The 72,089-nt window shown below is 39.2% G+C and overlaps 3 protein-coding genes and 1 pseudogene across 3 annotated transcripts; 2 read left to right on the top strand and 2 right to left on the bottom strand.

Annotated features, from left to right (window-relative positions):
• Positions 1–37,188: 37,188 nt before the first annotated feature.
• LOC147604943 (uncharacterized) lies at positions 37,189–37,677 on the bottom strand. The gene has a single exon (XM_086793916.1). It carries the CDS (start codon positions 37,675–37,677, stop codon positions 37,189–37,191), a length of 489 nt encoding a protein of 162 aa, XP_086650042.1.
• A 6,024-nt stretch (positions 37,678–43,701) lies between these two features.
• Positions 43,702–44,815, bottom strand: LOC147604942 (uncharacterized). Its single transcript, XM_086793910.1, has 3 exons — positions 44,798–44,815; positions 44,544–44,630; positions 43,702–44,364 (listed from the first exon to the last, which is right to left on the bottom strand). The coding sequence occupies exons 1-3, from the start codon at positions 44,813–44,815 to the stop codon at positions 43,702–43,704; spliced, it is 768 nt and encodes a 255-aa protein (XP_086650036.1).
• Positions 44,816–44,931: 116 nt separating this feature from the next.
• LOC147604941 (uncharacterized) lies at positions 44,932–45,754 on the top strand. The gene is made up of 4 exons (XM_086793909.1): positions 44,932–45,030; positions 45,132–45,215; positions 45,304–45,408; positions 45,494–45,754. Exons 1-4 carry the CDS (start codon positions 44,932–44,934, stop codon positions 45,752–45,754), a joined length of 549 nt encoding a protein of 182 aa, XP_086650035.1.
• A 2,015-nt stretch (positions 45,755–47,769) lies between these two features.
• On the top strand, positions 47,770–48,124 carry LOC147604940 (HMG1/2-like protein pseudogene; annotated as a pseudogene).
• Positions 48,125–72,089: the final 23,965 nt, after the last annotated feature.

Here is a 72,089-nt window from a genome sequence, read left to right as displayed (position 1 = left end):
CTATCAATACGAAAATTATTGTTAAGTCCCTTTATTTATAATTCAAATCTGAATTTAGATCCAATTGATTCTGGGGTTCTTTAGATTGGTTAGTCTCCCACAGAATCATGGGATAAAGATCCCTTCTAACAGAAGAACATATAGAACTCATTATTAGAAAATAATTCATTCATATTCTTAACACAGTAATGGTCCATCAAACTGAAAATTCCATCCGATCCCCTGGGATTTGTCCAACGCTTTTTTCCTCATTGAGAGGCATAGCCGTTGATTCTTTTCCATAGAACAAAGACTATCCGAGATTTAATTCATCTATCATACCATAACAGAATTGAGTCTCATTTTAGGGATCCATCAGTCCAACCTAACCCCATCCAGTCCCATGGGTTAGCCAACTGCCCAACCACTGTAGTGATAGGATCCATTTAGGAATTTGGTTATGTTTTGCCCCGAGTACCAGGGAAAAGAATTCTCAGGCCCCCTAGCCGGCGCTTCAAGCAAACGTCAAGATAGTCACACCACTTACACACCCAATATGAAATTGCCTGTTTCACAGATTCAAATGTCTTTAAAACAATCTTTTAATGAAACCATAGTATCACTGATCATAATCCTCCAACAAAATAATGAAACCATTAAAACAAAAATCTTTCATTAAAACAATCTTTTAATGAAACCATAGTATCACAGATCATAATCCTCCAACAAAATATCCGGTTGAATTCTAATTTCCAATCATTCCTTCATCAGTGTACATATGGCATCATTGGCAACCAGAATGCTCACCACCTATCCACTCAGGGGCCTTTTCAATAGTTCTTAGCTCATAGTACCCATAAATATATTCACTTATAAAAATCCAGATGGACTCTCCGTTCAAGATCAACCAACAGATCCATATAGAAGAGCCATGGACTCATCCGTTGTTGAGGACCAGGAAGGCCAATCAACCAGATCCATGCTCGAGTTCAGAAAATAACTCTAACTCCTTGTTCCAGTTTTCTTTCTCGACGCATGCATGGGTATCTTCGACGCCTAGAGCCCGAGCACCGTATGGTCAGCACCCTCTAGGATCCTTCGCAGGTCACCTAGCGCTTCACTCATAGGCCACTTCCTTGGTCCCTCATCCTTCGTACCGGAAGCTCACCATTTAAATCGAACCGAGGCTAGTCAAGACCTCGGTCGACGACCTTGCTACGCAAGACGTCCTCCATTGAATCTCCGTCAGCTTTTGTAACTTTATCACTTAGGTCTTCACTCACGACCTCATGTACAAGATGGTCAAAATGCTTCCCTAGCATTCTTGACATAAAACAATCATTTAAAAACAGGTCATAAATACACTTTCTAATGAACTCTCATCTTTCCACATTGTTCCACATCATTTCTCATTATTCCACATTCTTCCACATCAATTCACATCACTTAATTCTCATCCAATCATATGTATTCCCATCGTCCTTCATCCATTCTCACCTAGTCACATCATATTACATCTCATCACATCTATCCTCATCACATCTCATCCATTCACATCTACCCATATCCATATCACATCACATCACATCCATTCACATCGCATCTCATCCATTCACATATATTTGATTCATATCACATCACATCACATCCATTCACATCGCATCTCATCCATTCACATATATTTGATTCATATCACATCACATCTCATCCATTCACATCTATGCCGATTCACATCACATCACATCTCATCCATTCACATCTATTTACATCATGTCACATTCACATCCATTCACATCTCATCGCATCTATTCACATCCATCACATTCATTGCATTCCCATCCCATCACATACATTCTATCTACATTACATCACATCCACATCTATCCACATCATATCTCATTCATTCCATCCACATCTATCCACATCATATCTCATTCATTCCATCCACATTACATTACATCCACATCTATCCATATCTCATCACATCCATACACATCCCATCTCATTCATCCACATCCATCCAGTCATTCACATGCACGTCTATCCACATCCATCCATTCATTCACATTCACATCTATCACTTCACATCTTATTCTCATCCATTTACATCACATCACACCCATACATATCATCACATCTCATTCACATCTATTCACATTCACATCCACATATATTCACATCACATCACATCACATTTCATCCACATCTTATCACATTCACATCTCATCCACATCCACATCCACATCCATTTACATCACATCACATCTTATCACATCCACATCCACATCCATTTACATCACATCACATCCTTTCACATATCCTCACATCGCATTCTTATCTCTTCATTCACATTCACATCCACATCCATTTACATCACATCACATCTTATCACATCCACATCCACATCCATTTACATCACATCACATCCTTTCACATATCCTCACATCTCATTCTCATCTCTTCATTCACATTTAGTAACATTTTCTATTTTCGATACCGATGGGACTTTTCTAAATTTTTGCTAATTGCTTGGCCTAGTTAAAGGTACTTTTTCTCGACGGATATTTTCATATTCATTCTCAATTTTCTCAAATGAAATATATTCAATATTCTTCTTTTGCATAAAAGATTCACGGGATTTACAAAAATCAATTCTACCCATATTTCCCAATAATGCTCAAAATTCCACTTTTGATAAATAATCATAATTTGAATTATGCTAAAAATTCCTCTTTTTCCATTTGATTTCTTGGATTATGCTAAATATCATGGGAATTCCTCTTTTGCATTTAATTGATTGAATTCCAAATGTCATGGGAATTCTTCTTTTATCATAAAATAAATTTATCTAAAATTCCTCTTTTCTTTAATAAAATATCCATTATTCCAAATATGCCAAGAATTCCACTTTTACCATTTAAATGATTGAATTCCAAATGTCATGGGAGTTCCTCTTTTATCATTTGAAAATTTCTCATGCATAAAATAAATTTATCTAAAATTCCTCTTTAAATTCAAATAAAAATATCCATTAATTCAAATATACCAAGAATTCCACTTTTACCATTTAAATGATTGAATTCCAAATATCATGGGAATTCCTCTTTTATCATTTAAATTTTCTCATACATAAAATAGATTTATCTAAAATTCCTCTTTTCTTTAATTAATTATTTATGCATAAACACTGAAAATCAGTTTCCCACCAATCCTAGAATATGGTAGGAAGTCCTCTTTTAGCATTATGCATAAAAATGACTTATGTATTAATTTCTAAAATTTTTACCATAGCTTCACTGCTATTACTTATAATTTTTAATATTTCTAGAAAGAATAAGACTTTGTAATACAATTAGGATTAAATCCAATTTATGGAATTAAATCATAAGTTTACCATAATTTTATTAGCATAAAAGCATAAAAAGTCATTTTCTTAACCTCTAGCTTAACAAGCTTAGAGATTGATTTTGAATTAAGAATTTATCAATGAGAAGCATTCATATGCTAAAGAATTAGTCATAGAAATGACTATTCTTTTGGGGAGAGAGAGATATATATATAAAAAGCATTCTAATTAAGTATAAATATAAACTTTTTGTGATTAATCATTAGAATTCTTGTAGAAAGCTTAATATGCATTGAAAAATAATTCATTTGAAACTTCTCAAGCTTGAGAGGGCTTGAGAAGTGAAATCATTGAAAATATTAAAGAAAACCATGAAATTACATCTTACCTCTTGATTTTGCTTGCTTCTTTATCTTAGAAGGAAGCCCCCAACCAATCAATTGGTTTAGTATGTTAAGAAAAAGGCTCCAAGGATTGTTGAAGAGAGAGAGAAGCTCCAATCTCTCCAAAAGTAGAGGATTTTTAAGGAATAATAGAAAATATGAGTATTTTAATGTAATACTGGCATGGTATATTTTACACATTTTTTTTACAAAAGACCAAGGATCTATTTATAGGTGAGGGAGGCCACTAACTGAGTCCAACTAAGTTCTAGAATTTTCCAGCTTCAGTTTGGCTGAATTTGGACAAGATTTGGACCAGTTTAGCTCCCATTTTGATCTAGTTTGATCCAAGAGAGAGGAGAGATAAAAATATCATAATTTTTTTGAATTAAAAACTCATCCACATGTGTGAATTAGGCGCCTACCTCAAGAGTCTCTCCTTACTTACCAAGGTGTCAAAAATGCATCATTATTTCAAAATATCTTATTTTTTTAGTAATATCTCATAGTTTTTAACTAATAAACCTTGTACTCAGCCAACTCTTCATCTCATGTGAGCATTTACTCATTTTTGGGTATTTTTTTTAATTCTTTGGATTTATCTCATCCCAACACTGGGATTAATCCTATTGGTCCATAGGAACCTTAATTGGACCATAATCCATTTTTTTTTGAAAATCTAGACCCTGAGGCTAAGGTCCCTTGTATCATTTTTAATTGATTTCTAATGCACATTGGAAAGTTCATTTTGAACTTCTGTTTCAGGGGAACCATTCTAGACACTATGAGGATTTTTATATCCAAAGATATCTCAATTTTGGATTACCTCTCTCTAGGCTAAAACAGGGTAAAACAAGATCTTTCTTCTATTTCAGAGAGGGTAATAATTACAAGAACAGAAGGGGAGGTTCTTACACCTTTACACCTCAAAAGCTGGAGGGAGGAATCTTACATAAAATCTGCTCTCCAATTGGTTATTTCCAATAGGTATTTTAGGAATAAAATACCCAACACTCATTAGACACATTTCATGTGATATTTTAATGTAAGTGTCTTCTTTTGTTAGTGTGGGCTTTCCAAGGGCTTTCCACGCCTCTAAAGAATATGAGATTGGTATGGACTATAGGATATATGTGGGCTTGCCACCATTGTAGACAATTCTTGCTTGGGATTCCAATCCATATTCTTGGTGGGTTGAGTTCTAGTGGTAGTTTAGTAGCAGTGGAAGACTTACCAGTTATTGTGGGGGTGTGAGAAAACCCTTTGTGGAAGTAGTTGGTGGGGCAGAGGATCAGATTCAAGGCACTCCCCGTCTTAGAGGATCATTGTTACCTTGCCCTGGGGAAGATTGAGTGTAGTTGTGTTGTCAGTTGGGTTGATTGTACTTGTAGCATTCTGGACCCAACTTCCGATCTCCAAGGATGATTGCCTCCTTTATTTCACTTGTGGGAACCACATAGAACTTACAAGACAAGGGGTTAGATATATTATGTAGTACAGTTTATGTAAAGGACCCAAGGCTTTATATACAATTTTCTTTAGGTAACTGAATTTTGGCATAGGCAGTATCAAGAGATGGTTTTCCCAAAGAGACCCATGTTTCCCATGGAAAAAGATTATGGCTAGTTGTGGGAGACAGCAAGGCACATTTTCATTACATATTTCTGCCAAAGGAAAAATATATGCACAGCCTAAGGGCAGTTGTTCAGGTTGTGGAGCTACACTTACGCTCACGGTGTTAAGAGAGACAATGGCTTTGTAGATGGCTTTGTAGGGTTCATAGATGGTCTACCCGTTTGGGAGCACGAATCATGTGCCGAGTTTGCGATCTGGGAGGGTGTCAAGTGTAGCAAGGATTTTAAGCCAATCTTTCGACTTCGTCACTATTGATAAAAGCGAAAAAGTATGGCACCTGTGCGTTATCAAGGGCTGGATGACAAACAAAGAGATCATTGCTCTTGGCGGTGGTCACATAGTCTTCGGCAAAGGGAGCTTTGGCCATGGGATGTGAGTGCGAGGTATATAAATTGACCTTAAGCATTTGAGACCCTTTGCGGAGGTAGACATGATGCATGTCCCTGTCATAGATCAGTTGTGTTTGTCACATAAAGGGTCTACCCAAGATGCTATCATAGGTGGAATTACAAAATTCCATGACCCCAAATGTGAGGTGGAATGTCATGTCACAGACTTTTTACCTTGAGGTCATGCACTATGCCTAGGGGTTTTGCAGATTTCCCATCCACGAGGGTTTCCCAGCATGTTTGTGTGAGGATGCTTATGTCAGCACCTTCATCTAGGATGCCTTTGACCAAATGTCCATTATGCATTAACGTGAATTGTGGGTGCACCTTTGGGTTGTGGGTTGTGGGTTGTGGTGATGGAGTAAGTCTAAATGATGGGGCTTAGATTCAGCCGAGGAATCTGAGTGAGCTTCCTATTGAGAAATGTGGTGCCATGGAGCACAAGGAAGGTAAGGCCTGAGTCACATAAGCAAGAGAAGAAGCATGCATATTAGAAACGAATAGACTAAGGGTCTAATGTCAAAGGTTGATTTGTATGGTCATTTGTAAAAGGTGAAGTCAAAGGTTAAAAAAGTAGCACATGGAAAGTGCAAGAAGGCACATGTAGTTTGAGCATTAATGAACACATGGTTGGCACTAGGGTGCACACAAAGCTTGGATGGAGCCCTTCCCAAGGCTATAAATATGGGTGTATGGAACTTGATTATTGAAATGAGACTATGTGACATTTTGTGAGCCTATAATTTCGTTAGCATCTTGTTTATTTTCTTAATCATCTTATTATTCTCCTTAATCATGTCTTTGATCACTTGCTATAAGCTATCCTAGATTCATGTATTTTAACATGGTATCAAAGCCTCCTAAGTTGAAAGCATGGATTGAGCTCTCCTAAATAACTTCCTAATAAAAAGACATTTACTTAATCATAAACTAATCTTACAACTAAGGACAACACTAATCTAAGGTGGATAAAAATGAACAAGACTCATTGTGATGAGTGTGTGCTAATTAAGTTTAGACTTAATTTCAGTTAGGTTACATGATGGAAACATGTACTCATAAAAAGACTTGACCTGTTGTGCTTGTATTCCAATGCTTGAAATGTCCTCGTTTTATATGAGGAGAGTACAACTTGGCCTTTCTCTTGCATGTGGAATAATTCTCACTAGGTGATGTGGCTTCTCACACTCACTCCATATTTTCCTTGTGCTCTTTGGCACCACATTTCTCAACACCCCCCCTTGGTGTGCCAAATCTTTGGGCTACTCAAGTAGTTGGATGTTGGTTACATAATGTTGTTTGAATTTTTCCTTTCTACATTCCCCTATGTACTATGATCAACTTTGGCTCATGTGCTACTTTGGCACTTCCCCCCCTTAATGCTACTTTGGCTCTTAGGTGAGGGATGAATTCATAGCTTGGGTACATCATCAGTGTCCCCCAGAGGCTAGTTACAAACACTTTTTTGTAGGAAGTAGGATTTCTAATTTTTTGGTAGTGAGGTGGGTAGCTTCTTTGATGTGGACTAGATGCAATTTCCCATTTATGGTTTTCACACATTTTCTTGCATACTCATGTGGTTGTGGCATTTTTACAAAGATTGTACTTTTTCTTTTCACACACACTAGCGTGCTCATTTGGCCGCTTTACAATGATTTTAATGATGATGGCTAACATGTGAAGGCCCATGATAAGGATGTGAAAGCATTTAATAAAGTGCCATGGAGTTATGCCCATGGATACAACCATGTGAACAAGCCCTTGTATGAGCCATGCAAACAACCTCCTAGAAGGATGAGGTTAATTAACCTTGGAGATTTTTTTAATTATTATTATTATTATTTAAATGGACCTTATCTTCTTTTACGCTACAAAAATGGCGTTCTGTGGCTTTCCTTCTTTCCGCTCACGGTTTTGCTGTGCGATGGTGCCTGGCAATTTGTTCTTCTTCGGTTTCTTTCTCTCTCTGATTCTTCATCACTAGCCCGTGTGTATGCCAGCCTTGGATAATGTTGTGGCTTATGCAGCAAGTGGAAAAATTTGCACCACCTCCCAACGTGCCCTACTTACCCTTGTGGCTGCCAGTGCTCCGGTAACTCTCCTGGCCAAGGAGGCTCTCATGGCCGGTGGAAATCCCTTTACCACCATTCCGTGGCCTACCCACTGGACCAAGAATGCAGATCAGGCTCGCAGCACAGATATGCCCATTGAAGGAGCTGGTCTTTAGCTGAAAGTGTCGGCTGCATGGACCCATGAGAAGTGTGCCTCATATGCTTTTGTTTTATCTGCTTGTATTGAGCTACTACACGAACTTCTTTGTGCTTCTTTTTTGTTGTCTTCTTCTTGTGCTCTTACGTCTCTTTTTGAACTGCCCCTATCCTCTCTACGTGTTGACCTTGGGCTACAGTGGCGTTGTTGCTGCTGTGTACCGAATGCTATGGCTGCTATTGGCCTTGCTTACTTGCATTTACTCACGGCCACATGTGTGATTGCTTTTGCAATGCCGCTGTATGTGCTATTGTAGATCTGTACTTTCTTCTTCTTCTACTATGGCCTTTTACTACTCTTTCTCAATAGAAAAGAGGAACAAGAAATCTCTCCCTCCTCTTATAATAATGCTCACCCAATCCCCCTTTGAAAATCTAAAGAGTGATAAAGGACTCTCATCTAGAGAGACTAACATAGTAACCCTATTAATAGTTCTAATGGTGTGCAAAATACTAAACTAAGCAAAGAGAGCTAGACCTAAGCTCTGATACCAAGTTGAAAGCATGGATCGAGCTCTCCTAAACAACTTCTTAATAACAAGACATTTACTTAATCATAAACTAATCTTACAACTAATTACAACACTAATCTAAGGTGGATAAAAATGAACAAGACTCATTGTGATGAGTGTACGCTAATTAAGTTTAGACTCAAGTTCAATTAGGTTACGTGATGGAAACATGTACTCATAAAAAGACTTGAGATGTTGTGCTTGTATTCCAATGCTTGAAATGTCCTCCTTTTATATAAGGAGAGTACAACTTGGCCTTTCTCTTGCAAGTGGGATAATTTTCACTAGTACTCTTTGTCTTCTTGGAAGAATTTGAGAAAATCTTCAGTGCTAACAATCCCAACAACAAAAATGTATTTGCTATTGGGAAGGCTGGGGGGCCAAATGGAAATCGGTGGAGTGATGCAGACAAAGCTCCTTATGTCGCGAAGGCTGGAAAGAGGAAATCTGAGAATGACAGAGTCATGGAAGCTTACAATGAAAAGCGGGGATAAGCTGTGGATGTGGCCGACGGGCTAACTCCGTGCAAGAACTCAAAGGTTTTTGCAAAGAGGGAGAAGGAGACAGAAAGAATGGTTGTTATCTGTATACAACTACAAAAGCTTGGTGCTAGTGTGGTTGAAGGAGAATCAGGCATGGCGGCGTTAGGTTTTTGAATGGACAGGCATAGATTTTCTATAAGGATAAGCTGGTGATGGACGACGACGGGCAGCCACCACCACTTCTACCTGGGCAAGGAGACCACCTTCCCTCACAATGGTGATTGTGAGCTCGACGAGCAGCTCTGTGTGGCAGGCAGAACATGGGGAAGAAGATCCACCATGACTACCATACATAAGATTTCTTCAAAAAAATCCCTTAAAAAATGTAGTGTAAAAGCACTCTTCATAAGAGGCTATTCACATAGAACTATGAAAATAGATGTAATACATGATGAGACTCCCTATGATTATAGATGTCATGAGCTCTCCTAATGACAAGACATTTACCTAAAGATAAACTAATTCTATAACTAATGACAACACTAATCTAAAGTGGATAAAAATGAACAAGACTCATTGTGATGAGTGTGTGCTAACTAAGTTTAGACTCAAGTTCAGTTAGGTTACATGATGGAAACATGTACTTATAAAAAGATTTGAGATGTTGTGCTTGTATTCCAATGCTTTAAATGTTCTCCTTTTATATGAGGAGAGTACAACTTAGCCTTTATTTTGCACCTGGGATAGTTCTCACTAGGTGATGTGGCTTCTCACACTCACTCCATATTTTCCTTGTACTCACTCCATATTTTCCTTGTACTCTTTGGCACCATGTTTCTCAACACCTCCCTTGGTGCCAAATCTTTGGGCTACTCAAGGTGGTTGGATGTCAGTTATAAAGTCTTGTTTGAATTTTTACTTTTTACATTTCCCTATGTGATGTGAGCAACTTTGGCCTATCTGCTACTTTTGCACTTCTGCCTCTTAATGCTACTTTGGCTCTTAGGTGAGGGATGAATTTCTAGCTTCTTGGGTATATCATTAGTCTCAGAGGCTAGATACAAGAACTTTTTGTAGGAAGTAAGATTTTTTACCAACACATTTTTGTTTGAGATGGGTAGTGAGAGGATTTTTGATTGGGTGCTCATTTGGCCGCTTACAACATGTTTGAGAATTTTTTGATGATGGGATGGCAAACGTTCTTGGCTTGCATTGATTTTGCCGACGATTACCATGATGAACATGTGCAAAAGCTTTGTTGATGATGGCTTAGAACGTGTCCATGAAAGAGTGCATTCTTATCTTGGATTTACAAAGCCGCATGCAAACACTCTCTATTGTGAGCCTTTTCACACTACAATTTTAAGGGATAAAGTTTATACCCTTAGGATTAAAAAAAAAACCTTATCTCCGTTAGTTGCTTATGCTCCTCTCATTGTCAGCGGTTACAATGATGGCCTTCCGGTTTTGTTCTTCTGCTCTCGTTAGTTCTGCTCAATGTTGTGCTGCAGCTATCTGCCTCTGCTCTTGGCGTTGCTCACAGACACCCATCCACGAATCTGTCTGCTACTCCTGCTATTCATCTCCCCCACGCTGGTGACCCTTCTGTCTCTGCTTGCGCGTGAATCTTGATACTTTCATCTATCGTCTGGTGCTGACTTCGCAGGCTCTTTTCTCTGTCCGTGATCATCTCCATGAAAAGCACCGTGTAGAGTCTTAGGCACTACTACTGCTGCTGGCTTGAATATTCTGTGTAAAGGAGTCCTCCTCTCTTCCCTCGACTATAGATACCCTCCTGCAAGACGACTTTGACCACTTGATGCACAACTCCATAGATTTGATTAGGAGCGGAATAGACTAAGGGTCTAATGGCAAAACATGGGATTTGGGTTGGCCTTTTGTGGAATAGGTAGAGGAGGAGTAGGTGCATGTGGGGCAAAATGGTCGTTTGTCAACATCATGTTCGCGAACAGATCTTCCTCGGCCCCGTGAGTGTAAGTAGGGGCTCCTGTCTTACCTAGTGTGGAAGTTCACGTACAATTGGGGAGGGGGGAGTGCACTCAGGCACAGGGTCAAAGGTTAGAAAGAAGGCCGGTGGTTCAAGTTGAGCTTGGTATTGTTCTACCAGTGCCTCTTGAAGGCGTTGCTGCTCAAGGATAGCATTGGGATACGTTTTTCCTATTTGGTGAGTTTTTGGTGGGCTGCATGGGGGAGTGGCAGTTCGGCACGATCATCGCTCCCGGAGGAGGAGGATGCGGTCTTTGTTGAGCCAATGGGATACTAACCCGATCGTCACCTTGCCCAACATGCTTAGAGGGTTTTCTCTTTTGAGATGTTGCCTTCTTTAGCTTGGCCTACAACTGTGTGATGACATTCAATGGGACAGTGGATATGATCCCATGTGAATGCTCAACACATTGAGGGATGGCATGCCTTTGACTATGGAGTGAGAAACTGATTGCAAAGGGAAATCCTTGTAGTAATGGTCAATTCCAGTGGTTTAGGGTCCATGTGAGGCACTGGGAAAGGGAGATGAGGTATTAGGGGTGCCTCAAGGATGGCGGAGTGCTTTGGCTGCATAGGTTTAGCAAAGGACCTAGTTGGTATCTTTCCATAAGTAGTAGGGTGCGCAAGGAGAGGCAATGGTTGGAATGGAAAGATTGGTACTGGAGAAGGTCGTGGTGGCATTGGGTGTGAGTAGTTAGTTTAGGGTGGTGCCACCAATAAGGCTTGGGGTCCCAGAGGAGAGAAAGGTAATGTTACAAATGAGCTTTGGGTTGTCATTGGCGCAGTGGAGCCAATTGCGTGGAATAGCTTTCTTGCATGTTGTCATCGAGAAAGATTGCCCATTCGCAGGCCTGATCAAAGGTGGAGGGATCCTTGACCAACATGTGGTCGTGTACTCTTGGATTATGTAATCCCAAGAGGAAATTGTCTATTAAGTGCTTGTCACTCAAATTTTCCCTCTCTTTGCAACACGAATCAAGGTACTTAATGTGTGCAATATAGTCACGTAATGTTTCTTTCGATTTTTGTTCCAATTGGAACAGTTGGATGATGGGGCTCCATTTGAGCTTGTAGGGTGCAAAGCCAAGTAAGAAGGCCTCTCTCACTTCTTTGAAGTGCCTTTGTGCCAAGGGTCCAAGGATTGGAACCGTTGCACAGCCTTGCCTTCAAGGCTGAGTCCAAGGAGATGGAGTTTGGTTACATCGTCAAAAATTTCAGGTGCATGACAGATTTGGTTAAAGACCTCGATGTAGAATACGAGGTCTCCAACTCCGCGGAATTTCTGAAGAATTTTGAAAATTTTAGCCCACATAGGTTTTGTATGCGATATTTGTGAGTGCAAGAGTTGTGACACTCCCCTTGAGCTTGTGCTAAGCTCGAAATGTCAAGTTGTGGTGCAAGGGTGGTAATAGATCTGTGGTGGATAGAGAAGAGGGTATGTGAATGTGCTTGGGACAGCTATCCACATTGGGGTGCAAGTATGGAGGGGCCCCACTAGATGAGGACTCTTTAAAAATTGTTTCACCCTCACAACAAAACATGTGTGGCGTGGCGACCACATGTGAATATTAAATTGGGGCCGGGGTGCGGCCGAATAGAATGGGGGCATTGGGGGCATGCAACCATGATCAAAAGGTGTCCATAGAAAAGCTTCAACGGTGTGCGCAAGGGGCATGCAATAGGAGTTTTCTCTCACTTTTGCCTTGCGTGTGAGCATACCCTTTAGATAAAAAGGGTCTTTTGAGGCATTTTATGCATGTAAAAATGACCCTAGTGAGTCGAGGAGGTAGACCAAAAGCACCTCTAAAGAATTGAAAATTTTAAAAAAATTAAAATTTTTTTAAAGAAATTTTTTTTTTTTGGAAAAGGTATGTCCGTACGCTTAAGATGGTACGGCCGTATGCTTAGGTTGGTACGCCCATGGCTAACGTTGGTACGACGTACGCTTAGGATGGTATGCCCGTGGTGGTGATTTTTTTTTTGAGATGGTACGTCCATATGCTTAGGTTGGTAAGTGTACGGTCGTACACTTAGGTTGGTACGCCGTGGCTAAAGTTGGTACGGGCGTATGCTTAGGATGGTATGCCCGTGGTTTTAAAAACTAATTTTTTTTTAGAATGGTACGGCCGTACGCTTAGGTTGGTATGGTCGTGGCTAAGGTTGGTATGGACATACGCTTAGGATGGTACGTCCGTGGTAATTTTTTTGTAATTTCTTTTAAATTTTTTTTCCAAAGAATGGTACGACCATACGTTTGGTTGCTATGCCTGTGGTGGTGACTAAGGTTAGTACGGGCGTACACTTAGGATGATACGCCCGAAAGCTTAGGATGGTACCCCGTGGCTAAGGTTGGTACGGGCATACGCTTAGGATGGTACACCCATGGTAATTTTTCTAAAAATAAAATAAAAAATTTGGGGCTCGTATGGCTGTACGGTTAGAAGCTCATGAGCTGAGCTGTGTTGTCCCGCTCATCCAAGCCTGCATCACCACCCTCCTCCTCCTTTGCTTGCTCTAGCACAGTAATAAAAGCAAACCACTTCTTTGGTGGATGCGACCCCCTTGCACCTGGTTTTCTTACCGACATTAGGAGCTTCTGTCCAAGTGCCCATTAACTGCTCTCCGGTCCCTGCTTGTGCCGCCACCTCCGCCACCACCGGCCATTGCTTTCGCCTCCGCCTCTACCACCGGCCCCTTCTTGTGCACGGCCGGCCCTTCCTTGTGTGCCCTCGAGTTGCGCAGTCGGCCCTTTCTTGCTTACACTCCATCGTGTATGGTTGTACACGATTTCATGGGGCTTTCTCTAAGATTAGCCCTCCCGCAATGTCGTGCTTAGCCAAGCTGATTAGCCCTGGCTTGGTTAATCTTATCTAGGGATCAAATCACCATTAAAAGTGGGAAAAAAATTCTTAGCCTTAGCTAAGGATCCAGATTTCAAGGAGAAACTTTACTAGTTATTGAAATTATATGTGGTCTATGTATTGTGCAATTTGAATTCTCTCAAGGGCAAAGACTTCCACCACGGAATAGGAAGCAATAGAAACGGTGTATTTTTATCAAAACGTTTTGGTGGGTGACTTCATGATCATTTCTCAAGGCATGTACAATAGTTATTATCATTTGGATAATTCTTGGTGTTCAAACTACATGTTGCATTGTTCTTCTTAAGTTTTCCTACTACATGTTGCTTCTAGAATTCCTTATGCTTCGGTATCATCCTTGCCTTGTATTCCCTTTTGTTGTGGTGTTGTGTTTGCCTCATTATAGACAACAATGGTTTAAGGAGAACACAATAACTGTTTTTTATCTTAGTTTGTTAGTGAATGTTCCAAATTCTTGGTGCTTGCCATACAATTGTAGAATCCAGATTTCAAGAGGAAGTGACTTACTATAGAATAGGAGGATGCTTTACTGTCCATGATGTGCTTGAGAATGACCATGTGGGCCATTCCAAATCACATTGTGGATTGTCGAATGGCCCTAGGGCCATTCTCTACCCTCTTGTGCGCCAACAACTAGTAAATTTCAAAATGGTCCTAGGGCCATTCTTGCAAGAACAATGTGCTTTAGAATGGCCCTAAGTCCATTCTACCATACACAACGTGCTTAAAAGAATGTCCCTAAGGACATTCTACCACCATCCATGATGTTATTTATAATGGCCCTAGGTCTATTCTTTCAAGCACATTATGCATGGTAGAGTGGCCTTAGGGCCATTCTAAAGCACATTGTGCTTCCAAGAATTACCACATTGTGCTTGCAAGAATGGCTCTATGTCCATTCAATCTTGATATTTTATACATGCACATGTAGAGAATGACCCTAAAGACATAGTAATATACACTAGCCGTTGAGAGGATAGAGAATGTCCCTAGGGCCATTCTCGCAAGCACAATGTTTTAGAATGGCCCTAGGACCGTTCTACCATGCACAATATGCTTGAAATAATTACTCTAGGTCCACTCTACCATGCACAATGTGCTTGAAATAATGGCTCTGGGTCCATTCTACCATCTATGATCTACTTTAGAATAGCCATGTGGGCCATTTCAAATCACATTTGTGAATTGTAGAATAGCCCTAGGGGAATTCTCTACCCTCTTGTGCCAACAACAGCTAGTGAATTTTAGAATGGTCCTAGGGCCATTCTTGCAGGAACAATGTGCTTTAGAATGGTATTCAGGCCATTCTACCATACACAATGTGATTAAGAGATTGGCCCTAAGGCTATTATACCATCCATGAGGTTCTTTAGAATGGCCTTAGGTCTATTCTTTCAAGTACATTGTGCATGGTAGAGTGGCCTTAGGACCATTATAAAGTACATTGTTCTTTAGAATGGCCTTAGGTCTATTCTTTCAAGTATATTGTGCATGGTAGAGTGGCCTTAGGACCATTCTAAAGCACATTGTGCTTCCAAGAATGGCCCTAGGGTCATTCTCTAGTCTCTTATGTCAATTGTTGGTGAATTTTAGAATGGTCTTAGGGCCAATCTCTACATGTGCATCCATAAAACATCAACATTGGAAATGATAAAATGGCGTTAGGGCCATTTATGTACGTATAATGTGCTATAGAATGGCCCTAGGGCCATTCTACTTGTATAATGTGCTTGAAAGAATGGCCCTAGGGCTATTTTGCCATCTATGATGTGCTTAGAATGGCCTTAGGACCATTCTTACCACATTGTTCTTGCAAGAATGGCCCTATGTCCATTCAATCTTGATATTTTATACATGAACATGTAGAGAATGTCCCTAAAGCCATTCTAATAAACACCAAATGGCACAAGAGGGTAGAGAATGGTGAGTGGCCCTAGGGCTATTCTTGCAAGCACAATGTGTTTTGAAATGGCCCTAGGGCCATTCTACCATACACAATGTGCTTGAAATAATGGCGCTAGGGCTATTTTAAGAAACATCATGGATTTCTCTAGAGTCATTCTTTCAAACACATTTTGCATTGTAGAATGACCCTAAGGCCATTCAAAATTATAGTTTGCATTGTAGAATGAGAATAGGGCCATTCTAACATGCCTATTCTTGATAATTATTCATGCATGGGATTAGGAATGTACATTGACCATTCTACCATTCACATTCCACTTTAGAATGGCCCTAGGGCCATTCTACCATCCATATTGTGCTTTAGATTGGCCCTAAGTCCATTGTTTCAATCACATTGTGCACAATAGAATGACCGTGTGGCCATTCTAAAACACATTGTGCTTGTAAGGTTGGCCATAGGGCCATTATACCATGCATAATCTTGATATATTACGCATGGACATGTAGAGAATGTTTTATGATTATGTTTTATGGCAGCCTTACATTAAAATGATAGGATGGATGTTCAACCTGGAGCCAAGGTCTATATGATGCTAGCAAAAAAATGTGTTAGTATTGGTTGCGTGTCTAGAGTAGATCCAACTTGTTTTTGCAGTGGTACAAAGATTGGGCAAGGGAATGTGTGTGTGTGTTTATGAAGGATGCACATCTTTCCTTCCCTATAATGGATACAAGTGAGCTAAGAGGTGCAATCTAGAGTACCGTCCACTAGCCTAGGATGTGGTTAAGGCATTTTGGTGACTTTGTGAGTTTTTGGAGGACGTATTGAAAGTGAAGAGGAACAAACGGATCTTATGGAACCTCCAATTGTAGATGCAATACTAGTGACATATTTAGAGAATCACCAAAAAATTCAGAAATCTCGAAAGAGCAAAAAGGTCCTTTTATGGGATGAGAGCAAGACTCAGATGATGTATAAGGGATTTATCTTGTATGTGTTTCCAAACAACCATTTCAACTTTGAGCAACTTAGTGAGGATTATGTGGGTGTGGCTATTGAAAGGGCACATGAAAGTACATCAAGCAGAACTATACTTGATGTGGATAGCATCAGCTTAGTTAAGATGTGAGTCATGCCTTTTGGCTCCTTGAAACTCTAGCGGTGTCCATCTTTTTTAAACTGGCATGTATAATGGATCGACCTGCAATGTTGGTGGCGCACTCATGTACACTTGGCTGTATTCTGGAATTGCCAGGTACTCTTTTCTCCAATCGGGTTGATTTCTGAAATCTTCCAGGCGGGGGTGCTCTTCAGTAGTGACTATTGTGGTGTAGCCATCTCTTGTGTGCACGGGGTTTGCTTTTCGCCACCTAGAAATAGTAGCTGATATTACAAAGAACTTGGTTTTTATTGGATAGATGGTTGAGCAGGGTCTACAGGTGAGGTTTAATCCTCAAGGATGTTTTGTGGAAGACTTCAAAAATCAATGTCAATTGGTTGCAAAGGGTAACAAGAATGGCAGGATGTTTACTTTGGATGTGAACATACCTAAAGTAAAGGCCGCCATGTTTGCGCATGGAACAGATGTCATTGCAGATATTGAATATGGCACAAGCATATTGGTCATGTGAATGTACAATGACTAAAGTCTATGCATGTCCAAAATATTGTTGCGGGTTTGCCAAAGTTTAAGGTTGATGGTATGTATGTGAAGCATACGAGCTTGGTAAGCACGCCAAACATGCTTTCCCACACATGAAAAGCGTGTGAGTACAAGGCCATTAGATGTCATACATTTAAATGTATGGGGACCCATCAACACTGCAAAAATTACAAGTTGCAGGTATTGTTACATTCATTGATGACCACACTAGGATAGTGTCACTTTACTTTATGAAGGAGAAAAGTGAGGTGTTTGCTCACTTTCAGAGATTGAAAGCCTTGGTCGAGAAGGAAAAAGGCATGTAAATAAGATGCCTGAGATCAGATTGTGGGGGAGAATATTTCTCCAATGAGCACCAATTTCCTGAGGAAACGGGGAATCAAGAGACAGTTTAGTGCAGGCATACTCCACAATAGAATGGTGTTGCAGAAAGAAAAAACAGGCACATTGTAGAAGTGGCACGTGCTTTAATGGGGCTGAAAAAATGTGCCACATTATTTTTTGCCAGAAGCAGTGGCAACTATTGTGTACATTATGAACAAGACACCTACTACAGTTGTTCATGGTATAACGCCTCAATAGAAGTTCACAAGTATAAGACCAAATATGTCTCACTTGAAAGTGTTTGGGTGTACTTGGATCCAAAGGTGGAGAAATGCATCTTTATTGGTTATGCTATGGAGCAAAAAGGTTATAGATGTTATAACCCTACCACTGGTGAGATGCGAGCAAGCAAAGGGTGCTGACCATACGGTACTCGAGCTTTGGGTCACCGAAGATACCCACGCGTGCATCGAGGAAGAAAATGGAACAAGGTGTTAGAGTTGTTTTCTCTGAACTCGGGTATGGATCTGGTTGATTGACCTTGCTGGTCAACGGATGAGTCCATGGCTCTTTTATATGGATCTGTTGGTTGATCTTGCTGATCTTCAATGGAGAGTCCATCTGGATTTTTATAAGTGAATTTATTTTTCGGGTACTATGAGCTAGAAACTATTGAAAAGGCCCCTGAGTGGACAGGTGGTGAGCGTTTTGGTTACCAATGATGCCATAGATACACAGATGAAAGAATGATTGGAAATTAGAATTCAACCGGATATTTTGGAGGATTATGATCAGTGATATTATGGTTTCATTAAAAGATTATTTTAAAGATAGCTGAATCTGTGAAACACGCAATTTCATATTGGGTGTATAAGTGGTGTGAATATCTTGAAGTTTGCATGAAGCGCCAGCTAGGGGGCCTGGGAACTCTTTTCCCTAGTACCCGGGGCAAAACATAACCAAATTCCTAAATGGATCCTATCACTACAGTGGTTGGTGGGCGGTTGGCTGACCCATGGGACTGGATGTGGGCTGATGCATCCCTAAAATGAGACTCAATTCTATTATGGTACGATAGATGAAGTAAATCTTGGATAGTCTTGTTCTATGGAAAAGAATCAACGGCTGTGCCTCTCGAGCGATGAGGAAAAAAACGTTGGTCTCTATGATCCAAGTGCAAGTTTCTTCCTTGATCTGACCATGTGACTTATAGGTTCGGTCGGATCAGTTTGGTTAGTTAAGGCTCTTAACTACGTTAGAATAAAAATATCCTGGAGGAATCGCCTGTGCTTTCTAGGCGAGGGAAGTTTTTTCAGGTTTGGTTTTGGAAGCACTGAGGGATTAGTCTCTTGTCTGGATATCCGTGGGGGCGAGGCCCCGAGTGAGAGGCTTCGCCTTGCGCAAAGAGTGCTACTTTCGCTTCTAGCACCCCTGATTTCATTGCGTTGAGGGGGCAGGTATCTTTTAGATGATATTGGTGGCTGGAATGACGATTATGACTTCAGTAGATCACTATGAGATTAGTGGATTGTGCTGACATATTGCTGCTGTTTGACCCTTGACCCAGTGGCCCTAATTAAGGGATGACAAATTGAGAACCTGCATAACTAAAATTCCCGTAGAGGAATGACCAGATTAAATTTTGGTCTGATGGACCATTATTGTGTTAAGAATATGAATGAATTATTCTCTGATAATGAGTTATGTATGTTCTTCTTGTGAGTTATGACAAATTGAGAACCTGCATAACTAAAATTCCCGTAGAGGAATGACCAGATTAAATTTTGGTCTGATGGACCATTATTGTGTTAAGAATATGAATGAATTATTCTCTGATAATGAGTTATGTATGTTCTTCTTGTGAGTTATGTATGTTCTTCTTGTAGAAGGGATCTTTATCCCAGGATTCTATGGGGGGATGACCAATCTAAAGAACCCTAGAATCAGTTGGATCTAAAGTCGGATTTAAATTATAAATAAAGGGACTTAACAAGAATCTTCGTATTGATAGGATCGTGGATCGAGGTCATCGTGGTAGGAATGTTAACCCCCAACTCGATGAGAAAGAGCTCGACTCGGATGTTCAAAAAACTCTTCATAGATCACAGCCTATGTAAGATTCCTCCCTCCAGCTTTTGAAGTGTAAAGGTGTAAGAACCTCCCCTTCTGTTCTTGTAATTATTCCCCTCTCTGAAATAGGAGAAAGATCTTGTTTTACCCTGTTTTGGCCTAGAAAGAGAAAATGTCTAGAGAGAGGTAATCCAAAATTGAGATATCTTTGGAAATTCTCCTAGTGTCTAAAATGGATTCCCTTGAAACAAAAATTCAAAAACAACTTTTCAATGTGCATTTGGAATTAATTGAAAATGTGTATAAAGGACCTTAGCCTAAGGGTCTACATTTAAAAAAAAATTTAGATTATGGTCCAATTAAGGTTTCAATGGGCCAATTGGATTAATTCAAGTGTTGGGATGAGATAAATCCAGAAAATACCCACAAATGAGTAAATTCTCACATAAGATGAAGAGTTGACTGAGTACAAGGTTTATCAGTTAAAAACTGAGATATTACTAAAAAAATGAGATATTTTGGAATAATGATGCATTTTTGACACCTGGTAAGGAGAGGGGGACTCTTGAGGTAGGCGCCTAATTCACACATGTGGATGAGTTTTTAATTCAAAAAAATTGTGATATTTTTATCTCCTAGATCAAACCAAATCAAAAAGGGAGCCAAACTGGTCCAAATCTTGTCCAAATTGAGTCAAACTGAACCTAGAAAATTCTAGAACCTAGTTGGACTTGGTTAGTGGCCTCCCTCACCTATAAATATATCCTTAGTCTTTTGTAAAAAAATCTGTGAACTATACCATGCCAGTATGACATTAAAAATAATGATATTTTCTATTATCCATTTAAAATCCTCTACTTTTGGAGAGATTGGAGCTTCTCTCTCTCTCTTCAACAATCCTTGGAGCTTTCTTCTCAACATACTAAACCAATTGATTGGTTGGGGGCTTCCTTCTAAGATAAAGAAGTAAGCCAAATCAAGAGGTAAGAAGTAATTTCATGGTTTTCATTAATATTCTCAAAAGATTTCACTTCTCAACCCCTCTCAAGCTTGAGAAGTTTCAAATTAATTGTTTTCAATGTAAATCAAGCTTTCTATAAGAATTCTAATGATTAATCACAAAAAAGTTAGTTTTTGTGCTTAATTAGGAACCCCCGAATTCGTTACGCGAAGGGGGCAGGGATCTTTCAAAACTGCTCTTTTCTACATAGGGGATGCCTTAGGCACTATGCAAAAAGAGGCGAGTGTGGCAACACACTGTCATGCCCATCCAGCATTAATGGGAGTGAAACTTTGAGGGTATCAGCCCCATGGATCCACTGGCAAAGCACACTCCCATTGGTGGATGCTAGATGGACATGACAGTGTGTTACCACCCACTCTTTTTTACATAGTGCCCAAGAAGTTCCCTATGCAAAAAAGAGTTGGCTTGGGTGGGACATCACACCTGTATGGTGTTTGATGGGGGTGAAAGTGCACAAGGGGTCTCTAGGGAAAAACTGAGTGGGTTTGAGTGGGACCACTCCCATACGGTGTCCGAGGGGGGTGAAACTTTGTGAGTGGGTCCGTTGTGCAGTGAACTAGGGATAAATACTCATAGAGTTTCACCCCCATGGGATGCAAGATAGGCATGACGATGTCACTTGTGTTGCCGTCGGTTCTTTTTTACATAATTCCCAAGGGGTCCCCTATGTAAAAAAGATTAGGTTTGGGTGGGACATTAGTCCTATACAGTGTCCGGTAGTAAGGGTGAAACTTTTCTCACAGCAGTGGGTCCATGGGGCTACTACCCCCCACTTGCAAGTTCCACTCCCAGCAGTGGGCTAGACGAGCATGATGGTGTGTTGCCACTCACTCTTTTTGTATAGTTCCCAAGGGGTCCTCTATGCAAACAGCCCCATGGACCTACCTACAAAGTTTAACCCCCATCTGAGACCATATGGGTGTGATGTCTGACCCAAAACTTCTCTTTTCTACATAGGGGATGCCTTAGGCACTATGCAAAAAGGAGCGGGTGGCAACACACCATCACACCCATCCGGCGTCGATGGGAGTGAAACTTTGAGGGTATCAGTCCCATGGACCCGCTGGCAAAGCTCACTCCCATTGGACGCTAGATGCACATGACGGTGTGTAGCCACCCGCTCTTTTTTACATAGTTCCCAAGAAGTCCCCTATGCAAAAAAGAGTCGGCTTGGGTGGGACATCACACTTCTACGGCTTTTGATGGGGGTGAAAGTGCACAAGGGGTCTCCAAGGTAAAACTGAGTGGGTTTGAGTGGGACATCACTCCCATACGGTGTCCGATGGGGGTGAAACTTTGTGAGTGGGTGCATTGGGCTACTACCTCCCCACTCACAGAGTTTCACCCCCATGGGATCCAGGATATGCATGACAATGTCATGTGTGTTGCCACTCACCTGGTCTTTTTTGCATAATTCCCAAGGGGCCCCCTATGTAAAAAAGATCAGGTTTGGGTGGGACATCATTCCTGTACAGTGTCCGGTGGGGGTGAAACTTTGCACCGAGTGGGTTCATGGGGCTGCTACCCCCCCACTCGCAAAGTTCCATTCCCTATAGGACGGGCATGAAGGTGTGTTGCCACTCATTATTTTTTGCATAGTTCCCAAGGTGTCCTCTATGCAAAAAAGAGCGGTTTTGGATTGGACATCATGCATGCTAGCATCTAATGGGGGTGAAGCTTTGCCAGTGGGTCCATGGGGCTATTACCCCTCCACTCATAAATTTAACCCCCAGATTCCAGATAGGCATGACGGTGTGTTGCCACGTGCTCTTTTTTGGATATGCCCAAGGGATCCAATATGCAAAAGAGAGTGGGTTGAGTGGGACATCACGCCCATATGGTGTCTGATGGGGGTGAATCTTTGTGAGTGACACCATGGGGATACTACCCCTCCACTCGCAAAGTTTCACCATCATTGGAGGCCATATGGAAAATGAGTGGAGCAAGGAAGCAATTATATACTCTCATCTAGTTCTTTCTATGAAACTCACGCTTCAGTGAGTTAACAGGAAGAAGGGAGCCCCCACATGGTGGACCTTAGCGCAACATGATCATGTGAGCATTCTAGAGACCCTCATATCTAGAGAGTGTGTGGATTGATATTGGATCCTCGTCCCTCTCTTCTATTGTATCTACGACCCTTCATTTTGTATCCATGTCTCAGTTTGTATCTTCTACCCATATATATTATCAGATGGCTTTTCATTTGTCCCCATATATTTTGTATCTTTATCTTAGAAATTTGGGTGCAACATCACGCCCGTATGGTGTCTACTGATGGTGGTGAAACTTTGTAAGTGGGTCCATGGAGCTGCTGCCCTCCCACTCCCAAAGTCTCACCCCCATGGGTGTGACGATGTATTGCCAGTAAGTCCATGTGGGTACCCTCACTCGCAAAGTGTCAAACCGCATCGGATGCTGAAGGGCCCATGACAGTGTGTGGCCACTATCTCTTTTTTTGCATGGTGCCCAAGAAGTCCCCTATGCAAAAAAGAGTGGGTTTGGATGGGACATCACGCCTGCATGGTGCCCAAGAAGTCCCCTATGCAAAAAAGAGTGGTTTTGGATGGGACATCACGCCTGTATGGTGTCAAATGGAGGTGAAACTATGGGAGTGAGTCCATCGAGTTTCTATCCTTCCACTCAACAAATTTTCAACCCTATCACACACTGCATGGACGTGACAGTGTGTTGCCTTCCAACCACTCTTATTTGCATAGCATTGAAGGGGTCCCCCATGCATAAAAGAGCAAGTTTGAGATGGACATCACACCCATAGGGTGTCTGATGGGGTGAAACCTTACGAGTGGGTCCATAGGACATCTATGCTCCCACTTACAAAGTCTCACCCATGTCTCACACCGAACAGGCACGACGGTGTGTTGCCACTTGCTCTTTTTTAGGTCCCTATGCAAAAAAGGGTGGGTTTGGGTTGGACATCATGCCCATATAGTGTCTGTTGTTGGCAAAAAGGCAATATGTATTTTTATTTATATTAACATATTATAGATAAAGAATATAAATGACTAACAACACAGACAAAAATAAACAAAAGATAGGTAATTGGAAAAACCATCCATATCTACGTTTATTTCTTCTTCTACTCCGAATCATACATATGCTTGCGTGCACCATAAGATGTTAACAGTTGTAGTACGAATCAACACACACTTCCAATATGCCATTTAAATAATAATAAATACATAACTATTCGATAGATAACTATATCTAAAGGTAACTACGGGTTAAGACCTAGCACCCCTGATGGTGGGTATTGCACCTTGTGAACAAAAGATGAACCCACTTGATGACAAGGATAAGTAAAAACAAAACCAGATTCTCTAGTTTCTTAAAAGAAACCTTCATAAAATCCTAATCCAGTTCTATCTAACAAGTTTCTAAAATCTATGTCTATAATATGGACAGATGGATGAGGTTGCCTATAAGATTGAAATTGAGACTGTAAGTAATTTGAAAAAGAATGAGGATGAATATCTGGATTGGCAGCTTTTGGATGATCTTCAGTCTTCTTCGTAGCCTTCGACTGGTTTCTCTAACCATATACGCACCTCGTCTTTGTGCTCAAGTAGAACCTCTCAAAGATTGACCTTTAAGTGCCAATTCTTTGTATATGCTTGGGCACTCTGCTCTTTGTCTTGTCAATCTAGTGTAGCTTGATGACAATCCTCCGGGGGTTGCTGGTTTAATAGCAGCACATCCCTGCTGAACTTGTGCGCCATGATATTCTACACTATGCACCAGTTAGAAGGGAGGGGAAAATTGTGGGAGTGTAATGTCTCCATTGCTTCCATTATACACATTGTGCATTGCTCCATTTCCCTCTCTAGAACTTGCACTAAATTTCTGACCTCACCTGTCTTCACTTTCTTTGACATATTCTTTATGATCATTCTGAAGTATTTGAAGGTCTTCTTCATATGCTTTCAGCTTCTTAATTGTATCTTTAAGCTCTATATAAGCAGCAGCTTTTTTTTGCTAGTTTATTTATTATGGCTAAATCATGTGCTTTTTTCATCTTCCAGCAGTTGAGCGTTATGCTCTTCCAACTGGTTGATTTGCCAGTTTCAAAGCTTTAGTATCATTTTTAAACTGCTTTGCATTGTGGTGAAATGCTCAAGCTTGCTCCCAAAGGGGGGGGTAAAAATATGTTGTAGAACCTCACATCCGACTACCTTGAGTAGCCCAAAGATTTGGCACCAAGGGGGGGTGTCGAGAAATGTGGTGCCATAAAACACAAGGAAGGTAGGGAGTGATCACATAAGCAAGAGAAGAAGCATGCACATTAGAAAAGTAATAGAATAAGGGTCTAATGTCAAAGGTTGATTTGTATGGTCATTTGTAAAAGGTGAAGTGAAAGGTCAAAAAGGTAGCACATGGAAAGTACAAGCACTACAAGCCATTGGGGGGTCTAGCGAGGGGGTTTAAATTATCTAGCGTCGCTTATACGATCACGAATGTGTCGCTTAAGCGACATCTAAATTTTTTTTAAAAAAATTTCGTCGCTTATACGACGTTTTTGAAGGCGTCGTTTAAGGGAATGTCTAAAACGACTGTTTTAGCGATGTTTGCATACTGATATATGTCGCTTAAGTGATGGCTAAAAAATTTATATCCCCGGCCCCAGTCGCGGGAGAGAGATTTGGTTTTGCGAGGCGCACCCGGACAGAGGGTGGCTGCATCAAGAGCAAAGGAGGGCAAAGAGAGCAAAGGAGGGTCAAAGCAGAGGGGGGCAATTGCATCGAGAGCAAAGGGGGCTATGGCATTGCTATGATAGTCGGGATCACAAGAGGGCAAGGGGGGACCAGACAAGGTATGCTAGTGTTGAAGCCTCTCTCTCTCTATCTCTACCTCTCTCTCTATCTCTACCTCTCTCTCTTAAAGAAGTAATGGTGGTGAGCTTGCTTGTAGCTGGATTCTCGTCTCTTTCTCTCTCTACAATGCATTACATTCAATTGCATGTAATGCAAGCAATCAACACTCGATATGATCTCACCATTTTCCAATGCAAAAAGAAGCTCAAGCATTTCAAATTTTTATGACATGGCATTAGGGGATGCGAACATATGGCATCCTCTTTTTAAAGAAACCCCAATTCGAGCATCTTGTGCATGCTTCTCCCTAGTAGTTCTTTGTTCTTCCCTACCTCTCCCCTATGATAGCTCGTCTTGACTGGCTTTGATAGCCCCTTTAGGGTGCAGTGCCCCCATGGCACTTGAGCACATTGTGTCCTAAAATAGGATGCAAATAACGTAGATAAAGTTATGGGACAAAAATCGATCCCATAGATTAACCCCAAATGGAAGCCTCAATTGTTAATACTAGGGATAGATACTTCCTTGGAATTAATGGATGATGTTTGCTTGTTTGACCAAATGGGTTTCTTGATGCATACATAGAAGATTCTCTATTAAAACCTACCAAATGCTTTCTTGAATTGTTTTAGGCAAGGACACATCATAAAGGATTGCTCTTTATTGGAGGGGGGAAGCGAAAAACTGATGGTTTCCAGACAGTTAATAAAAAATAGCATGTTAAACCTAAAGTGGGCTCTCAGCCTATCCTTAAAAAGCACATCAATAAATATGCTCCTTTGCTTGTTGAAGTTGAAAATTCTATGGTTGATGCCCAAGAAGAGGATAATAATGGGTGACAAACCCCCAACACCTGTGATATGCTCAAAGACCACTAGTAGTAGGTACATGTCTCTCCTATTGTTCTTGTTCATAATAAGGATAATGAGTTGCCTCAATTCCCCAACCAAATCTCATCCTCTAATTTTGAGCAAGATGAGGTTATGGTAGAGGACTCTTAGCTAAAGTCCTTTTTTGATAGGATTGAGAAAATTGATAATGATAGGAAAGCTTCCCTCTCCTCTTATTAGAAGTCTGTGGAAATCATCATGACATAGGTAGAGGAAGATACCTTACCAGTGTTTTGTGAAAAATCTAAAGCCAAAAGGAAAAAAGAGAAAAACATTGACCCTAATAGGGCTTAAATAGTGTTTAATACTTAAGCCTCCTAAATCATCTAAAAAACCTAAGTCTTCAAGGGTGTTCTTTTAATTGTAAGGGGTTTTGTGATCCCATCAAAGCTATAGTTATCACAAAATGGATAATTGACCACCATCAGTATAAGTTTGATTTTATATGCCTTCAAGAGATTGAATGTTGTGGTCCAATTTCGGATGCCAATCTCAAAAGACTTGGGGGGGACTTCACCTGGTTTCCCTCTGTTACCATATTATAGTAGTGATGTGTGTGAACACACTTAGGACCGCCGGGGCACTTTTTCCCTCACTAGGAGGTTTTTTCCCCCGTGCATTGTATATACGCCCATTATCTTCTAGGGCTTGTTATCTTTCATTTTTGGCACTCATAATACACTATTGTGTTGTGCTTAAGCTTCCTCATCTTCTTGAAGTTGTGTGTGCATTCCTGCAACCCTAATTCCAACAATTGGTATCAGAGCAGGCTTCCTCCTCCCGGGCAGCATCACCGGCACCTGCCGCTTCATCTCCTCCGATTGCGACGAGGTTTCACGAGCGTCTGCAGGTTAGTATATGCCGTGGGATAGCCCGTAGGGCTTGGTCGTTACAGAATTTTGATCTGAGGTCATTTCGCCCTCCGTTTTTGCATTCCAAGTACTGCGCAGGCAAAATCGTCCTACTGTGCAGATTTTCTGTCAAGATTGAAATCTGCAGGACAGGTTCCCATTCGTCTGTTTTGGGCTGTGCTACATAGCACAGGTCAATTTTATACAGGTTTTCCTCTTACAGACAGCATTTACATCTAGTAGTACAGTCATTGGCCATGGCTGACAACAATGATGTATTCCGCATGTTGGCTGCTGAGGATAAGTTGGATGGCACCAACTATCCATTGTGGGCATATATGATGCGACATGTATTGGTAGCAAAGGGGTTATGGAACATTGTGCAGGGTATTGATGCATGTCCTATTGTGGCTGGGAATGCTGCAAACACATCAGAAACAGGTACTGTTGATGATGGTGCAGGCACAAGTGCTGTAGCAGCTGTTCGAGAACCACCACTTTCAGCAGAGCAGATTCGTTGGGATGGTAGAGATGCGCAGGCTCATGCCTTGATTGCGCTGTCTGTCAAACGTACCATTATCCCACATATTCGCTCCTGCAGGACTTCTAAGGATGCTTGGGATGTACTTGCCACATTGTATCAGGCAAGAAATGAGGCTCGTGTTGCTTACCTCCGAAAACAGTTGGAGAGTGAGCATATGAACGAAGGTGATTCTATGGATAGCTTTTTGACAAAGATCAAGGATTTCAAAGAGCAGCTCATTTCTGCAGATGAAATCCTGTCAGACAGTTCACTTGTGCAGACTGTTTTGAATGGTCTACCAGATTCTTATCAGGGTTTTGCTTCCACTCTTCGCTTGATGATGAAAGGCAATCCCAATGCCTTATCATTTGAGGAGTTAGTTTCTGTTTTGCTGCAAGAAGACCAGTCAAGGCAAAACAGGAATATTATGCGTATCGCAGATCAAGCTTTCGTTGCTAGTCAGAGAAGCGGGAAAGGTAAAGCTGGCTTTTCTTCTAGTAAGCAGAAATCTGCAAATGCTGCGCAACCAAAGAAGGAAGACAAAGATGAGAAGAAGGGTGACAAACAGAAGACATTTTGCAAGTACTGTAAGGGAAATGATCATGTCATCAAAGCGTGTCCTAAGCTGGCTGCGAAAGAGGCTAAGAAGAAAGAGGCTGGTATGGCTGTTGCAGATGCCTCTCCTTCTAACAATGAATCTGCTAATGTTGTGCTAGATACAGAATGGGCATTCAATGCGCAGTGCAGTTATGACCCATCTTTGCATGACACATGTATGTCTGCAGTAGATTCAGATGTATGGTACTTTGACAGTGGTGCCACTAAGCATATCACCTCGCAGCGCAGTTTATTCACTTTCCTTGAGTCTGCTCCCACAGGGAATACTGTCACTTGTGCCAATAACTCCTCTTATCCCGTTGAAGGAGTTGGACAGATTGTGCTGAATGTTGCAAATGGCAACACCTTTACACTTTTTGATGCATTGTATGTGCCAGGGATCAAAAAGAATCTGCTGTCAGTCTCCGCATTTGCCAAAACAGGTTTGGTTGTAAAATTTGTGGATGACAGATGTACTGTTCATGATCTCTCTTGTGGTGACATCATTGTAGCATCTGGTTCACTATGTCGAGGGCTGTATAAGCTCAATATGGATGGCAAATGTGTAGAGGATTCAGCATGTGCTATTATGGATACGCAGGCTATTTCAAATGCAAAACTGTGGCATGCACGTTTTGGTCATCTGAATTTTGCAAGTTTGCTGCGCCTGCAGAAATCTGAAATGGTGTCTTCTTTGCCTAAGCTTGAGGCACCTGTCAAGCATGTTTGTGAGGGCTGCATATTGGGTAAAATGCAGCGTGCTTCCTTTCCCAAAGATGGATCAGTGAGAGCTGAACGCAGATTGCAGCTTGTTCACAGTGATGTTTGTGGTCCCATGCAAACTCCATCATTTGGAAACTACCTTTACTTCGTGACTTTCATTGATGATTTTACCAGGCATGCATGGGTATATCCTTTGAAGGCAAAGTCCGAAGTGTTTTTGTGCTTCAAACAGTTTTTGGTTATGGCTGAAAATGTGTCAGAAAGTAAGATGGGCACCCTCCGTTCAGATCGAGGGGGGGAGTATATGTCTTCAGAATTTAATGCATTTCTGGCTGAGCGTGGGATAAAACACCAATGTACAGTGCCGTATACACCACAGCAAAATGGTGTGGCTGAGAGAAAAAACAGGTCTCTCATGGAAATGGCAAGATGTATGGTTAAGAGTCAAAGTCTACCACATAGTTTTTGGCTTGAGGCTGTCATGTGTGCCACTTATGTACTAAACAGGTGTCCCACCAAAGCATTACAGGTTGTCACTCCATATGAGGCTTGGCATAGCCGCAAGCCATCTGTTGGCCATTTACGTGTTTTTGGTTGCCTGGCATATGCATTAGTGCCTGTGCAACATCGCAGAAAATTGGATGACAAAGCTGTCAAATGTATTTTTGTTGGATATAGTGCTGAGAGCAAAGGCTATCGTTTGTATCATCCACAGACAAAGCGCATTTTGGTTAGCCGTGATGTTGTATTTGTGGAAGATGCAGTTCAGCCCTTGGTTTCATGTACTAAGGAGACAGATATCAGCTCACGTGATGTCTATGATACATTGTTGCCTCTTTTCAGTGGTGCACAGTCAAGTGCAATACCTCATGAGGCAGTTTTTCAGCCTATGCAGGTTTTAAATGATGGCACAGATCAGCCTATATCTGATGCAGATGTGCATGATGCACTTGAGGATGAGAGACAAGAGATTGAGGGCTCTAGGAACATGCCTAGATGGCTGGTGCAGACTTTGCGTGACAGCAAGTTGGATGCCCCTTTGTCTAGTCGCACTCGTTTTGGCTCTCATGGTGCCTCTTATGCGTCAGATTGTTATGCATTGGCTGTTTCTAGTATGTGCGATGAAAGTGAGCCTGTTTCGTTTGATGAGGCACAAAGTTCAGAAAATTGGATGGCTGCTATGCAAGCAGAATACGATGCTATTATGAAGAATAGTACATGGTCTTTATGTGACTTGCCCCCTGGCAAGAAGGCCATTGGCACTAAGTGGGTATACAAATTGAAGCGTAAGCCTGATGGCACAGTGGATCGCCATAAGGCTAGGCTTGTTGCAAAAGGTTATGCTCAAGAGAAGGGCATTGATTTTGATGAGACTTTTGCTCCCACATGTCGTATGACCACTGTTCGTAGCATCTGTGCATTAGCAGCTCATAATGGTTGGAATGTACATCAGCTGGACATAAAGACTGCGTTCTTAAATGGAGAATTGCATGAGGAGGTGTATGTATCGCAGCCTCGTGGTTTTGTTCAAAGAGGGCAGGAAAACAAAGTGTGCAGGTTAAAAAAGGCTTTATATGGTTTAAAGCAAGCTCCACGAGCTTGGTATGAAAAGATACATGCATATTTAACTGCACATGGGTTTCAAAATAGTCCAACAGAAAGCACTTTGTATGTTAAACGTGTGGATGGTGTACATCTAATCATTGCTCTCTATGTCGATGACATGCTGCTCACAGGACCAAATGAGAGTCATATTGCTGATTTTAAGGCTGATTTGAATGCCTCTTTTGAGATGTCAGATTTGGGGCATTTGCATCATTATTTGGGGATACAATTTAAGCAGTGTGATGGAGGTATTGCTTTGTGTCAGACAAAGTATATTGAGACATTGTTGCGGAGATTTGGCCTTGAAGACTGCAAGCCTATTGCTACTCCAATGGAGACAGGTTTGAAGTTGAGTCTTCATGATGCTGGAGATCACTTTGATGTCACACTCTATCAGACAGCTGTTGGTTGCCTCATTTATGTATGCATTACGAGGCCAGACATTCAGTTTGCAGTCTCACAGGTGAGCAGATTTATGCATAGCCCAGGCATTAAGCATTGGCAGGCAGTGAAGCGTATCTTTCGCTATTTGAGTGGTACTCGGCATCTTGGGTTGTTTTATCCCAAGGGGGGATCATTGCCGCCAGATTTACATGTTTTTTCAGATTCTGACTGGGCTGGTTGTTATGACACACGCGTGTCCACGAGTGGTTTTTGCTTCATGCTTGGAAGCTCATGCATATCATGGTTGAGCAAGAAGCAGCCTACTGTGGCCACTTCTAGTTGTGAAGCTGAGTACAGGGCAGCTTTCACAGCTACTGTTGAGTGTGTGTGGCTCAGACGCCTTATGGCTGATTTGGGTGTTGGGCAGCCATCTGCCACCACCATCTTCACTGACAGTCAGAGCGCATTGGCAGTTGCGCGGAACCCAGTGTTCCATGCTCGTACGAAGCACATTGAGGTGCACTACCATTATGTCAGGGAGAGACTCTCTGCAGGAGAGATCAGTTTGGCTTATGTGCCAACACAGGATAACCTTGCAGACCTTTTCACAAAGGCTCTGCCTCGTGAGAAGTTCGAAGCTTTTCGCAAAGCTTTGGGCTTACTCCCTTTTGTGGATTCGTCCACATAGCTAGACACTTCCCTATACATGAGTGCTAGCTCTTGTTCACCGCATCACTCCAGGGGGGATTTGTTACCATATTATAGTAGTGATGTGTGTGAACACACTTAGGACCGCCGGGGCACTTTTTCCCTCACTAGGAGGTTTTTTCCCCCGTGCATTGTATATACGCCCATTATCTTCTAGGGCTTGTTATCTTTCATTTTTGGCACTCATAATACACTATTGTGTTGTGCTTAAGCACAACACAATAGTGCATAATACACTATTGTGTTGTGCTTAAGCTTCCTCATCTTCTTGAAGTTGTGTGTGCATTCCTGCAACCCTAATTCCAACACCCTCTAGCCATGCCTCTGATAAGGGAAGCACTGCCATTCGAGCTTGTGCAAAAATGTGGCCAATTCAATCTTGGCTAGTGCCTCCTATTGGCACTGGGTGGCTATCCAACTGGATACCCCCTTCAACCTTAACATTGTGTCTGTTAATGCTCCTTGTAGTGTGAATGGTAGAGCTGAGCTCTGGGAGGAGGTGAGTTTGTTGGCAGGGCCTTGCATTATCACTAGAGACTTTAATATGGTTGAGGTCATTTCTGATAGATGGAGTAACTTGGGTCAGGTAATTCATGGTAGGGAGCTTGATGAATGGAATAAATTATTGGAATGTCTTGATGTGATGGATGTTTCTTATAATAATAGTGTCTCTTGGACTAACAAATAGGAGGGGAGCTACTACAAGGCAGCTAGACTTGACAAGGTTTATGTAAATTTCTCTCTGTCTAATTTGTCTTTTGTTTTTGATTGCTCTCTTGACAAGTCTATTCTCATTTCTGATCACTTCCCTCTTGTTTTTGATTGCTCTCTTGACAAGTCTTCTCATTTCTGATCACTTCCCTCTTGTTTTCAAATTTAAGCAAGATGTCAACATCAGCAAGAATGGGGGGTTAGGTTGTTCTTCCTCTCAGTCTTGTGTGAGTTTTGTTAAAAAAACTCAAGGGGTTTTGGGTAAACTCATGAGAAAAGATAGGAAAATAAAAAAAAAGAAGGAGAAATGAGATCTAAAAAAAGATAAATGACTTGGAATCTTTGGAGGCCACTGAGAACCTCTCAACCAAGCTTTCAGATATTAAAAACTCTCTAAAATTGGAAGAGATTCTTGAATATGAAAAGATTCTCCTCTACACTAAGGAGTTTGGGGCAGGGAAAATAGACAACCAAACAAACATGTTTAACCCACTCAAGAAAAAGAAAATTAGAGAAATGGTTCCTCCATTAAAGGAAAACAAGGAAAACTCCGGAAACATCATGACGATGAAAGAAGACAACCTTAAATTTGTACAAGAATTTTTTAGCAACATCTTCTCTAAGTCTTCTACTAGGTCAGAGAGGTTACTCAAGCTAGAGCCCTTATTGCTAGAACTAGGGGAAAAGCTATCCCCATTGAAGTTAAGGCTCAAATGGATTTGCCTCTAACTGAAGGGAAGTTTAAAGAAGCTGTTGATGCTCTGGCTTTGGGAAAAACCCCTGGTCTTGATGGGCTACCAAATGAGTTCTATATAGCTTATGTGGATTTTTTTCCCCCTTATCTCATTTTGGTTTGAAGGGAATTTGTAGGTTTTTTCTCTTTCAATTTTAGTTAATACTGGGGTTATAAAGCTTATACACAAGAGGGGGTCCAAGAACTAGATTGATAATTGAAGGCCCATTACGTGCCTCACTTCTGTTTATAAAATCTTTGCTCTTGCTCTTGCTAGAAGAATATCTCCTCTATTATATTCTTTTATTCTTAAAGAGCAAAAGGGTTTCATCAAAGGTAGGTACATATTGGATGCTATCGTAGCTGTGTGTGGGAAGGTATGGAGTATGCTAATGATTATCAGATGGATATTGTTTTCTTTAAAATTGATTTTGGAGTGGGATTTTGTTTTCTAGTCTCTTGAAGATATGGGGTTTGGGAAAATTTCAGAGGGTCAGTCCACACCCTCTTTGGGAATTTTAGCGCTCTTATTTCTTTGAATGGTACTCTCACTGAACCCATCCCTCCAAGGAGAACTATCAAATAGGGATGTCCCCTTGCCCCTCTCATTTTTGTCATTACTACTGATGCCTTAGGATGGCTTGTCTCTAATGCCTTGAACAAAGGCTCTTTGAAAGGGCTGAAGCTCCCTAGATCTCCCAAATATCTTTGTCTACAATAGTTTGCTGATGATACTAACTCTCTTGTTTTTAATAATGCTCAATCTATAAAGACTTTTTGTAGTTGCTTAAATACCTTTTGTTTAGCTAGTGGGTATATCATTAATCATGCCAAAATAGGTTATTGGACTTATAATGGCACCGCTCTTGATGTGGTCACTAAGGCTAGATGCAAGCAAATTATGAATGGTGAGATTTTTAGACTTTTGGGCATTCCTATGGGCTTTAGGGTTTCTCTAAAATATAGATGGAATTGGGTAGTAGACAAAGTTGATCTTTGGAAGGGCTATCAACCCTCCCTTCTTGCTAGAGTGTTTGTCCTCAATCACTACCTTCTCCCTTCTGTTAATTACTTCCTATCTTGCTAGAAGCCTCCTAAGTCCCACCTGCAAAACATTATCTCTCTAGACTCTAATTTTTTGTGGGGTGGGAATGTAGGAGTCAAGAAGGTTGCTAAAGTTGCCTATAAAATTTATGTTTTACCTAAAGAGAAAGGGGGGACTTGGAGTTTACCTAAAGAGAAATGGGGGCTTGGAGTTTTGGACCTAAGTAATCTTGTTGACAAGTTTGCATAGCTAAGTGGGTTTGTAGAGGGATTGATAGTACTGATTATTGAGCCCTATTGATCAAAATAGACTGTCACATATTTGAGCTTAAGTAAAAGAAGTGCTGGACAAGGTTCTCTCCTCTGCAAATCTTTATGTCTAGGAAGGAATTCATTCCTAAAGGTTCAACTCTGATTAGGAACATGTGGGGGGGGAAACCCTACCTTCAGGTAAAAGACACCCACCATTCTAAGTCTAGACTCATTCTAGAGGACTTTGGCTGGTTTGGTTCCCTCCTTTCCTAGCATAGATAAATAGAACTTCAATAGAGCTCACAAGCTGTACAAAGTTGGTATCAAATCTTGGAGAGATTTGTGGAACAAAGATAAGTGGGAATTCTCTTCACTTCTATTGGAACACTTGTCTACTACTTTTTGTTGCAGGGCACTTCTAAGGGAAAGGATCAGACAAATTTCTGATATAGGTATTTGGCCCCTCTCATAGGGGATGGTAAGAGGAATCTCTCTTGGATATCAGGTGCTATAATCAACTTTCTAGGTGATAACTGTGCTCTTATAGCTAATTTGCATGATAGATGGGGAATCAATTTGAATGCCTATCAATGGACCTATAGATTCAAATCTATTTGGGTCTTTTCTAGTAGCTCCAAACATGCTTGTTTTCTTGGGCTTATTCTGCACAAAGTAGTTTGGTCTGGCTAGAGAGCTACAAGAGTGGGGGTTTATAATGGCATTTGATCTAGGTGTGGCAAAGGTGTAGAATATTTAATGCATCTGTCCATGAATTGTGAAAGCAATAAGAAATTTCTTAACATCTTGCATGATTGCTATCCCCTTCTCATGGAAAGAGATACTTCTTGGTGAATGTCGGCATATGGATCCTATTCTATGGAATAACATTGGGAGTAGTCTTCTCTGCCATATTTGGAAAGATAGGAATTCTAGTGTCTTTGGGAAAGGGTGTACTAGTCACATTTATGCCTTTGTGACTAACCTAGAGCTATTGGCTCTATAGGCTAAAATGGCTATTAAAGAAGCTCGTGATGAAGATTCCAACATCCACTTGATGATAAAGAAATACAAATGGTAGGAGTGGTAGGTTAAGCTATCAAAAATTTATGCCTCCACAAGGCTCATTATGGTGGAGAATATCTTGGAAAGAGCTACTAAGATCCCACCACTAATGTTGATGGACATTTGCATGAATATAGTTTTTTAGGCATACATGTTTAATGTCACATTTGAGAATATTGTTGCTAACTGTAGGGGGACGCACACTTGAGAAGGGAGTAGCCAGGTATATAGAGGTAAACTTGGGAAGGCTTGCATCATAGTGCTTGGAGGATGGTTGGTACAACCCTTATTATAGCTTTGTGTGGGACCAAGGTCCAAGCTCATTAATTTTTTTTAAAAAAAATTCTTGGACCTTTGATAAAAAAAGGGATGACCAAATGCCATCAGCCCCTGCACGAACAGTCGCCACGCACGCACAATGGGGAAAGAGGAGTATGTGTGTGTTTTTATACTACAGACCGAGAAATGAGGAGGAGCTTGTATGGCCTCTAATTAACTTTCGTCACCCATGGGCGATCGACAAGGTGCACTACTACAATCACTACAGTGGCAAAGGGTGATAGTGTGAGAGGGAGAGAGGAAGGAACTCCAAACACTGCTAGCTAACCATCACCATTCTAGAGCATAGGTGGAGAGAGGAAGATCATGGGCTGACAGGGCATAGAGAGATAGAGAGAAAGGGTGCTACTGGCCACATTGTGAGTTAGTAAGATAGAGAGGTTATGATTCATGGAGAAGCTGTGATGCTTGGGTCTTGAGTAATATCTCTTAATGTTTTGAGGGTTGCAAACTTGGGTAGCTACTAGTAGAAACAATGTTCTTGAACATAGATGCCATTGCTATGGGCCAAATTATGGGATCCTATATATGACTCTTCGACGTTCTTTGCAACAGTCCATATATGACTCTTGCAAACTTCGAGATGTGGACGCATCTTGCTTGGAGTTGTTTAGTCAATGTTTTTGATTAGATAGATTGGGCTCTCCTCTAACAATGTATCTCTAGTCTGACATATAGTATAGATACGATGAGTGACCACACCCGTAAAGTGAAGCTGGCGATCATCAAGACTTTGCTACGAGGCACTAGACTTTCTGGAGATACACTATCAGAGGCCATGGCAGATTATGTGGAGATGGATGATGCGGGTTTAGACGGTGCCATTGAGATTCTTGGGAGATTCAGTATGCTCGTATGACCTGGAGAGGGTACATCCTCCCAGCCACATGTAGGAGTGGAGACTTCTTCTCATGCACACACTACAGCGCATCGGTAAGCTTCTCGATTGATAAAATAGTAATGTCATCCTTTTTTTACATATAGAATTCTTAATATATATATCCTTTTGATGTCTTTGTTTGCTTAGGACTCCTATCCCAGGTACATCACATCACGAGAGTCAGACTAATAGTCCTCATCGTCATCTCTAAGATTAACAGTCAATAAAATTTCATCTTCATTATCCTTGTTGACTTCTTCCAACTCCTCCATCGTTAAATCTGTGTTGATGTTCATTTCCTCCGTAGTAGGCTCGACATCCATTGTTTCTTCCTCTTCGTCAGTGTCTGTAGTGTCAGAGTCTGGATCGTTGTCGTTCTCATCATCTACAATGTCATCATGATCGGAAAGAAGAATTCTACACCTCTCTGACGTCGATGTGTCTAGACTTGAGGACGTAATCAATTCATCCTGATCTGCTTTCTCAGAGTCAACGCTATCAAACAAGTGTCGACCTCTAGGTTGGACATGCACAACTTGCCACCATGGATGAGCATCTGTATTCTTGTAAAAGAACGCTTGTTCAACATGAGTTGGCAGAATGTAAGGCTCTTTTGTTGCGCGCAATAACTTCGAGGAGTCGACGGACCAAAATCCAGACGGTTCTCTTTTCATTGTGGCATTATTGCCTTTATACTCGGCACGAAACCATTCCACCTTCAAAACCACCTATCAAAATACATGAATCAAAACTTTAGAATTATGCATAGCTTCAAAAAATCTACATGTCATTGTTGCGAGATGTCATTTACCTGCTTGAAGATACGATACGATACTTCATAAATGTCGACTATGGTTCCCACGTAACCAAGTTCACTGTCGATAAGATTTGTGTCTCTTGAACTTGCACGTGATAATTGCTTGAAAGAGGCAACAACGCAAGAATCTTGAGTTAGACGTAAGTCGTCAATAGATTTTATCCGAAGATGTCCATAAGCCCACATGTTGGTATACATTTGAGCCTAGACCAATAAATAAATTATTTAAAAAAAATGAGATTCATTTTTTTAGTTTAGAGTTTTTAAAAACCAACAAGTTACCTTTCTTTCACACCCGATCATAAACTCTCTTTGTTCTGTTGAGATTGGCTCATGATCACTAACCACCCGTCGCATACAGGTGTAAAACCAATCCATGAAAGTAGGTACATCCCTGTCGTTATTTACATTGGTTTGATGTCTGGATCTCCTCTTTTTACGTCTGTCAACTCGTTTGCTTGGAAGTTCCTTCTCGTACTCATCAACGAATTGTTGCATGCATTCGCTATTATAGACAATGAAAGTAAAAATATCCAATTTATCTTGGACCTTAAGTCGAAAAGGGACTCCCTTACCGGACAATACCTCGTCTGACATGGTAGAAGATGACTCATTTGTCCATACGAGTGGAGCTTCAGAATCGGTTTTCTCAAGGTATTCACAAACGTAATACATGCATTCTTCAAGCATCCATCCATCCGCCATAGAACCCTCTGGTCTTGCTTTTTGACGTACATAACCTTTCAATACTCCCATAAATCTCTCGACCCAAAACATCCATTGAGTGCTCACAACACCAATGAGCTCTATCTCGTCCACTAGATGGATTAGAAGATGAACATGGATATCAAAAAAAGAGGTTGGAAATTCCTTTTCCATTAAACAAAGAAGCTCTATACATTCACGCTTCATTTGTGGAATTGACCCTTTGGCAATCTCTTTAGATGTAATCCATCTATCAGTAAAAGAAAGAAGATATTAGAGATGTTTTTGAATTAAGAAGATATCAAATAAAATTTTATACTAAAAATTAATGACCGATAAATACCTTGCAAGCGATCCAAGGCGATATATTACATCTCGGACTCCTCTTGTAGTACATCCATCAATAACAAGGGGTAGAACATGCTGCATACATGATTAATCCGATCAACAAAACATGCAAGAAAATAAATACTTACAAAGATCTGGATAGATTTACCTTCACAAAATTGTGCCAATCATGTGTTTTTAAACCAGACAAGCTCTTGTCATCTAGAGTGAACATGTTTCGACAAGATGCTCCATATCCCGTAGGCGTACGAATTAACTGAATCTTCCTGTTGATAGTCTCGAGCTCTTCTGTCTTGAGCACACATGGGGCAGGCTCGTAGGTTGTCTCACATCGAGTTTCATTATAAAGTGGCCATAGATTGGGATTTGAGTTTTGATCCTTTAAGTCATTTCTTGCTGTCGTCGCTGTGTCTTTCAAGCCAACGAGGTGTTGCCATAACAAATGACCAATGTTCTTGAATATGTGCATAGGATCAAGAAGATGACATATCCTCAAATCCTTCCAATATTACAAAGTATACCATATCGCTAGAGCACGTTTTCCTCTCGCTCGCTTCTTTACAGCATCATCATCATCGCCGCTTATGATCTCTGACTCCGGATCGATAGCGGGTCCAACAGTCCACTTTAGATACCAATCCTTCGGTGTCATTGGTATTGGACATCTCCCTTCTTCTACCTTTCCATTAAAATGTATGGCTTGCCTTCTGTCTTGTAGACAATGATCTTCAGATAAAAATCGTCTATGTCAAAGATATATATTTTTGTTGAGGTTTTTGCTATAAGTCGATCTCAACCAATCACCACAAATTGGACAAGCTTTATAACCCTTGGTACATATCCCTGCATGGAAAACATAACAAAGATGATTAGTGCAATGAACATCGTACAAACGTATGAGACAATATATATATTTAAACCATTTACCTGAGCAAAAACCATATCCTGGAAAGTCGTGGATAGTCAATGCTAAAATTCCACGAACAATGAACTATCTTTGACCGATGCTTCTAGACATATCCATGACATCAATCCCTCTCCACAAATCTTGAAGATCGTCGATGAGAGGGGCCAAATAAACATTCAGATCTTTAACTTGTCGTTTTCCCAGAATTAAGAGTGAGAGCATTAAATGCTCTTTCTTAATGCTAAGATACGGGGGTAGATTATAGTTAATAACTACCACTGGCCATGTAGACCATTTACTTGATCTCATTGAAAATGGATTCATGCCATCTAATGCTACACCCATCTTTAAATTGCGTGGTTCTTTTGCAAAATCTGGCCATCGCAAATCAATATGCTCAAACGCAGGACTATCTGATGGAATTCGCATTACTCCATCTTTGCTCTTATGCTCCGCTCCCCATGTCATAAGCTTAGCTAATTCGGGACTTTGGAACGTATGTTTTATACTGTTGAAATTTGAGCTAAATGATGAGCTATGGTGGATCATACACTAGAATCAACATGATTAACAAAGTGATTAAGAAATGATTAAGATGTAATTAGTGAATAATTAGCAGATAGATTAATGTAGGCATGGATACTCAAAAACCAGCAAATTCTCATTAGGGCTATGCCTCAATTTATAGAGTTTACATCAAGCATCAAATCCCCTTGATTTCTCCATGATTCACTCCCTGAATATCTCCACCTCTTGCCTGATTCTCTCCACCTCTTCTCTTTTCCCTGATTATCTCCCAGAATATCTCCACACTCCTAAATTCCCTCATGCTACCCATTATTCTCTCCCAGTAGATTCTTCTAACCTTTTCACAGGTTCTTTCACAATTACATCTCCTCTTTTACAGCCTCTATCCAAGAGCTTGTTCCCACACACACCCTATTCACTTGTATATTTCAACACCTCCCCTCAAGTGAATACTCCTAGTACACCTAGACCCTATACCAAGTTTGCCTCCCCTTACTTGGTAGTCCGCGACTAGTGTCTACTCCTCCCCTCAAGTTATCTCAGCACACCTGGACCCTGTATCAAGTTTCTCTCTTACTTGACAGTCCGCGACTCTGCAGAATACTCAGAAAAATCAGCGCTGAAGAAAACGGCGATTTCTCCTCAACGCTTTCGCGTTTTGCTGCAGATCTTGAGCTCATCAAATCAAATTGAGCTAATTCCTCTTAGCCCCGGGGGTTTTCAAGCATGCTCTACAAGCTGGTGAAGACAGAAATCAATTTCATCAAGTCTACAGAGAGATCCAAGCTCTTCATCAAATCTGCAGGTGACTTTGGTAAAACAGAGATTAAGCTTTCATTATTTGGTCAAATCTTGTGTTTCTTGGCTTAATCCTCTACTAGACTCATTGCTATTGATGCCTTTGAAAGCATTTGAGCTCATTTGAAGTGGAAGGCATCAGATCTGAGCTCCCCGCATACTCTGTTTTTTGCACACAAACCAGAGCATTAATTTGCTAATCAGTGATTAATCAGTACTAATCACTGTACTTTGGTACAATTCAGGGTTCAAATTAACCATTAGGTATCTGATACAGATCCCTATAACTTCAGATTGCAAATCGGAGTTGGTTTGATACTCCAACCATCCCGTACAAATTGGTTACCCTTAATTTAGTGTAATTTCTGGAAAATTGTGCTGATAAAATTTGTGAAAATCATCATTTTGCATTCAACCCTTGGTTAATGCCTGTAAATCTCATTCAAATACAAGATTATTCACAGCCAGAGTTGCATTTGGAATGTGCATGAGAATGAATGCTATACGCATTATGTATTGGGCACATTTTATCAGTGTAAAAATGGGAACAGACACTGCCCTTGTCCAGATTAAGGCAAGAGGTAAGACCTCCCGCATAAATTTGGGTTTGCATTGCATAATGATACAAAATAAACATAAAAAGCCCAAAGGAACTGTCAGCAAAACATTGAAACATGTTGCTCACATGGAGCAAAAAGACCTGACGGACGAGCTCATGGCCCCAGCCATGAAAGAAGAAGAATATCTCTTCCCAAGAAGAGGATCCACACCGAGAAGAAGACTTGAAGGAAGACATGGACACGAGAAGAGAAGCTGCCACAAGAAGAGAAGCTGCCCCGAGAAGACTGGAAGAAGAGACAGACGCGTGGAGAGATGCTGCCACGACAAGAAGACTGAAGAAAAGAGAAGATGTGAGGCTCCAAAGAGTGAGGAGCCATGTGAAAATCTCTGAGAGAGAGAGAGAGAGAGAGAGAGAGAGAGAGAGAGAGAGAGAGAGAGAGAGAGAGAGAACCCACAACCCAATGTAACCTGCCCCAATAAAGTAAAACCACCTCTGAGCCACCGATGATGTAGGCCAAGTGGTAGATGTATGTGTGAGCACTTTAGTCAAGGTCGCGGGCACTTATAGTAGCCTTGGACACATAGAGAGAGAAAGTGTCAAGGACTATGGAGTTTAGGGACTTGAGGCACTGGTCGCGGACTGTCAAGTAAGAGAGAAACTTGATATAGGGTCCAGGTGTGCTAAGATAACTTGAGGGGAGGAGTAGACACTAGTCGCGGACTACCAAGTAAGGGGAGGCAAACTTGGTATAGGGTCTAGGTGTACTAGGAGTATTCACTTGAGGGGAGGTGTTGAAATATACAAGTGAATAGGGTGTGTGTGGGAACAAGCTCTTGGATAGAGGCTGTAAAAGAGGAGATGTAATTGTGAAAGAACCTGTGAAAAAGTTAGAAGAATCTACTGGGAGAGAATAATGGGTAGCATGAGGGAATTTAGGAGTGTGGAGATATTCTGGGAGATAATCAGGGAAAAGAGAAGAGGTTTAGAGAATCAGGCAAGAGGTGGAGATATTCAGGGAGTGAATCATGGAGAAATCAAGGGGATTTGATGCTTGATGTAAACTCTATAAATTGAGGCATAGCCCTAATGAGAATTTGCTAATTATCTTACTAATCCTGATTAATTCACTAATGGGCTCATAAATCTGGTTGATTCTAGGCATGGCTCTGATACCATGTTGAAATTTGAGCTAAATGATGAGCTATGGTGGATCATACACTAGAATCAACATGATTAACAAAGTGATTAAGAAATGATTAAGATGTAATTAGTGAATAATTAGCAGATAGATTAATGTAGGCATGGATACTCAAAAACCAGCAAATTCTCATTAGGGCTATGCCTCAATTTATAGAGTTTACATCAAGCATCAAATCCCCTTGATTTCTCCATGATTCACTCCCTGAATATCTCCACCTCTTGCCTGATTCTCTCCACCTCTTCTCTTTTCCCTGATTATCTCCCAGAATATCTCCACACTCCTAAATTCCCTCATGCTACCCATTATTCTCTCCCAGTAGATTCTTCTAACCTTTTCACAGGTTCTTTCACAATTACATCTCCTCTTTTACAGCCTCTATCCAAGAGCTTGTTCCCACACACACCCTATTCACTTGTATATTTCAACATTACGTGGAGCCAGGGGAAAATGTCTCAATACCTTTCTAGGGACCTTACCTTTCTCCTCTTTATAACGAGGCATTTGACATTTTGGACACGTCACACCGTCCTCGTATTGACCTCTATATAAAATACAATCGTTGGGACATGCATGTATAGAAGAATAGTCAAGTCTACTTATCATCTTCCTCACCTCATCATGTGATGCAGGAAGGAAATTGCTTGTCGGCAAGAACTTCTGAGAGAGTAGTCTGCAAGTTCATTAAAAATATGATCAATAAGAATCAACCATGTTTAGAATGTAACAAAAAAATATGTTAGATTGTTACATACTTCAAAAGTGCGCAAATTAAAGTGTAGAATTAGGGTACAAGAGGTCAAAATAACATTAGGAATTGTATACAATGAATCTCTCAACCCTCATCTATTAAGGGTGCTCGTGGAGGTCTACGCCATCCATAATTGATCAGCAATTCATCACCAGCACGTAATGATCTAATAGCATTGACAACTATGTATCTTTCTACATCCCTACTCATATGTCCTGGTTCATAACTATTCTCACACTCCACAAACGTGCAATTGGTTCTTGAACTCATCCCTCGACTACTATTGATTAAACTTGCTATGTTTCCTTGAGAGTAAGGTCTTCCGTCAACATAGAGTCTTTGTCCTTCTGCATATGTAATCCCTCTATCAGAAAGAGAGGCTGCATTGAGACATAACCCATAAGTACTCATGCTCTGAATGTAGCGAGTAAGCTGATGCCATGGACCCCATCTATATATAGGTCCACAAAAAGACATAAGGGTGACCTCTAAACGAGGGGGCACATGCAAATCCTGTGCAATAAAGAGGCCTTGTCCTGCTCCACTGATGGTAGACAGAGCAATCATGTAGCGATTGCCCCAGAAGCTAAAAACCACTCCATCTAAAGGAAGTGATCCTCTCTGCCATCCTCCGTATCGTCTTCGATCATATGTCTGTACTAGAGAATGCAAACGAGTAGGCAACGGATGATCTCCACCCGTCTCAGCCTCCAAAGCAGGAGGTAGAGGATGTCGAGAAACCTCGAGCTGCAACAATTGACAAATGACCTGTCCGTGCCATGTGCGAGGGACATGTGCACCACTGATAGTGAAGTCATCCTTGTCATCAAGTTAATATACCTACATATATAATATGGTTGCATTATACATGAGCCTTTGATTTATAAAATAACCAATAATAAAACTAAGGGAGAACAGTCACATACCATAGGTCGATGTCGCTCCTTAGGTGGTGATGCTCGCTCAAAAGTACCATGAGTCATCTCATGTGAAAAGCACTCCCGTCGTGGCCTCTGATATTTGCCACGACAACGAGCGCACCAGCATATAATAGACTCATCGTAGTAGAAATCATCGTAAACGGGTTCATGTGCAGTATTGGAACTCTGTGTACCCCAACCACCACCAATAGGAGGTGGTAGTGTACCCTCTAATTGGTCCGAATCTGATTTTCAAGTACCATAAGAACATGAGTCATTTTTCAAATGATCGAAGTTAAAAAATCAATAAAAGAAACAAAACATTGAAATCTTACAAGTTCTATGGTATATTCTAACGTTTATTGTAATATGAAAAATAAACAAACGCTACTGTATGGTGGAGACAAACAAGAGGAGGGCTGATATGTGCATGGAGACATGGCAATACTTCCGCAAGGAGAGACGCCTACGCATCACTTTTCCTCAGCAGAAGGTGTGTGCCTTTGCTAACGTATATTAGAATTAATATGAACTTTTCTAGATTGATTCTAAGTATTCTCTAATCTATGTTATTTGTTTAATCATTTTACATAGATGGCAGCACGAAAGAGACTGCAAGCTGGTCACACATCTAGACTAGGCCGGCCGATGGGACGAGATGGATTTGTGGCCACATTTGTGAGTATAGACCGTTCAAATTTTAACTTTCAAAGGTAATATTATTGAATGAAGAAATCAATAAGTCTTTGGTTCTGTCTTGATGCAGACCAAAGACTTTGGTCATGCACCTACGATGCAGGAGATGGAGTATGCCACATACTACGGCTACCGCGCTTTGCAGGCGACACTTGCTGACAGGCCAAATCCACATGTGGGTATCATCACTGTTTTGTTTTGTAGTTTATTTTCATGTTAAACTATAATATGTTCTTATTTGATTTCACTAACTAATGCAGGAGCAATATGGCGAGGACGACATGACAGAGGTGGCTCGACAGGAGGCCGAGAGGCGACGTCGAGAGGCTGAGAGGAGCGGCGGCGTGATCGCGGGTGGGGGCACGGTTGGTGGCGCTAGTGATGGTGGTGTTGCGGGTGGGGCACGGGTGGTGGCAGTGATGATGGTGATGGTGATCACGAGTCCGATACTAGCGACTCGTATAGTGATGGCTCATGTAGTGATCATACTTAGGGATCTGTTTTGTATATGTGAGGATTGATCACCACACACTCTAGACACATGTACATATATTTGTTGATGATATATATTGATGTATGTTCGTTGTATCACTGAATTTGTCTATTGTCAAACAATTAATTATTTGTCGGTAAGTTAATTAGCCTAAGTATCTACGACAACGTTATTTATTTATCTTTACGTTAAAAAAAACCCTAAACAAGGAAAGAGGCGAGGCCACGTTGTAACACATCAAAAGAAGCAAAAGATTGGCAAGCATCAATAATTTCTCAAAAGCTCTTGGAAAGCTAGATAGAGACAAATCAGAATCTTTATCGTAGTTCCAGTGTGACTGTTTTTCTATGTTAGGCTCTAATATTAACAAGCTTTTGATTTTCATAATTTTTGTAGAGGTCCCAGATTCTACGCTACGTATCAACTCAAGCTAACTTTCAAGCTTAAAGATCCAAACTATGAAGTTTCAAAGCACGTGATTTCAAAGTATCAAGGTCAACATAAGCTATTATGATTACAATACCATGTACCATGTACCAATTTATGTACCATGTACCATGTACCAATTGCAAGTACGAGGTTCCAACATGATACCAAATCAAGTACCAAGTACCAAGTACCAAGTACCAAATCTAACCCTCTCTCCTTGTTGATACCCAAGGGCTTCAAGCTCTACCTGCCGGCTATCACCTGGCAGCTACAGCTATGGAGTTTAATGGCCCTCCTTATATACAGGAAAGCATGCATGCAGGCCGACCAGCCAGACAGTCGTGTGGAGAGAAAAAATGTGATAGGGAAAAAGTGTGTGCGTATGTGGTACAATGGGCAGTGCTGAGGACTATAACTCTAACAGGAAATAGTACTGTTTGAGTCTAGAAGGGCTTCATGAGAACTAGACACTATTTGAAGAGGCAACAGACTCTAGAGCTCATGGTAGGCTACCTTCAAGGGGGTCCCTCCCCTCACGAGCTCCTAATAACAAAGAGAGAGAGTGTGCACTGTGCGTGTGTGCATGATATATATATATATATATATATATATATATATATATATATATATATATATTATATGTCTATATATGTGTCGGGGAGAGAGAGTGTGAGTGACAGGTATATAGAGTCTAATTCTCATTTAATTTAAAGTTTTAATTTCAAAAATTAACAATAAAAGAGAGTTAGATAGCGCTGTTTACCATAATTCATGTTCGTTTATGCACCGGTCTGACTAATCTCCGCAAAAACAATGAGAATCACAATTGCAAGGAAGCAAGCGGCAAAGAGAGAGAGCAATACTAGATAGAGCTAGAGAAAGAGAGAGAGAGAGGCGCTAATAAGAACAGTATGTATATATATAATCTCGCAATCGTCATCGCTTAAGCGACGTTTTGCGTTGCTGATATGACGGTTAAGAATTTTTTTAAAAAATTAATGCTTATGCGACGCAAAGCGTTGCTACAATATTCGCTAACAGCATCGTATAAATGACGTTCCATAGTGACTCCAGTAGCGATTCTAAATAGCGTCGCTTATACGACGAAAAAGAGTCGCTACAAGAGTAGCTGTACACCCAATGGCTAGTAGTGAAGGAGGCCATGTAGTGTGAGCATTAATGAATACATGGTTGGCACTAGGGTGCACACAAAGCATGGATTGGAGCCCTTCCCAAGGCTATAAATATGGATGTATAGAAATTGATTATTGAAATGAGATTATGTGATATTTTGTGAGCATATCATTTTGTTAACATCTTGTTTACTTTCTTAATCACCTTATTATTCTGCTTAATCATGCTGTTGATCACTTGCCACTATGAGCCGCCCTAGATTCATGTATTTTAACATGGTATGAGAGCCTCCTAGGGGCTAGACTCCATGCAAGTGATTAGCTTACATCCAGTTTGACTAGGATAGGTAAAACCTCTCTTGGTAATATAGTTTTTTTTATTGCTTTCTTATTATTGTCTAATCCTTATTGCTTAGAGCTTCTTCAATTCGCAAATCAACAAGAAATGTTCATATCTTCTCTTCACTGTTCGATAGCGCAAATGAAGGAAGCTACCACTAAGGGTGCTCTCTCCAAGAAGGGGGAAGAAACAAATCTGACGAAAAGGAAGCGACTGGCCCTGAAGGATAATAAGGCCAAGAAGAGGCAAGCCAAGAAAGACCTGAACAAGCCCAAAAGGGCTCCCGATGTACTCTTTGTCTTCCTAGAAGAATTCGAGAAAATCTTTAGTGCTAGCAACCCCAACAACAAAAATGTATCTGCTTCCTAAGAAGGTTGGGGGTGACAAATGGAAATCAGTAAGTGATGCGGACAAATCTCCTTATGCCGCCAAGGTTGGAAAGAGGAAATCTCAGAATGAGAGAGTCATGGAAGCTTATAATGCAAAGCGGGGATAAGCTGTGGACGTAGCCGGGCTGACTCCATGCAAGAACTTGCAGGTTTTTGCGAAGAGAGAGAAGGAGATGGAAAGAATGGTTGTTATATGTATAGAACTATAGAATCTTGGTGCCAGTATGGTTGAAAGAGAAGCATGCATGGTGGCGTTAGGTTTCTTGTAGTAGGCACAGGCAAAGATTTTCTATAAGGAGGAGTTGGTGACAAGACGACGACAACGGGCAGCAACTACCGCTTCTACTTGGGCAAGGAGACCACATTCACTCATGATCGTGATTGTGATCTCGACGAGCAGCTCTGTGTGGCAGGTAGAACAGAGGGAGTAAAATCCACCACGACTACAATAGATCTGATTTCTTGAAAAAAATTAATAAAATTAAAATCCCTAAAAAAATGTGGTGTAAAAGCACTCTTCATAAGAGGCTATTCACACAGAACTATGAAAATAAATGTGATGCATGATGAGACTCCTTATGATTATAGATGTCATGTCATGGATGATATGCCATGCTATGCCGGTGACTACATCTACACCATGGAAGTTAAAGTCATGAAGATATCAAGGATTATGATTCCGTATGCTATGGTGAAGCAATGTATGCAATTCTCCATTCTCCAATGGATGTTTCCATAAAAGTCTCTGTCAAGATGTAGGCCATGTCTATGCCTATGAAAGATGATGAAGGTATCACAAATGGAATGTAAGGGGCTAAATGAGCACGCAAAAACATTTCTCAGTACCCTAACCTAATCAATCATATGTTATAAAATCCACCAAATGAGTAGGCAAGTGTGTATCTACCCGACCACCTAAAAGTAGCCAGTTGAGCACCCAGGGGAGGTAATGATTGTTGTAAACCTACTTTTCTGAGAAGAGACCTCTAGACCTCTAGACCTCAAAGATAGGTCAAGTCTCTATCAAGGGAGGGACCTCAATGATTGTTGTAAACCTACTCTTCTGAGAAGAGACCTCTAGACCTCAAAGATAGGTCAAGTCTCTATCAAGGGAGGGACCTCACTCTTAGAGATTACCCAGGGGAGGTAATGATTGTTGTAAACCTACTCTTCTGAGAAGAGACGTCTAGACCTCAAAGATAGGTCAAGTCTCTATCAAGGGAGGGACCTCACTCTTAGAGATTACCTCTAGGCTTCAAAGATAGGTCAAGTCACCATCAAGGGGGGGTAAAAATATGTTGTAAAACCTCTCATCTGACCACCTTGAGTAGCCCAAAGATAGGTCAAGTCACCATCAAGGGGGAGTAAAAATATGTTGTAAAACCTCTCATCTGACCACCTTGAGTAGCCCAAAGATTTGTCACCAAGGGGGGGTGTTGAGAAATGTGGTGCCATGGAGCACAAGGAAGGTAGGGAGTGAGTCAGATAAGCAAGAAAAGAAGCATGCACATTAGAAAAGGAATAGACTAAGGGTCTAATGTCAAAGGTTTATTTGTATGGTCATTTGTAAAAGGTGAAGTCAAAGGTCAAAAAGGTAGTACATGGAAAGTCCAAGGAGGAACATGTAGTTTGAGAATTAATGAACACATGGTGAAGTCAAAGGTCAAAAAGGTAGTACATGGAAAGTCCAAGGAGGAACATGTAGTTTGAGAATTAATGAACACATGGTTGGCACTAGGGTACACACAAAGCATAGATTGGAGCCCTTCCAAAGGCTATAAATATGGGTGTACTATGAAACTTGATTATTGAAATGAGATTATGTGACATTTTGTGAGCATACCATTTTGTTAACATCTTGTTTACTTTCTTAATCACCTTATTATTCTCCTTAATCATGTCTTTGATCACTTACTATGAGCCACCCTAGATTCATGTATTTTAGCACTCCTTCCTCCATAGAAGCCTGTAGTTTGCGCTCTATCCAATCCTTGGAGTGTTCACTATATGTAAACTCTCTCTATCACGTGCGTTCAAGATGACACAAGAGAGATGAATTGCTCTAGGGGAATTCTTTAAGATGGAAGAATGTCCCTAGCGACATTCTTCCATCCACTAGGTGCTTTAGAATGGCCCTAGCGCCATTCTACCATGCACAATGTGCTTACAAGATTAGACCTAGGTCCATTATACCATCCATGACAATAATTGAAATGGCCCTAGGGCCATTATTTCAAGCACATTATGGATGGTGGAATGGTCTTAGGATTATTCCAAAGCAAATTGTGCTTGCAAGAATGGTCTCAGGGCCATTCTCCACTCCCTTATGTCGACTCTCTACTAGGACCAATCTCTACACATGCATTCAAAATACATCAAGATTGTCCATGGAAGAATGGCACTAGGGCCATTCCTAAAAGCACAATGTACTTGAAAGAAAGGCCTTAGGGCCATTCTAAGGCATACCATCCATGGTATGTTTGAAAGAATAACCCTGAGCCATTATATGATCCATGTTGTGCTTTAGAAGGACCCAGGGTAGAATGCCTTTTTGGTCATTCTAGAGCACATTATGCTTGGAAGAATAGTCATAGGGCCATTCTCTACTCTCTTGTGTTAACTATTGGTGAATATTAGAATGGTCATAGGGCTAAACTCTTCATGTATATGCATAAAATATCAAAACCGTTCTTTAGAGTGGCTTGAATGATTGGACCTAGGTCAATTCTACCATCTACAATGTTCCTTTGAATCCCCCTAGGGCCATTTTTTCAAGCACATTGTGCATGGTGGAATGGCCTTAGGGCCATTCCAAAGCACATTGTGCTTGTAAGAATGGTCTTAGGGTCATTGTCCACTCTATGTGTGTCAATTTTCTAGGGGTCAATCTCTACATATGCATGCACTATATACACCAAGATTTTCCATGGAACAATGGTCCTAGGGCCATTATTGTAAGCAAAATGTGCTTAAAATAATGGCCCTGGGTCCATTCTAAAGCACATCATCCATGGTGTACTTGTTGCAAAAATGACCCTAGGGTAGAATGGCCTTTTGGGCATTCTAGAGAACATTATCTTGCAAGAATAGTCATAGGGCCATTCTCTACTATATTGTGTCAAATGCTAGTGAACATGAGAATGGTCATAGGGCTAAAATGTACATGTGCATGCATAAAATATCAAAACTATGATTTAGAGTGGCTTGAATGATTGGACCTAGGTCAATTCTACTATCCACAATGTTCTTTAGGATGGCCCTAGGGGCATTCTTTCAAGCACATTGTGCATGGTAAAATAGCCTTAGGACCATTCCAAAGCACATTGTGTTTGCAAAAATGGTCTTAGGGCCATTCTCCACTCTGTTGTGTCAATTCCCTACTAGTGCCAATATCTACATATTTAATGTAATATACATCAAGATTTTCCATGGAAGAATGGTCCTAGGGACATTCCTATAAGAACAATGTGCTTGAAAGAATGGTCCTAGGTCCATTCAAAAGCACATCATTCTCCATGCATGGTGTGCTTTAGAAAAGCCAATCTCATTATTTAGGGGTAATCACATCTCTAGATTAGCCTAAACATTACTAATCCACCTATCAAAGCTCAATTAGGATGTGTAGAGATTGGCTATTCTAAAGCAAACCATGGATGGAGAATGGTGTGCTTTAATGGACATAGGACCATTCTTTCAAGCACATTGTTCTTACAGGAATGTCCCTAGGACCATTCTTCCTATGGTTTTTTTCAAATTATCTCAATAACTTTCTTCTTCTCAACCCCTCTCAAGCTTGAGAAGCTTTCAAAATGATTGTTTTAATTCAAATCAATCTTTTCCTAAAAATCTTAATGTTTAATTAAGAGAAAGTTAATCTTTAAGCTTATTTATAATGCTTTCTTTAATTAAATCTCTCTCTCTCTAAAAGGATAGTCATCTTTATGACTAAATCCCTTGGAAAAGGATGCTTCTCAATGATAGTGTCTTAACTCAAAGCTAAACTCCAGGCTTGATAAGCTAGAGATTAAGAAAATGATATTTTCATGATTTTGTGCTGTTAAAATAATGGTAAATTCTTTTAGATTGTTTATGATTATTTATGAGTAGTTAAAAACTACTTTTATTCATTCGAAATGAGAAATGGATTATCCTAACAATTTGGAAAAAGAGGAATGTTGAAATTAGCCTAATCTAATGGGATAATCATAGTTATGTTTATAATTATGGTTAAAATTATGCTTTAAATTCATACTTTGATTTTAAGTATAAAAGAGGAACTAATATCATATTTTCATTACAAGCTTTTACTCTTTTAGGAAAAATTGAGAATTATCAGTAAAATAGCAACACGAAGCTATGGTAAATTTTTTCAGAAAATAATACATATACCTTATTTTTTATGCATAATGCTAAAAGAGGACTTCCTACCATATTCTAGGATTGGACATCCTATGCAAAAAGAATGATTTCATCATATTCATGGAAATTTTTTTTTCTATTTCTGCATAAATATTTAATTAAAAGAAAAGATAAATTTTTGGTAAATTTATTTTTATGCAAAAAGAGGAATTCCCATGATATTTGAGATCCAAGTAATTAAATGGTAAAAGAGGAATTTTTGGCATAATTAAAATTATGAGTATTTATCAAAAGTTAAATTTTGAGTATTATTATTTTTATTGGGAAATATGGGTAGAATTGATTTTTGTAAATCCCATGAATCTTTTACTAAAAGGAAGAATATTGAATATATCTTACTTGAGAAATTTGAGAAAGAATATGAAAATATCCATCGAGAAAACTTGGATAATTCTTATTTAAGAAAAGAGAATCTGAAATCCCTGGGTTAGAGGCTTACTTTTTCTTATAAATGAAGCCTCCCCCTTTGTAAATGGTTAATAGTGTTTTATGCACTGTTACTCTACTCCTCCCCAGAGCCAAAAACAGTGAATTTATTGTTGATAATTCATTAGTTTTTGACCATTTCCTCTTCAAAAGAATTGGTGGCCTCATGTTGCAAACAAGAGTATATCCCTCAAACCATCAAGCCAAAGGAAAGCTCACAAAAATTCATGTAAGCTAGAAATCCTACTTTTTCTTGATTCCATTTAATGGTTTTCTAATTTTTGTTTTCTTTAAAATGAAAAATGGTGCTATGCCTTGTTGGAAAGGCTTCCCCCCTCTCTTGATTCTTGAATTCAACCTTTCTTTATCCTAGATGTGTAATCAAATTGTTAGAATTAAACTTTTCATATTGTTTCTCTTTAAAAAGTGGAATTTGATTAGTTTAGAATGCTTTAAACCATTTGGGATAATTTCTAAGTAACTTGAGAATGAAAAAAATTGAAAAATGGTCAGCCATACAAAGGAGGTTATGGCAAAATTTTCTTAAATTTTATGAAATAAATTTTATCTTTTATTATTCAAAAAGAGTAATCCTCACCACTTGTATATTCTAAAAGTGTTATTTTTATTCTATGCATAGAAAAATGCATATTAGAAATATTTTTTTAATAAAAGTGTTATTTTCATTAGAATTAATTTCTATGCATAGAAGGATGCATATTGGAAATATTTTGATTATATAAGTGTTACTTTCATCAAAATTGATTTTTATGCATAAAAGATTTTTTTATATAAAAGTGTTACTTTCATTAAAATTGAATTTATGCATAAATAGATGCATAAAAGATTTTTTTAAAAATTTTAAAAGCGTTACTTTCATTAAAATATGAATGTAAATGAATGTGATGGGATGTAAATGGATGCGATGTGATTAGATGAAATGTGAATGTGATAAGAGGAGATGTAAATGTGATGTGATAAGGTGTGAAAGCGATGTGATAAGATGTGAAGATGATGTGATAAGATGTGAATGTGATGTGATGATATGTGAGTGGATGTGATGAGATGTGATGTGATGTAAATGGTTGTGGATGCAAATGTGAGGAGATGTGGATGAGATGTGATGAGATGTAAATGGATGTGGATGTGATGAGATGTAAATGGATGTGGATGTGAATGTGATGAGATGTGATGATATGTGAAAGGATGTGATGTGATGTAAATGGATGAGAATGAGATGTGATGTGATAGATGTGCATGTGAATGACTGGATGGATGTGGATAGATGTGAATGTGAATGAATGAATGGATGTGGATGAATGTGATGAGCTGTGAATGGATGTGATGTAATGTGGAGATGAATGAGATGTGATATGGATAGATGTGAATGTGATGTAATAAGGATGGAATGAATGTGATGTGATGCGGATGGATGTGAATGAGATGTGATAAGATGAGAATGGATGTGACGAGATGTGAATGAATGTGGGATGTGAATGGGTGTGATGGATGTGAATGGGTGTGATGAGATGTAAATGGTTGCGATGAGATGTGAGTGGATGTGATGAGATGTGAATGGATGCGACGAGATGTGAATGGATGTAATGTGATGATATCTGAATGGATGGGTGAGATGTGAATGTGATGTAGTGAGATGTGAATGGATGTGGTGAGATGTGAATGTGATATAGTGAGATGTGAATGGATGTGAATGTGATGTGATGATATCTAAATGGATGTGGTGAGATGTGAATGTGATGTAATGAGATGTGAATGGATGTGATGTGATGTGGATCTGGTTAGATATGAATGGATGAGATATGATGTGGATAGATGAGATGTGATGCGATGTGGACATGGGTAGATGTGAATGGATGTCAAGTGATGTAAATAGATACGAACGTGATGTGATGATATATGGATGTGATGTGGATCTGAATGAATGTAGATGGATGTGATGTGATATGATTGGATGAGAATGGATGAAGGATAATGGGAATACATATGATTGGATGTCGAATAAGCAATGTGAATTGATGCAGAAGAATGTGGAATAACGAGAAAATGGTGTGGAACAATGTGGAAAGGTGAGAGTTTGTTAGAAACTGTATTTATGAAACCGATTTTTACTATGACTGTTTTATGTCAAGAATGCTGAGGAAGCATTTTGACCATCTTGTGAATGAGGTTGTGGAGACCTAAGTGATAAAGTTGCAACAACTAACGGAGAGTCAATGGAGGACGTCTCGTGTAGCAAGGTCGATCGAGGTCTTGACCAGCCTCAGTTTGATTTAAATGGTGAGCTTCCGGTACGATGGATGAGGGACCAAGGAAGCAGCCTATGAGTGAAGCGCTAGGTGACCTACGAAAGGAGCCTAGAGGGTGCTGACCATACGGTGCTCGGGCTCTGGGTTGCATCGGGAAGAAAATGGAACAAGGAGTTAAAGTTTTTTTCTGAACTCGGGCATGGATCTGGTTGATTGGCCTTGCTGGTCCTCACAACAGATGAGTATGGCTCTTTTATATGGATCTGTTTGTTGATCCTACAGATCTTCAACGGAGAGTCCATGGCTCTTTTATATGGATCTGTTTGTTAACGGAGAGTCCATCTGGATTTTCTTAAGTGAATATATTTCTGGGTACTATGAGCTAGGAACTATTGAAAAGGCCCCTGAGTGAACCGGTGGTGAGCATTCTGGTTATCAATGATGCCATAGGTGCACCGATGAAGGAATGATTGCAAATTGGAATTCAAGCTAGATATTTTGGAGGATTATGATCAGTGGTACTATGGTTTCATTAGAAGATTGTTTTAAAGACAGTTGAATCTATGAAACAAGAAATTTCATATTGGGTGTGTAAGTGGTGTGACTATCTTGAAGTTTGCTTGAAGCGCATGCTAGGGGGCCTAGGAACTCTTTTCCCTAGTACCCGGGGCAAAACATAACCAAATTCCTAAATGGATCCTATCACTACAGTGGTTGGGTGGTTGGCTAACCCATGGGATTGGATGGGGTTAGGCTGGATTGATGGATCCCTAAAATAAGACTCAATTCTATTAAGTTACGATAGTTGAAATAAATCCCAGATAGTCCTTGTTCTATGGAAACGAATCAATGGATGTGCCTCTTGATGAGGAAAAAAGTGTTGGTCTCTATGATCCAAGTACAAGTCTCTTCCTTCATTTGACCATGTGACTTACGGGTTCGGTGGTCGGATCTGTTTGGTTAGTTAAGGTTCTTGACTATGTTAGAATAGATTTTTCCCAGTGGAATCGCCTGTGCTTTCTGGGCGAGGGAAGTTTTTCTGCGTTCGTTTTTGAAAGAACCGAGGGATTAGTCTCTTGTTCGGATATCCATGGGCAAGGCCCTGATTAGGAGACCTTTGCCTTGCACAGAAGGGATCTTTCAGCTAGTATCAGAGTGAATTGGCTAAAGTGGATCAATCGAGAAGCAAGAAATGTCAAAAATTTATGAAGTACCAATAAAAGATTGTGATTAGGTGATGAAATTCATACAAATTGATATTCAGAATGAAGATTCATAAATTGGAAATCGAGTCTTAAGATGAAAGTACCGCAATTGTATGGGATCCCTGACTTTCTTGAGACCTAGATATGATGGTATTTACCTTATAGCTCCAAGGACCGTGACTACCCGTATATACCGTGAGTATATCTGCAGTGACAATATATACGAGTAAATCTAAGACGTTGAAGTTATAAGCAAAAATGCTATCCAGAGGATGAATTCAAATGTTGGTTGATATGATTTTTGAATTCTAGTTGAGAATTGATGAATTGATTTGGATTCTGATTGAAAGATGATGATTTCTGAATTCTGGTTGAAAGAAGATAAGTTGAACAAAGCCAGAATGAGGATGAATGGGACGAATCCCAGTGATGATGTTAGTACTCAGCTGTGAGACCCCCGCCCCCTCCGCGGTGTCCCCTCCGAGGTCACTGGCGGCGGAAGCAGCATCAGCCTCTCACGCAGGGCAGGGATCCACACTCGGGGCCTCGCCCACACGGATACTCGGACAAGAGACTAATCTGGCAGTTTCTCTGAAACCAAACCCAAAAAAACGTCCCTCGCCTGGAAGGCACGAGCGATTTCGCCAGGAAAAATCATCTAACGGGAGAATTAATCTAACGAGTCAAAGTCTTAACTATTCAAACTGATCCGACCGAACCTGAAGTCACATGGTCAGATCAAAGAAGAGACTTGCACTTGGTCCATAGAATCACCGCTTTTTTCCTCCTTTAATGAGGCATAACTGATTCCCTCCCACAAAACAAGGGTCTTCCTAAGACTTAATCTAACTACTAACGTAACTAATCATAACTTATTTGTATCGCAAGAATTCCCCGATCTAGCTTACCAGCCCATGGGTTAGCCATCCACCCAACCAATGTATTGGTGGGATTCCTTTATAAAAATTTGGTTATGTTTTTGCTCGGGTACCGAGGAAAAGAGTTCCCAGGCCCCCTAGCCGGCATTTCAAGCAAAAATTAAAGTAGGCATACCACATACACACCCAATAAGACCATATTAGGGAATATGGGAATTTTCCACAAGTTTGGGACACGTGGTCAAAAGTTTGGATTAACCATAACTTGAACACCACTAATCCAAAATGAGCGCTTTATAGCTCTTTAGATTCCATTTTTCAAGCGCTTTCCAACGATAGGTCATATGATAGGTTTTGAGAAACTTACAAACATGTTATCCCTGTCCCCTTTTTTAAGTATTAAAAAATGGGAATTGGGAAATTCCCAATTCACTAATATGGTGTTCAATATGAAATTGCCATTATCAGATTTGGTTGTCTTTAAAAAAATCTTTCAATGAAAATCATAGAATTACTGATCATAATCTGCCAAAATATTGAGTGTTGTATTACAAAATATATCATCTGGACTCTCCATTGAAGACCACCTGGTCAACCCAACGAGATCCAATATCAAAATTTGATTCACAAAAGTCATTTTTTTCAGTCCATTCGAATCTTCCTCGATGCACGCATGGGTGTCCTAGCAACCCACGAGCCCGTGCATCACCTGGTCAGAACCCTCTAGGATCCTACTTAGGTGTCCTAGCACTTCACTCAGGGACCACTTCGCCGGTCCTCGCCCATCGTACCGGAAGCGCACTATTTTAACCATACGGAGGCTGGTCAAGACATCGGCAAGCTTTGCCGATGTGCGAGCGACGTCCCTCGACGACTCCCCGCTAGTTGTTGCAACGAACCTCTTCTTAGTTAAACACATACCAAATGCTTCCTCTCGCATTTTGGCATAAAACAGTCCTTTAAAAGAAAACAGAGGTTCTATGCAAGTAAAATTCCCAGTTTGAGATTGGTTCCACAAAACCCTTTTTCCTTAATCCATATTTTCATAATGAGAATCATTGATCTCTCATCAAGGTAATCTACCCATCATTTGACTGAATGTCCAACTAGATTCTTGGTTATTTCGGTCAAGGAAAAACTAGGTTAATTCAATGGTAGTCTATTCTTTGAATTAAGGACTGGAATTGGTCACGAAGTTTTTGCTTGATTCAGACTGAGAGATGGACAAGTAGTTTACTGGCTGTCCCTCTCATAGTTGTGGTCTAACCAAAATCATTCAGTTTAGTTCTAGCTCTTATTCCAAGGATTTTCTTCAGACAACATCTACTAAACTTCTAACCGTAAGAAAATTCCAACTTTATGAATTTCATTCCTTCTTAACCATAATAGATTAAGAAATGGTTTTATATGAGAATATCGGATTTTTATGAAAATACTCTTCTTCCATTTAATCTAATTTTTGGTAAATATCACTTTGATGATTTATCCACATAAAATATCTAAAGATGTTCTTTCCACCACTTAATTTATCAACCCTAATTCTCTAGGTGGAATTATGATAAAAATCCCTCTTTTGTTGTCACCAAAATTTAATTGAAATCTTTCTCTACTTAAATACGATCAAAATTCTTCTTTTAACTAACTATACAAATATCCATTTTTTTGAATAAGCTTAAAATTTCTCTTTTTCTCATTTAATGATTGGATTCCAATTGTCATGGAAATTCCTCTTTTATCATAAAATAAATTTATCTAAAATTCCTCTTTAAATTAAATAAAAATATTCATTATTTCAATTATACCAAGAAGTCCACTTTTACCATTTAAATGATTGAATTCCAAATGTCATGGAGATTCCTCTTTTATCATTTAAACTTTCTCATGCATAAAATAAATTTATCTAAAATTTATCTTTAAATTTAAATAAAAATATCCATTAATTCAAATATGCCAAGAATTCCACTTTTACCATTTAAATGATTGAATTCCAAATGTCATGGGAATTCCTCTTTTATCATTTAAATTTTCTCATGCATAAAATAAATTTATCTAAAATTTCTCTTTAAATTTAAATAAAAATATTTATTATTTTAATATACCAAAATTTCTCTTTTTCCAGTTAATTACATGGATCTCCATATCATGGAAATTCCTCTTTTTGCATAAAAATAAAATTACCAAAAATTTCTTTTTTTCTTAATTAATTATTTATGCATGAATACTAAAAATTAGTTTCCCATAAATATGATGAAAATCTTTCTTTTAGCATAGGATATCCATTTCTAGTATATGGTAGGAAGTCCTCTTTTCACATTATGCATAAAAATGAGCTATGTATTAATTTCTAAAAATTTTGCCATAGCTTCGCTGCTATTACTGATAATTTTCAATATTTCTAGAAAGAATAAGACTTTGTAATACAATTATGATAGAAGAAGTATCCTTAGACTTAAATCCAAATTATGGAATTAAATCATAAGTTTACCATAATTTTATTAACATAAAAGTATAAAAAATCCTTAACCTCTACCTTAACAAGCTTAAAGTATGGTTTTGAATTAAGAATTTATCAATGAGAAGCATTCATTTGCTAAAGAATTAGTCATAGGAATGACTATTCTTTTGGGAGAGAGAGATATACATAAAAATCATTCTAATTAAGCATAAAGATTAATTTTTTTGAATTATTCATTACAATTCTGGAAAGCTTGATTTGCATTAAAAATAATTAATTACAAACTTCTCAAGCTTGAGAGGGGTTGAGAAGTGAAATCATTGAGAATATTAATAAAAAACCATGAAATTCTTCTTACCTCTAGATTTGGCTTGCTTCTTTATCTTAGAAGGAAGCCCCCAACCAATCAATTGGTTTAGTATGTTGAGAAGAAAGCTCCAAGGATTGTTGAAGAGAGAGAGAAGCTCCAATCTCTCCAAAAGTAGAGGATTTTTTAAGGGATAATAGAAAATATGAGTATTTTAATGTAATACTGGCATGGTATAGTTCACAGTTGAGAATAAAAAAGAATGAGGGTCTATTTATAGGTGAGCGAGGCCACTAACTGAGTCCAACTAAGTTCTAAAATTTTTCAGCTTCAGTTTGGGCTAATTTGGACAAGATTTGGACCATTTTAGCTCCCATTTTGATCCAGTTTGATCCAGAAGAGAGGAGAGATAAAAATATCTTAATATTTTTGAATTAAAAAATCCTCCCACACATGTGAAGGAGGCGCCTACCTCAAAGGCCCCCCCTCTCCTTACCAAGGTGTAAAAAATTCATCCATTTCTCTAAAATATCTCATTTTTTTAGTAGTATCTCTTAATATTTAACTAATAATCCTTGCACTCAGTCAACTCTTCATCTTGTGTGAGCACTTACTCATTTTTGGGTATTTTATTTTATTCATTGGATTTATCTCATCCCAACACTTGGATTAATCCTATTGGTCCATTGGAACCTTAATTGGACCATAATCTAAAAATTTCTAAAAATCTTGACCCTTAGGCTAAGGTCACTTATATCATTTTTAATTGATTCCTAATGCACCTTGGAGAATTTATTTTGAACTTTTGTTTTAGGAAAATATATTTTTGATATTTATAGAATTTTTATATCCAAAAATATCTTAATATTGAATTACCTCTCTTTATAATTTTTCTTCTCTCTAGACAAAAATAAGGAAAATTAATATTTTCTTTTATTCAAAAAATAGAGAATGATTACAGGGGATTGAGGTAAAAGCTTATTTATTATTCAGGCTGAGGAGGAGTCTTACAGTAACTAAAAGACGATTATGACTTTAGCAAATCACTATGAGATTAGTGGATTGTGCTGACAGATTGATGTTGTTGACCTTTGACCCAGTGGATCTAATTAAGGGATGACAAATGAAGAACCTGCATAACTGAAATTCCCGTGGAGGAATGTTCAGATGAAATTTTCGGTCTGAAGGACCATTATTATGTTAAGAATATGAATGAATTATTCTCTGGTAATGAGTTCTGTATGTTCTTCTTGTAGAAGGGATCTTTATCCCAAGATTTTGTGGGGGGCTGACAAACTATAAAGAACCCCAGAATCAGTTGGATCTAAAGTCGGATTTGAATTATAAATAAAGTGGTCTTTTCATCTGAGCGTCTTGGTTAATTTGGAAAACAAAAGGGGACTTAACAAGAATTTTCGTATTGATAGGATCAAAGTTACGATAGTTAAAGTAAATCCCGGATAGTCCTTGTTATATGGAAACAAATCAATGGATGTGCCTCTTGATGAGGAAAAAAGCGTTGGTCTCTATGATCCAAGTACAAGTCTCTTCCTTTATCTAACCATGTGACTTACGGGTTTGGTTAGTTAAGGTTCTTGTCTACGTTAGAATAAATTTTTCCCAGTGGAATCGCCCGTGCTTTCTGGGCAAGGGAAGTTTTTCCGGGTTCAATTTTGAAAGAATCAAGGGATTAGTCTGTTGTTCGGATATCCATGGGGCGAGGCCCCGATTGGGAGACTCTCCCATACGCAAGAAGTGCTAGCACCCCAGAACTCGTTGCACGGAGGGGGTTAGGGATCTTTCACTTTGGATGTGAACATACCTGAAGTAAAGGCAACCATGTTTGCGCATGGAACAGATGTCATTTTAGATCTTGAATATGGCACAAGCGCATTGGTCATGTGAATGTATAGCAAGACTAAAGTCTATGCAAGCCCATAATATTGTTGTAGGTTTGCCAAAGTTTAAGGTTGATGGTATGCACAAAGTATGTGAAGCCTTTGATTCGGATCAAGGTTACAGAATTCATGAAATTCTGTTGGAATTCAGACCTGCGATCTAGAAGTATTGGGACACGGATTTAAGATATACTCATTATATTCAAAAGAAAATAAAAAATGAAAACTTGCATAGAAGCCCTGTTTTCTTAAAGGACTGTCTTACGCCAAAATGCTGGAGGGAACATTTGGTATATGTGTTTTTCTAAGGGAAGTTTGGTTACAATAGCTGACGGGGAGTGTTCAAAGGACGGCTCAGGCGACAAAAACCTGCCCAGGTCTTGACCAGCCTTGGTATGGTGAAAAATGGTGTGCTTCTGGTACGATGGGTGAGGGCCGACGAAGTGGTCCTCCTCCCTGAGTGAAGTGCCAGGACACCTAAGAAGGATCCTGGTGGGTTCTGACCAGGCGATGCACGAAAGAAAATAAAAAATGAAAACTTGCATAGAAACCCTGTTTTCTTAAAGGACTGTCTTACGCCAGAATGCTGGAGGGAACATTTGGTATATGTGTTTTTCTAAGGAAAGTTTGGTTTGCAACAGCTGGCGGGGAGTGTTCAAAGGACGGCTTAGGTGGCAAAAACCTGCCCAGGTCTTGACCAGCCTTGGTATGGTGAAAAATGGTGTGCTTCCGGTACGATGGGTGAGGGCCGACGAAGTGGTCCTTCTCCCTGAGTGAAGTGCCAGGACACCTAAGAAGGATCCTGGAGGGTTCTGACCAGGCGATGCACGGGCTCGCAGTGCTTAGGACACCCATGCATATGTTGTGGAAGATATATATGATATGATGCACTAATGTTTATTGTAATCTGTTTTACTGGATCTTGTTGCTGACCAGCTGGTCTCAACAGAGAGTCCAGAGTGATACTGTTTTTTTTTGTGAGAAACAAGGATTGAATGAAAATTTTGAATTATGACATTTGTAACCAATAATTATTTGTCAATGGATTGTTTTATAAGTTAAAGTTTAAAGAGGAGTGTGTGCATATGTGTATTCTAAAGCAAAAGTTAAGAAAGGCATTCAATTATGGGTGGGTGAGTACTTGTCTGGTTCTACCAGTTCCAGTGGTTGGGTGGTGGGCTAACCCATGGGCCGATGGGGTTAGGCTGGAATCAGTAGAGTTTTAATAATAAAATCGATTAATAGGAATACGTTTAGAACTCGAGTAGTTAAATAAAAGCCTAAAGACTTCTCTAATGAATAGATCAACAGTTATGCCTGATTCAATTAGGAAAAAAGCATTGATCCCTTCAAGTTAAGTATGTAATAGTTTCCCTTCTATCTGGTTTATTCAGATGAAGGTTAGTTCAGTATCTTGACTTCGTTAGAAAAATTCGTTAAGAAAATAAAAAATGGTGGAATCGTCCCCGTTTTTTGCGCATGGAAAATTTTCCCGGTTTTGGTTTTCTGAATGACCACCAGCTTAGTCTCGCGCCCAGACATTCGAGGTCAAGGCCCCGAGTGGGAAACCCTGCCCCATGCATGAGGGAGCTCCTTCCGCTCTGCGAGCTACTGGGAATCGTGTGCGGAGGGGGCAGTGGGATCTCACACATGGCCAACAGCAGTAGAAGTTGAGGACAAGATAAGGTATCAACACGCGACAACAAAAGAGTAAGAATTTGAGGAAGAGATAGGATTGACCTCATCTATGCAGAGCAGCTCAACACGCGGCAGTAAGAAATTAAGGTCGCTACCGCTGAGAGAGATGCGATGGAATGCAAGTGGAATTGCCAACAGAAGCTGAGAAAAATGCGATGGTTTGGGCTCCAATACCATGTAAAGAAAAGTGCAAACTCTATGGCTATGGTGGAAAGGGATGTGTGCCTTTCATTGTTGATAAGCTAGATTGAAGATAGGAAAAGGACCACGCACTAGTCAGCAAGATGTGACCCAAAGAAAAAGAAAAGGAAAAGGCTATCACTTCCATTAATCAATCCCCTTCACAATCGTTGGTGCCACTTGGACATTAGCTTCCTCCTATTGGACTCTTCTATTATCAAAGAATGCTATTGGACCCCCTTTACAACCATTCAAGTTCCATTCTATTTACTTATGCTCTAGTGCACATTTTCTCATCCTAGGCATGCTAACATCATTATTATCTAAACAAGAATGGCCCTAGGGACATTCTTTCAAGCACATTATGTAAGGTTCCTCCTTAGCCCCAAAAAGATGTATAAGTTCTCCTCTCAGTCCCCTGTAATCATCCCCTATTTGAGAATGCAAGAAAACATTGTTTTCCTTTGTTTTTGGTTTAGAGAGAGAAAACATTCTAGAGAGAAGTAACATAGTTTTGAGATATTTTTGGATATAAAGTTATCTCTTTTATTTAAGATGAATTTCCCTGAAATAAAAGTTTAAAAAGAGTTTTCTAATATGCATTAAAAATTAATTGAATATGTGCATTAGCCTAAGGGTCCACATTTTCTAAAAATTATGGATTAAGGTCCAAAGAGTATTCTAAAGGGCCAATGGGGTTAATCTAGGTGTTGGGATGAGAAAAATGCAAGAGAAAAATAAAATCCCCCAAAAAGGAGTAAATTCTCACATAAGATGAAGAGTTGACTAGTACAGATACTTAATAGTTTAAAAAATGAGGATTTATTAGTAAAAAATTAGAATTTTGACACCTTAAGAGCTTATGAAGGAGGCGCATAGAATCTCATCATTACTCCCAATTTTTAATTCAAAAAATGAGATATTTTATCTCTCCTCTCTCCTCTTTCAGAAACTGGATAAAAAAAGTGGGCCTAACTGGTCCAAAACTTGTCCAAATTGGATCAAACTGAAGCTGGAAGCCTCTAGATCCCAGTTGTACTTGGTTGGTGGCATTCCTCTCCTATAAATAGAACCCCATTCCTTTGTATTTTTATATTGGAGTAACTCCATGCTAGTGTAATTTTCAGTTAAGTGTAATTCTATTATCCCTTTACCTTCCCTCTCCATTGTGAAGCTTTGGAGCTTCAGTAATCCTCTTCTTCTCTTGGAGATTACCCTCTTCTTCTTAGTGGCCAAGCTTCCTCTCGTGGGCTTCACTTCTCTCTAAAGAATCAAGCCAAAAACCAAGGGTAAGCCTAAAACAATGGTGTTTTACTCTCTTCTTAAATGGCAATCTTCTTCCCAACCTCTCTAATTCTTAAGAAGCATTTATATTGCTTAAATGGATTAATGTTCATATTTTATGCTTAAATGTATTATTTTTTATTTGTAAATCTCTCTTTTTGTAAGAATACTCACCTTTATGGATTAATCCTTCTTGGAAGAATAGATCGTAGTCCTTATCTCATTTTCTTACCCAAAACTCTAGGTCTAACAAGCTAGAGATGGAGATTAAGGATTTTTATGATTTTTAATCTAATTAAAATGAGGATTAGTTCATTTATACTTGCTTTGATGTTAAGAAAATTCATAATTATTCATTTTAAAATGAAAGTGAGCTTATGCTAACATTCTTATAATTATTTTCATATGGAAGTCATATTTGGGTATTTTTTCTTAATAAACAAGATGATTAAATGTAATTATGCTTAGATTTATACATGAAGAATTTTTATATCAAAAGAGGAAGTCTCACCATATTTTTATGTAACTATGTTTATGCATAAATTCAAAAATGCAAAAAGAGAATTTTTCATCATATTCTATGCACAAACATTTTAAATACTAAAAGTGGAGTTTTAAGCATTCTCATTTCATAGAAAATGTGGGGAAGTTATGGCAAAATTTGATCATTAGAAAATGAAGGTTTATGCATATTTTTAAGAATGCAAAAAGAGGAATTTTCACGATATTCTTTGTATAAAACATTTTAATTACTAAAAGATGGATTTTTGTCACATTTTTTAATATACATTTATAGTATGTATGCATAAATGTCTAAAAGGTAAAAAGAGAAATTTTTATCATATTTTAAAATAGGTATATTCATGGTATGTATATACATGTGTATTTTTATTTATTTATCAAAAGAGGAATTTTCATCGTATCTTTAATTAGGAAAATGCATAAATTAATTTTGGTATCGAAAGACAAAGTTTCATCATATTTCGATATAGATAATTTATGGCATGTTAATGCCTAGGTCCAATTGGAGAAAAGAATATTTTAGTATAATTCTATGTGAATATTTTAAATAAATGATGTATGCATATTCATTAAAAGGATCATTGGAAAAAGAAATATCCTTGTTAAATTCCATTATTCATGAATAAAATTATTTATAGTTCTGTTATGTCCAAGGAAGAATGAATTTTTATAATTTTGGATATTTACCCTTACGAATAGAAATCATAGTTATTTTATTAGATAAATGGAAAATATCTTTAGGAAATATCTTTAGAAATAAGTTCAAGTAATTCGATGCTAGACCATGACCACGTGAGAAAGGTGGGTCAATAAGATGCTTGCCCATCTCTTGAATCAGAAGTTAAGCCAAATCTTGTGACCATTCCCATTTCTTCAGTATACGAAGAATGGATAACCGGATGATTTAGAGAAGTTTTCCCTAAGACCCAAAATCATCTAGAAATAAGTTAGAACTTCGTTGTAATTAATGGATAGATCAACGAGATACAAGATTCGTTATTCTCATTGGGAAAGTCTAGGTTTCAAGAAAAAAAAGGGTCTTGTGAAATCAAACTCAATGGGAAATTCTTACTTGCATAGAAACTCTATTTTTTGTAAAGGATTGTCTTACGCCAGAATGTTGGAGCTATGGGCCTGGGAACTTTTTTCCTTGGTACCCGGGACAAAACACAACTAATTTTTATGAAGAGGGATCCCACCAATACAGTGGAGTGGTTGGGCGGTTGGCTAACCCATGGGCCGGTTGGGGTAGGCTGGATGGGTGGATTCCTACAATATAGTTTAGTTATGTTTGAGTCACGGTAGCTAAAGTAAGTTCTAGGGAGATTCTTGTTCTATGGGAAAGAATCAACGGTTGTGCCTCGCTTTTAGGGAAAAAAAGCAATGATCTCTATGAACCAAGTGCAAGTCCTCCCTTCCTTGATTCGGCCATGTGACCTTCGGGTTTGGTCGGAATAGAAAGGATAGTTAAGGCTCTTGACCCCGTTAGATAAATTTTAAAAGATTTTCTTAGAGGAATTGCTCGTGCCTTCTGCCTAAGGAAAGTTTTTCTGGTCTCAGTTTTGGAAGGACCGCTGGACTAGTCCCTTGCCCAGACATCTGTGGGGGCGAGGCTCGAAGTGGCGTAAGAGGTTGCTACTTCTGCTGCTAGCACTTGAGAGTTCGAGACGCGCGGAGGGGATAGGGTTCTCACAGCTGGTATCAGAGCTTTGTTGAAAGCTCAAGAATCGAAGATGAATTTTGTCAGAATTTTATAATAAAATCTTAGAAAGGTGCATTCATATGCTATATTTTCATTCAGATTAAGCTTCATTGATGAAGACTTATAATTGATAAATTGGATTTTATAGATGGACACACTGTACTTATCTGGTATCCTTGACCTTACCCAAAATCAAGATATGACTGCCTTTGCTTCTGAGCATATCCTCTCCTCCGCCAGGACTTGAACGAGCAAGGCAAGCCTTGCTAATCATTTCCAAGAGTTATATTTTCCGGACCCAATGGAGAGAGGACTGCATATGTGGTACTCAGCGCGCAATATGTCCATGCCTGTTGCAATGAGCACGAGGCTGAGTCACTGATGTCTCTTTAGTAATGGTTCTATTGAGGATAGGGGTAGTTCGCAGTGTTATTCTTTATCACCCCTCACCTCAAGACTTTAGAATCACTTGTCATATTTTCAGGCTTCTCAAGTATTTTATTCCAAGGAGCAGGATTGTAGCACCAATGGCGGTGAGAGCACAATTGCATCGTGGCATGTCCACAGCGCAATATCGCCACTACTATATGCGTATGCAATTGAGGCATTGACTTTTTGGAGCCATGTTTCTCTATGTATATATTACAAATCTTATGTAAATAAAGAATGTTTTGCAAAGATTCCGGTTGTCTAAGTGATTATGAGCACCAAGCATTGAGTTTAAAGAAATAAGTTCTGTTTTTCTCAGGACATATGTCGTGGATCTATAGTAGAATGATCACCTTGTTGAATGAATTAATTTTGAACTTTTTAAGTCTTAGAATCTCGAGACGAAGTCGAATAGAAAATTTAACGATGTATCGTTTTGGGGCAGAATCATAGGACGTGCAAATCGTGGGTAGACAGCCAGATCCTCAAACGGATGAGGATGAGCTTGACCCTGACGTTCCCAAAGCTCTACACAGGTCTTAGCGAGGTCCCTTCAAGGGTGAAGGGGAACACTTAGGCGAGGTTATAGAAAAGTGGATCAAAGCTGTAAGATTCCTCCTCAGCTTGAATAATGAATAAGCCTTTACTTCAATCCCCTGTAATCATTCCCTCTTTCTGAATACAAGAAAATATTGTTTTCCTTGTTTTTATCTAGAGAGAAGGAAAATTCTAGAGAGTGGTAATTCAATATTGAGATATTTTTGGATATATAAATTCTACAAATATCAAAAATATATTTCCCTGAAACAAAAAATCAAAATAAATTTTCCAAGGCTTTTCTGCTGAGGGCATCTGCTACCACATTTTCTTTGGCTGGGTGATACCTGATTTCAAAATCGAATTCCTGCAGGGTCTGCATCCACCTTCTTTGGTACATGTTGAGATCCTTTTGGGTGAAGATCCACTTTAAGCTCTGATGATCTGTCATCAAAGTGAATCTTTGACCTAGTAGGTAATGTCTCCACAACTTCAGGGCATATACTACTGAAAGTAGTTCTAGGTCATGGACAGCATAATTCCTCTCATGCGTTCTGAGTTTTCGGGATTCATAGGCCACTGCATAACCTTCGTGCATGAGTGCACCTCCCAGGGCAAAACCCATAGCACATCAATTACTACCTCAAAGGGTAGAGAGAAATCTCGCAACTTCAGAACGGGATTGGTTTCTTTTGAATATAATGAGTATATCTTAAATCTGTATCCCAATACGTCTAGATCGCAAGTCTGAATTCCAACAGAATTTCATGAATTCTCTAACCTTAATCCTTAGATCTGAATCAAAGGGTCTTTTCCTGAACTAGTCACATCATCTTTTCTTGAAACTAACGGAGTTATTTCTTAGTCATAGTATGATTCAGGGTTTGAGTCTAGAAAGGTTCTCCCCCCAGAACTATCTTTCTCGAAGGGTAATATTTTAATTACTACTTTATTGAATTTCATTCATTGAGTATTTTCTTAACTGAATTGAGAACTAATCACGAAATCCTATGAGGAATAAATTAATCATTTATCTAAAATTCCGACTTTGATAGTTTTTCTGAGTTTTCTCATTATCATCCTAGAGAATATGAAACGGTAGAATTTTCTCTAACAGAGTATTTACTTATTCATTTACCAATATTCATGGGATTTAAACATAGGATTAAAGAGCTCTTATTTTGATATAAAAATTCTTGTATGCATCTATTTATGCAAAAAATCCAACTTCTATGGAAATATCACTTTTATATAAAAGAAAATCCTTTTATGCATCTATTTATGCATAAAATCAATTTTGATGAAAGTAACACTTTTATAATAAATAAAAAATTCTTTTATGCATCTATTTATGCATAAAAATCAATTTTGATGAAAGTAACACTTTTATAATAAAAAAATTCTTTTATGCATCTATTTATGCATAAAAATCAATTTTGATGAAAATAACACTTTCATTAAAAAAAATCTTTTATGCATCTATTTATGAATAAAAATCAATTTTGATGAAAGTAACACTTTTATAATTAAAAAAATTCTTTTATGCATCTATTTATGCATAAAAATCAATTTTGATGAAAGTAACACTTTTATAATTAAAAAATTCTTTTATGCATCTATTTATGCATAAAAATCAAATTTGATGAAAATAACACTTTTATAATAAAAAATTCTTTTATGCATCTACTTATGCATAAAAATCAATTTTGATGAAAGTAACACTTTTACAATTAAAAAAATTCTTTTATGCATCTATTTATGCATAAAAATCAATTTTGATGAAAGTAACACTTTTAGAATTAAAAAAAAATCTCCAATATGCATCTTTCTATGCATAGAAATTAATTCTAATGGAAATAACACTTTTATAATAAAAATATTTCTAATATGCATTTTTCTATGCATAGAATGAAAATAACACTTTTAGAATACACAAACGATGGAGACTACTCTATTTGAATAATAAAAGATAAAACTTATTTCATAAAAGTTAAAAAAATTTTGCCATAACCTCCTTTGTATGGCTGAATCAAATTTTTTTTTTCATTCTCAAGTTACTTAGAAATTATCCCAAATGGTTTAATTCTAAACTAATCAAATTCCACTTTTTAAAGAGAAACAATATGAAAAGTTTAATTCTAAGAATTTGATTACATATCTAGGATAAAGAAAGGCTGAATTCAAGAATGAAGAGAGGGGGAAAGCCTTTCCAACAAGGCATAACATCATTTTTCATTTTAAAGAAAACAAAAATTAGAAAACCGTTAAATGGAATAAAGAAAAAGTAGGATTTCTAGCTTACATGAATTTTTGTGAGCTTTCCTTTGGCTTGATGGTTTGAGGGATCTACTCTTGTTTGCAACAAGCGTGGCCACCAATTCTTTTGAAGAGGAAATGGTCAAAAACTAATGAATTATCAATAAATTCACTATTTTTAGCTCTAGGGAAGAGTAGAGTAACAGTGCAAAAAACACTATTTTTGGCTCTAGGGAGGAGTAGAGAAACAGTGTAAAAAACACTATTAAGCTTCTAAAAAGGGGAAGGTCTCTATTTATAGGAAAAAGTGAGCCTCTAACCAAGCAAACTGATTCTAGAATTTTCCATATTAGTTTGGTCAATTTTTGACCATTTTTAGGTCAGTTTAGCTTACTTTTTGGAACTAGACTTGAATTAGGAGAGAGGAGAGATGAAATATCTCATTATTTGAGAATTTAAATATCTCTTACTTTTTGGAACTAGACTTGAATTAGGAGAGATGAAATATCTCATTATTTGAGAATTTAAAAGTCCACCACACATGTGAAATAGGTGCCTCCTTCATGAGGGGGAGTCCCCACTTTGAGGTATCAAAAATTTATTTTTTTTAATTTCCTTTGGTTCTTAGTCCACTCTTCATCTTATGTGAGTATTTACTCATTTTTGGGGGGATTTTCTTTATTTCTTCAATTTATCTCCTCCCTACATTTGGATTAATCTTATTGGTCCATAGGAACCTTAATTTCAAAATTTTAAAAAATTTGGACCCTTAGGATAAGGCCTTTTGAATAGATTATAATTTATTTCTAATGCACCTTCTGAAATTATTTTTGAAGTTTTGTTTCGGGAAAATTTATTTTAATAAGATGAGATATTTTTCCATCCAAAAATATTTAAAAACTGAATCATCTCTCTCTAGAAGATTTTCTCTCTCTAGGCCAAAACATGTAAAAACAAGATCTTTTATATTTCTAAAGAGGGATTTAATTATAGGGGAAGATACTGGACTTCTTGAGAGGTTGGGGAGGAATCTTACACCATGTGTCGAATGTTGTTGCTATTAGTCGTGTGTCAAGTTTCTCAACTTCTACTGCTGGCTGTGTGTCAAATGTTGTTGTTTGTGAGATCCCTCTGCCCCCTCCGCACGCCGGATTCTCAGTAACTGATAGCGGAAGCAGCCCCCTCATGCGCGGGGCAAGGTTTCTCACTCGGGGCCTCGCCCATGAATATCCGGGCACGAGACTAGGCTGGTGGTCACTCCAAAAACCGAAACTGGGAAAATTTCCCATGCCCAGAAAGAGGGACGATTCCACCTTTTTGAATTTTTCTTAACGAGTTTTCTAACGAGATCAAAATCTAAACTATCCTTCACTTGAATAAACCAGATAGAAGGAAACTATCACTGATACAATTTGATCATCTGAGCAAATCAATGCTTTTTTTCTAATCAAGATTAGGCATAGCCGTTGATCCACTCAATCGAGAAATTTATCAGGGCATTAACTATCTACTCGAAGCCTAGCGTAATCCTAAGATTTTTCAGTTTGATTATTAAAACTCCATGATTCCAGCCTAACCCCATCCGGCCCATGGGTTAGCCACCACCCTA

Source organism: Cibotium barometz, chromosome 60 (genome assembly GCF_041138505.1).
Source record: "Cibotium barometz isolate CiBa-2024 chromosome 60, ASM4113850v1, whole genome shotgun sequence".
Classification (NCBI taxonomy): domain Eukaryota; kingdom Viridiplantae; phylum Streptophyta; class Polypodiopsida; order Cyatheales; family Cibotiaceae; genus Cibotium; species Cibotium barometz.
Note: the sequence above shows the minus strand (reverse complement) of the source record. Positions and strands in the feature narration are given on the sequence as shown.

What these genes read in the sequence shown, in the direction of transcription:
- LOC147604943 (XM_086793916.1), bottom strand. Translation starts at nt 37,677, where the DNA reads ATGAAAAGAGAACCGTCTGGATTTTGGTCCGTCGACTCCTCGAAGTTA.
- LOC147604941 (XM_086793909.1), top strand. Translation starts at nt 44,932, where the DNA reads ATGGTGGAGACAAACAAGAGGAGGGCTGATATGTGCATGGAGACATGG. An exon ending in ATGGATTTGTGGCCACATTT is followed by an intron (nt 45,216 to 45,303) that starts GTGAGTATAGAC and finishes GTCTTGATGCAG; the next exon opens with ACCAAAGACTTTGGTCATGC. An exon ending in CTGACAGGCCAAATCCACAT is followed by an intron (nt 45,409 to 45,493) that starts GTGGGTATCATC and finishes TAACTAATGCAG; the next exon opens with GAGCAATATGGCGAGGACGA.
- LOC147604942 (XM_086793910.1), bottom strand. An exon ending in AGGAGCGACATCGACCTATG is followed by an intron (nt 44,365 to 44,543) that starts GTATGTGACTGT and finishes CAATTGTTGCAG; the next exon opens with CTCGAGGTTTCTCGACATCC.